This window comes from Lissotriton helveticus, chromosome 1_2, assembly GCF_964261635.1.
Source record: "Lissotriton helveticus chromosome 1_2, aLisHel1.1, whole genome shotgun sequence".
Classification (NCBI taxonomy): Eukaryota; Metazoa; Chordata; class Amphibia; order Caudata; family Salamandridae; genus Lissotriton; species Lissotriton helveticus.
In genome coordinates this window covers 397,045,466-397,117,554 of record NC_136058.1, presented here as the reverse complement: position 1 = coordinate 397,117,554, position 72,089 = coordinate 397,045,466, and the positions used below count along the sequence as shown (strand labels likewise).

General features: G+C 46.0%; 3 pseudogenes; 2 read left to right on the top strand and 1 right to left on the bottom strand.

Annotated features, from left to right (window-relative positions):
- The first annotated feature begins 10,820 nt into the window (after positions 1-10,820).
- Positions 10,821-13,419, top strand: LOC144807959 (uncharacterized; annotated as a pseudogene).
- A 17,042-nt stretch (positions 13,420-30,461) lies between these two features.
- Positions 30,462-31,847, top strand: LOC144804409 (uncharacterized; annotated as a pseudogene).
- Positions 31,848-62,208: 30,361 nt separating this feature from the next.
- On the bottom strand, positions 62,209-63,893 carry LOC144804393 (uncharacterized; annotated as a pseudogene).
- Between the last annotated feature and the right edge of the window lie 8,196 nt (positions 63,894-72,089).

The window sequence follows — 72,089 nt, the reverse complement described above, 5'->3', positions numbered from 1 at the left end:
ACCAGTGCAACCTACCAGAAAAGGGTCATCAAGCACCTTTAAAAAGGCGCAAACTCTGTCTGGCTTTAGTGCGCGTGCATACATTTAATGGATAGACAAGCCTTCAGTTTTGAATTCCAAGCATTGAATAAAAAAAAATAAAAACAAGCGTTGGCAAAGCAGGCAAGTCTTCCGCGCGACGTGCTGAAAGTGAAACCAGCCCTCGGCATTGCTGTGGTGGGGGAGGGGGGGCGGGGGAGAGGCAAGCAGGGAACAAGTTAAACAAGTTTTAAAAGGAGACGAAACTGAAAGCCTTTGAAGTACACAGGCATGCTGTGACTGAGGTGTGAGAGGTCTGGCAGGGAACAGATGGCCTGGCCGTGAAGCAGGGGGCGGGGCAGCGCTGGGGAAGCCTGTGGGAGGGTGATTGATGACTTTGATGTGGGGAGGGAGGAGAGCCTTTTGCGAGCCTGCAGGAGAAATGCTGCCGATGCGCGTGCATGTTTAATCACGTGATTCACGTGAACTGCATGAAAACCACGGGGCTGAAAGCCCTTGGTTTGACGATGATTTTCGCCACTTGAATTCTCGTTCCCTCAATGCGCTTGCGCGCATTGTAGGTCACGAGACCTAAAAATGGTCGTACCACTGACGGCCTGTTATGTGGTTGGATACTGGCCCATTACTCTCCTAGAGCTTTTATTGATTAGCTCCCAGAACACAGTTGAATCCTTCAACTGTGCGGCAGATGTAAGCTCCTGCCAGTGGGATTCTTCCCAGGACCACTTGGCTTGCTCTATTGTTCTTGCATAGTCCCTCCTAGCTGTTCTTATCATTATGAGGTCTTTTGCCCGGAGTGTTGTGGATAAAACCTGTCTTTTTTTGCATATGGCGGAGTACCACAAATTGGACGGTCGTGGTGGACATGCTTTCTGTTCCCTGATATCTTTGATGCTAAAAAACTCTTCCAGCATTCCTATTGTATCTTGGTATAGCCTTGGGAACTGGGAGCCTTGTGTGTCCTCACAGGTAGTGTTGAATGATTCAAATTCCCTGATCTTCCATTCTATGTTGTCCCTAATGTAAGAGTGCGTCTCCTCCTGCTTAGCAACCTTGTGCCACTTAAGGCGTCGATTGCAATTGGACGGTACTACCTCCCTTTTTAGCAACATCGGAATATTATCTGTCACAATGGATGTTGTATCCTCTCCTCGGATAATTTGCATGGACAGGGGGTTGTCGATACTGGGCATAACCTCCATATCAATAAGGTCGCCCCACAGACGTACGTCCAGCAAGATATAATCGATCCGAGAGGGGGAACTGACCCTATTGTATGTATTCGCTCCACAGGGATCAGGGTGAGTCCTGCCATTGACTGCTCTTGAATTATGCTCTAGAGTCAGGGCATTCATTTGTATAGCCCTTTGGGTCCACTTTTTTATTGGCGCTAAATTCAAAGCAGGAATAGCCCATTCGCTATCTTCATCTCCAGTGCCCAGAATGTCATCTCCACTCAATGATTCGAATGTGCAGTTGAAATCACCTGCTACAATGATACCAGAGTTGGGAAAGATGGAAGACAATTCTAGCTCTAGAACTGATAGAGTAGCAGACGATTGGGCATATACATTAAAAATCTCTGTGTGAGCAGCGTTTTTAACCCCTCTGATTGTCATGTGCAAGATGTCCTGGGATGTAGAGTTATGTTTGATGACAGATCAGTTTGGCGCAATGTTAAACCAAATATGGAGCCACCCCGATGGGCGACCTTTATCTGAACTAATCGCCGGGATGTAGTAAGTAGAGAACCCTGACTTTTGCAGGGGGACCGAACTCCATGTCTCCTGGAACAAACAGACATCGTATTTATCAATGAATTCATTCGACTCTGGAAGAGATAGTTTTTTTTGTAGCCCCGCAATGTTCCAGGAGAGGAATTGAATCACCCCTGCATTTTTTGTGCTTGAACCAGCGTTTACAACCTTCACAGAAGGTGTCAAATCAGTGATATCTTTTATGATCTCCCTCACTTCACCTCGTGGTGCGGGGCTACCCAAACCCAAATCAATTTCTCTGCACATACACCCCGCTATGTCAGGAGGGGGTCAGATGGCCGTACCTCCTCTTTACGTAACGATAAAAACATTTATACCACTCACGTTCACCAAACGATTTCATGGCGCTCTTGACAAAACAGTAACCAGGGCGGAGGATTTACTTAAATGCTGACTGGAACAGAAGGGTTTTTAACAGTTTGCGAAAGGAGTCGTAGCTGGGGCAGAGACGAAGTGCTGTTGGAAAGGAGTTCCAAGTGGTGGGGGCCATGACAGAGAAACTCAGCCGTCCATGCTTTTTCCGTTTGTTTTTGGGAACAACAAGAAAATTAAGAGATGCTGAGCGGAGATCTCTGTGGGGAACATAACGTGTCAGGCAAGAGGAGATAAAGGCAGGGACTAAATCTGATAAGGCTTTGAAGATGGTACATCCAAGCTTGAAAGTGCAGCGTTTGGCGACAGGGAGCCAATGAAGGCTGCGCAGAAAGGGGGTGACGTGCTGATGTTTCGGCTGGTGGAAGATCAGGCGGGCTGCCTGGTTCTGCACCAGTTGCAGCCGGTGGAGGTGGAATGCTGGAATCCCGACATAAAGAGTCAATTAACTAGACTCGGTCCGGAATCATTGCCATCCCGGACCGGAGACCAAAGTGGAAAGCGCCGTATCAGGATAGCAGAATGCTTAGGGGGGGGACATTCTAAATTCTAATGCCAGTAAGTTCTCTGCAATCAGCTGGTCGTATAGCTGTATCTCGATACAATCGGTCTTAGAGTTACCCAGTGAAACTCGCCTCACTTTTGCCATATCCTCCCGTATGATGGATCTACAGCCCCTTGTATGCCTCAGCCAGTGTATAGCTTTGTTATGTGAGGCTTCGCTGCTTTCATAACCCCTATCACTGTTAATTCTTGGTACCTGCGTCATGTATACTGTTGGAAAGATGTTAACTGGGAGGATTGAGTCACCTTGTGTTCTTATACTGAAGGGGTTGGCAGCTTGCTTGCTCAGGGCTGGTTTGGGGATGGCCGGACAATGATAGTTTGCAATAATAGTGGCGTGGCCCATAGCTCTTCCCTTGGGATCTCTGGCTCTCACGGACTCAGCATATGATCTGGTAATGTGGGGTGTGTTATCTGTGGCTGAAGGGCCCTGCGGTCTGCGGCCTGCTTCTAGAGGTGGCCTGAGGGAAGTTCCCTTAGTGTTCTCTGGTCCAGCCCTATTGGGTGGAGTAGCAGATGTGGGTAGCAAGGGTGAAGCAGATACAACAGTGGAACAGTCGCCCCTAACTATAAGAGCTTCAACCTTATCTCTTAGGGATGCCAGCTCCCTTTCAAGCTCTTTGATTCTACCAAGTAACTCCTTATTCGTGGAGCCACAAGAACCACAGCTAGCCACATTCTTAATAATGTCAATGTCAATGTGTTCCCTCGGTGGGGCTGGAATCGAGTCTTCGTTTACATGTTCAAGGGCTGCGAACCTCTTTGAACAGGATACCTTGGTAACAATATCACAATCCTGTTGTGTCCCCCTAGGGGATTCAACTAGTGTTGTGGATTTAATGTTAGGATTTAAATGGGGTCCCTCTTTAGTTATATCTGGTGGATTGTGTACTTCGCAAATGGGCTGCCTATGGGGAGTTTGCTTATTAAACATAGCAGGGACTACTCTTCTTTGTGTCTGTAATAGAGCTTCGTCGAGTGGGCAGGTATCATCAGCCAAAACATTGCTAATCTTGCCGCCCAAAACTTCTTCGCACTCATTGACTATAGCTTCTATTCTAGTCAACACGCAATTAGTAGCTGCGTGGGGCACTTTCTTGTTTTTTTTTTCCTTTTTTGTTGGTAGGTACTCCCCCAACCTCCATGGCCTTCCTCTTTCCCATTTAGGAACGTTGGTGAAAAAAACTCCCCTCTTTGTAGTCCAGTCACGCTGTTGAATACAGTGGGCCTGAGAGTTCACCATTAGAGTTCGAGTTCTCCACTAAAGGCAACGACCTGTGTACAGTACCTTAGGGGTTTGTTGAGCCAGATGCCGGATGAAAAGGGGTGGCCCCAGCCCAGCCTCCTCCGGCCCCCGACGGCCACAGACGGCCTGCCCTTTGTCCGGGCCTAGCCCGGCACCAATCCGCACGTCCCACGCAGCGGGAGGAGCCAGACAATTATATCCTTCCGGTGGCTAGGGGGAGGGGCAAGCTGTCCTCCGGTAGCCCCGCTGCCTTCTGGGCCACGCAGTTCATCCTGCAAACACGAGCGTCTCCCGCGGAGCGGGAAACGCAAGAGGTCTTTAAAGCTCCCGGTGACTGGGGAGAGGGGCAAGCTGTCCTCCGGTTGCCCCGCTGCCTTCTGGGCCACGCAGTTCATCCTGCGTGGCCCAGTGTACTCGATTCCTTTGTGTTTGGCCGCAACGCAATGCTGACACTCAAACTGTTATAAAAGATTTGCGTGTCTTTGTTGGGACATTTTCCTGTTGCACCTTCCATTCTGACCAAGGTCCTGTGTTTGCCTTTAAGGCTTACCGGGATGCAATGAAGTCTCTGGGGGTGTAGGTGAAATTCTTGTGTCCTTATCAGCCTTTTTTTGTCCTTTTTCGAGTTTTATATAGCGCAAACTAGACCGGAGGATTTCAGGTATCGGAGAGCTTTACAAGAGCAGCGGTTTCATTACAGATGGACACATTCATTTATTTTTATTAGGCACAGGGAGATTATGTAATTTGCCTAGAATCACTGAATGTTGAGAGTGGTTGCCGAAACTTAAACCCGGCTCCCCAGCTTCAAGGTCAAACGCTCTAGCCGTAAGGCCACATCCTCTCCCCAATTTATAGCAAGCCAAACATCAACATCCAAAGCCCAACGGAAATCATTTAAACTCTAGGATATCAAATTTAACTGTGGGTTAAAAAGAAGTTAATGTCATCAAACATTCCCCAAGCGCATGTTGCATGCGAAGCGAAATCAAGTAACGTGCACTTAGCTTCTCCGTGTCCTGCACTCTGTCTTGATGCAATTCCTCCACGGGAGCCGGCTCGAAGGAGTTCCCCGCTATTTCAGAAGATCTCCGTGAAAGGCGATGACGCAGCGGGAGGCTTGTTCGTAGGGGAAGTCCTCACGCTGACATTGCGACGAAAGGAAATGAAAGCCAAGCAATAAGTGTTGTGGGGCATGGCTACTTATGGCCAATCGTTGTGCGTAGGCGGGCATGTTGTAGCAACATGTCTAGCAACGTTGCTTCACCACGAGATTAGCTGCAGCATGCCCCAGTCTCGTGTGTTGCCCTGGGAACCGGGAACAAAGCTGATGCGTGTTTTTCTTTAGCGTGTACCGGTTCTTTTTAAAATAGAACATTCTCTTACGACTGCCATTTGGAGTTTACAAAGTATTTGGCAGCTTGAATTGGCCTAAGAAATGGATGCCCCCAATGTTAAGGAGCAATGGCAAAGTTAGTTGGTCTAACATACAAGCATTGGTAAAAGCAAACATTCTTTTAAACATACATTGCAACATGGTTAATGTAGAAACCATGGGGATGTCGACAGATGACACAAGCCACCATGGACCCTGTGTGATGTGTCTTCCTGACACTCATGGGTGTCATAATATCTGGGGTGCCTATAACCTGGTACTAGGGACTTATAAGGGTACCCCAGTATCCAATATGGGGTGTACTTAAGTACTGAACATGACAATTTAGGGAGAAAGCAGATAACATGGGGTCCTGATTAGCAGGATCGCAGTCAGACTAGTCAAATATAGCTTAGCACCAGGAAAAAAGTGGGGGTAACCTTAGAAGCAGATCCTACTTTCCTACAGTAAACTATTAAATTTTACTAATAATACATATGTCAATTCCACTCCAATTTATACAGCAGTAGACATACTGTTGAACGCAGGGGAGGTAAAATGTACTAGTCCCACTCCACGCAGTGCAACTGTAAAGAAAGTGTTGGATTAGGGAGGGGTAAAAGTTACTATTCCCACTCCACTCAGTACAGCTTTAGGAAAAGTATTGAATTGCAGAGGGGTGAAATTTACTATTCCCACTCCAATCAGTGTAACAGTATGAAAAGTGTTGGTTTGTGGAGGGATAAAATGTACTATAACCACTCCAGTCACTAATTCACTTCAACAAAATAAAATAATTTCAGAAACAGACTAAATAACAAAATAAATGTAAATTTAAAAACTATATATTTTTCAAATAATGAAATATTTATTACAATGTTTAATACATATAAATTACTACAAATATTATTATAATTAAGATACACTATTTATTTCTCTGACCAGGTCCCCAATCTTCGGACCAAGGCAGATCTTGCTGGGATAACCATCACTTCCCCAGTGTTTGTGCGTTTTACTTAGCCGTTCCTTTATAAACGAGAAATTCATTGAGTTCCTGTAAAACAGGCAAACGTTCATTGTTGTCAAATAGTGTTTCAGCCGCCACTATACTGACACTATCGAGGTCTGGTACCTACATTCTCACACAAAACAGGAGTTCATAAGGAATACAACCCCCCTAGGGATTTTACTTGGCATGTGGTTAAGTGCCCTCTGAACAACATTGCTTTTGAGGACTGCTTAAGTCATGGTTTTTCCTCTCAACTACCGAATTTTCCTCAGGCTGGTAAGGGAGGAGTACTGCAAGGCCACACCCAAACCTCCCATGGCTTCTTTGTAAGCTAGAGAGCTAAAGGCCAGACTATAGTCGCAATGTAGTGTGCTATTGAGTATGAGCCAATGAAGACTCGCAAATCCTTTATTACAGTTTGAGCATCAGCTGAGCGCTGTGGCCAAACCCACAGGAATCTGGATCATGAATTCACTGCCACCAAGATGTACTTGTAAGCCCCATCTGATTGTAAGGCACCGCAGGGATCCCAATACACACATGCCAAGGGCTTGTCTTAAATCAAACGAGATGTCTCTGTTGGACGTGCCAAGGTGGAGACCTTCATCTGCTGGCAGATGTTGCATTTAAGGACAAAATCCTTGGTCTGTTTTGATAGACCTGGCCACCAATAGCGGTACTTCAGTAATTAAACTGTACCAATAATCCCTGCATGAGCGAACCCAGACCCTACTAGTGGGCTCACTGACTGGTTTTAGCCAGCCTGCCGCCACAGACGAGTTTCTGACCCCTTGGGTGTGGGCCTTTGCTCTCAGGTGTCAGAAACAAATCCTGCTCGGGTAGAGGATTTTTTACACCCCGCAGAATGACCTACAGATTAGCATTCCAAGGCAGGTCCAAGAGACAACCGCCTTTGGTATGCCAATCTGGATTCCCTCACAGGAGAGGATGCTGACCGCCTTTGACCAGGGCCCATTTGGTACTTGAGCAAGGCAGGAAAATTAGTAGTCAGATAGGCGTGTTCACCTCCAGGCTAGTACCACCCTTCAGGGGGACTACCTGAAATGATCACAACCTTTCAGAGTCTGCCATCTTTGTGATGGCCAACTGAAGAACTCGTGAAAGTAGTGATATTGGGGGTGTAGGACCCCAGGGGTCAATAGCTGAATGGCTATTACCCTAGGCTCCGCTAACGCCCCTAAATCTAGTATTTATGGGAGACCCTGGCATCAGGAGATCAGATCCTGCCGACCTAAAAGAAGACGGACAGACGTGAAGACTTGCAAGAAACAAGAACAGAAGATCCAGCAACTGACTTAGCGGCCACCCTGCTGACCTGTCTGTTATTAGACAGTTGCACCGAAACACAACTTGTCCTGCAGCTGTGATGTCTCCAAACCCTGGGAGAACTGCCAGCACTTCGGCCAAGAACTAGAAACTCCTGTGGAACAGCAGAGCTGCTCCCCTGCACCTTGTAGGTACCAAGAAAGAACTGTAAGGCTCCAAGACCGTGAAAACCCGACATTGGAAAGCATCGCTATACCTGAGCCACCTAGCACCTGAGTGAAGTAGGCCGACAGTGCCAACCCAGTCACCAGACCTGATGCCCACCTTGAGTTTCACCTCTTTGGACATATCAATGCCACTTGCGGCCTCTGCTTGCAGGCCCCCTCTACCACGACGCTCCCTGTGGCAAAACCTGATGCCTAAAGACACTTCTGCACCCGTTACCCGTGGCCCAAGGCGACGAGGACTGAAGGCTTCTCCATGTCCCACAGCATTGTGTGGCCTGAGCCCCCCTGTTGGTTTAGCCCGTCTTGCCTCCCAATCCAAACCTGCAGTCTCCTTTCATGCAGACTGATCCCCATAGACTAACATTGGGCACCGGACGCTGTATTTTGCCACTGCACCCTGCTGCCCTAGGGCCACTGGAGGTGACCTGCTGGCGCTGCCTTGGACCTTGCCCCATACTTACCTTAAGTCCAAGAGATTGGTCTCGTAAGTATCATTACTCTACTGTATCCCATACTTGTTTTTCCTCCCGTAAGATAACATTGCAGCTTCTGAAAATGGACGAAGTGTTGACTTTTTAAAATTGAAAGAATTTCTATCTCAAAAACGTACTTACCTGATCATATTGATTCTGCCACTTACATATATATAAATGTATTTGTTCTTTTTATAAATTGGGGGATCTCCTTATTGAGTTGTGTGTATCGTTTATTTATTGTATGTGTATTTTACAGATGTCTAACACTGATCTCTGATAAGCCTAAGGCGGCTCGGCCTCACTACCCCCTAGAAGAGCATCTTGGGATTGCTAGAGCAAACCCTGTCCACTTATAGGAATATGTGGACTCTTTGTACAGTATAACTCTTTTTGGTGTACTATATAAAGTTCCAGCTTCCAACACTCCTCTGTTTCTACCTCATAAGCACCTACCTCTGCACATTCCCTGTTTATTCCTCATAAGCATCTACCTGTGTTTCTCCTCTGTTTGTACCTCATAGGTACCTGCGTGTGCACCTCTTCTGTTTGTACCTCATAAGCAGCTACCTGTGCACCTCTGTTTACTCCTCATAAGAACCTACCTATACACCTCCGTTATTTACATCTTATAACCACCTACTTGTGCACTGCCTGTCTTTGTGCCTCACAAGCAGCTACCTGTGCGCCTCCTCTCTTTATACCTCATAAGCACTTACCTGTGCTCCGCCTCTGTTTATACCTCATAATCACCTACATGTTTACCACCTTTACTTATATATCGTAATTACCTAAATATTCGACTCCTTAGTGTATACCTCATAAGCACCTACCTGTGCACCTCCTCCGTCTATAGCTCATAAGCACCTACCTGTGCACGTCATCTGTTTGTACCTTGTGAGCTTCTGCAATGAAGCTTGTAATCCTACACAGACAGCAACGGGCGCATGAGTATCAGGCAATTATCTGGCATCTGCTGTGTGAATGCATCAAGTATGTTCCCCTGATTCAGCTAAAAAATAACCTGTTAAATGAGTACACAGACATTGTGGGCGGGTAATAACAGGGAACAAGTTAAACCTGGATGTAAGAAATGCCTTAAGGTAGAAATGCTATATTCAGCTGCGGATGACGGATACCTCCTCGCGCGCTGCCAAAACCCCGTCCGGCCAAAGAGTAGCCTACTCGGCACAAAAGAGACAACACTAAGTCAGATACCCCTGAAAGGAAGAAAAAAAAGATGACTATGCAGACATCTGCTGGCTGCACTGATATGTCAGATAAATTATTGGTTGTCATAAAGTCTCAATAATAAGGACTAATTACCTGTTATGATTGAATATTAACTTATAGATCAGTGTTTGTTTGCTTTATCTGCGCTTAAAATGTAAGGGTCAGGCATTACAATGAACCACTCGTGGTTTTACAGCAAGAGCTGTGGAAGGAGCTTCGGCTTGAAATGCAACAAGGTCTGAATTTTAGATACTTTAGGAAGAACTAAAGAATCTCTTGCGTATGTATTGTGTGCGGCCAGAACCAGGCCCTGCAAGTTGAACTAGTTTTAGGGAGATGGACGGATGTTACAGCAATAAAAATATCTACCTCATCACATGATAATGTTCCAATCTTTCAGATTAGAAGAAACCAGAAATTCTTGAACCAACCCCGGCGTGGGCTGAGATGGTGGCAGTGATTACTTAACGAACAGCAAGGTAAAGACAAGAGTTAGTACTTGAGCTGATATATTGTGAACAGGAAAGCACTGAAGTATGTGAATGCAGTTACCTTTCTTATGTACCCCCAGAGGAGTCAACTTTGTTGTACACTTCCTGAAACTAAATAAACAACCTAACACCCTAATCTCTCTTTTTCCACAATCTGTTGTTTAAATGAAATCTTGTCCACGTGCATCTACCTAAAGCTTTACCTCTAGCACGTGGTGCTCCATGAGTGCCCTTTCTATACTAAGTTACTCTGTGAGCACTGGTAATTCACCTCCTTTTCAGAAGTTAATAAGATATGACATGTTCAACAGATTGTTTGCTTAAATATCTGTGTATGGTGAAATAATCCTTGCTAAATTTCAAAGATGGTGAAGTTGAGATGTCGTTAAAAGCCAGTTAAATATTGTGTATTTATATTGTGTTACATTTGCATTTCGTAATTTTAAATCTCTTTACTTCCAACAGAACACAAGCTTTGAAAGCATGAAATGCTTTTGAATAACAGCTATTGTTCTGTAAATCTACAAATAATGGTCAGAAATAATGAACTACAGTATTCAGGAAAATATCAGCGCAGTCAGACATGGACATACCTGAACATAAACTGACAGATTCCGGAAGAGGCTGTGAAGGATAATTCAGTGGACGTAAGAGTCTGAGCTGTGCAACTCCACGTCACAGGACTGAGGAAATGACCTCTAGAAAAGTAAGGCACAACACTGACAAACCACCTTCAGCTGTGATCATGGGATCGGTATAACGTGGTTACAGCAGTGCGCTGATGCCTAAAATGATAACAGACCATCATTCAATGCTCTAGGTGTACTGTAAACTCTTCCTGGCTATACCACAACAACCAGTGTAGAGCACAACAGAGTGGAGACAAACAACTAAAGTGTTAAAGAAATAGGAGTTCTGCTGTCTAACATTTAGAGCACTGTCCCTATTGCACCAACGGGAAGGATTTATTTTTACCCACAAGTGTCAAAACCTGTTCTCCAATCCAAAGACAACATCTCTTGCAAGGAAGCCTGTCTAATATTATGCGTGTGGCTAGTGTTTAGTGGCCATTGTACTTTATTTTTAAATTGGAAATCAAATGTTGTAAATGCCAACAAATGCAGGAAATGTGGGAATAATACAAGTGCTTTATCAACCATGCTGGCCCTTCAGGAAACACAGTCATGGGATGTAGACAAATATATACCCGACCCAGAGACACTAATCAAGAAGGAAGAATCATACACGTGCAGCAAAAGCTCTAGTTTCTCATCCATATTAAAGTACCATCGTCAAACACACACAGGCGAAGAGCTGTTCAGATGCAGTGAATGTGTAAAGAGCTTTAGGCTGTTATCAACCCTAAAAAGACATCAGCGAATGCACACAGGGGAAAAACCATTCGAGTGCAATGAATGTGTGAAGAGTTTTAGTCAGTTATCAGATCTCCAAAGACATCAGCGAACGCATACAGGGGAAAAGCCATACCACTGCAGTGAATGTTTAAAGAGTTTTAGTCAGTTATCACATCTCTACAGACATCAGAAAACACACGCAGGAGAAAAAACATACAACTGCAGCGAATGTGAGAAGAGTTTTAGTTGGTTATCACACCTCCAAGTACATCTGCGAACACACACTGGGGAAAAGCCATTCAGGTGCAGTGAATGTGTGAAGAGCTTTAGGCTGTTATCAGATCTCCAAAGACATCAGCGAAAGCACACAGAGGGAAAGTCTTACCATTGCTGTGAATGCGTCAAAAGCTTTAGTCAGTTATCACACCTCTACAAACATCAGAAAACACACACAGGGGAAGAAACATACAACTGCAGCGAATCTGAGAAGGGCTTTAGTTGTTTATCACATCTCCAAGCACATCTGCAAAAACACACAGAAGAAAGGCCATTCAGATGCAGTGAGTGTGTGAAGAGGTTTAGGCTGTTATCAACCCTGAAAAGACATCAGCGAACACACACAGAGGAAAAACCATTCAAGTGCAATGAATGTGTGAAGAGCTTTAGTCAGGTATCAGATCTCCAAAGACATCAACGAATGCACACAGGGGAAAAACCATACCAGTGCAATGAATGTTTGAAGTGCTTTAGTCAGTTATCACACCTCTACAGACATCAGAAAACACACACAGGGGAAAAAACATACAACTGCAGCGAATGTGAGAAGAGCTTTAGATGGTTATCACACCTCCAAACACATCAGCGATCACACACTGGGGAAAAGCCTTTCGGGTGTAGTAAATGTGTGAAGAGGTTTAGTCGATCGCCAGACCTACAAAGACATCAGCGAACACACTCTGAGGAAAAACCATACAGTTGCAGTGAATGTGGGAAGAGCTTTAGGCAGTTATCAATCCTACACGGACATCAGCGAACACACACTGGGGAAAAACCATACTATTGCAGTGAATGTATGAAGAGCTTTAGTCAGTTATCAATCCTACGCGTACATCAGCGAACACACACTGGGGAAAAACCATACCATTGCAGTGAATGTATGAAAAGCTTTAGCCAGTTATCAGCCCTCCAAGTACATCGGCAAACACACACAGGGGAAAAACCATACCACTGCAGTGAATGTGAAAAGAGTTTTGGTCAATTATCAATCTTACAAAGACATCAGCGAACACACACAGGGGAAAAGCCATACCACTGCAATGAATGTGTGACGAGTTTTAGTCAATTATCAATCCTTCAAGTACATCAGCGAACACACACAGGGTTAAAACCATACCACTGCAGTGAATGTGTGAAGAGCTTTAGACCGTTATCACTGCTCCAAAGACATCAGCGAACACACACAGGGGAAAAGCCATACCATTGCAGCGAATGTGTCAAGAGATTTAGTCGGTTATCACACCTTCAAGCACATCAGCTAACACACACAGGGTTAAAACCATAACATTGCAGTAAATGTGAAAAAAGCTTTAGTTGGTTATTACACCTCTACAGACACCAGCGAACACACACAGGGGAAAAACCATTCAAGTGCAGTGAATGTGTGAAGTGCTTTAATCAATTATCAGACCTACAAAGACATCAACGAACACACACAGGGGAAAAACCATTCAAGTGCAGTGAATGTTTGAAGAGCTTTAGTCAGTTATCAGACCTACAAAGACATCAACGAACACACAGAGGGTAAAAATCATTCAAGTGAAGGGGATGTATGAAGAGCTTTAGTCACTTATCAGAGCAGCAAAGACATCACCGAACACACACGGGAAAAGCTATTCAAATGAAGGGAATGTGCAAAATTCTTTACTCAATTATATGAGCTACAAAAACATCATTGAACATACACTAGGGAAAAACCATACGAATGCAGTGTATTAGTTGGTTATCACACCCCAAAGGCATCAACAAACACACACATGGGATAAAACATACAACTCTAGTTAATGTGTGAAGAGCTTTTGTCAATGACCAGCCCTACAGGGATATCTGACAACACACACATGGGAAAACCATACAATTGCAGTAAATGTATGAGAGCTTTAGTTGGTTATTATACCTCCTAAGACATCGGCAAACTAACACAGGGTTAAAATCATACCATTGCAGTAAATGTGTGAAGAGCTTTAGTCAATCTTCAGAGTTCAAAAGACATCAGAAAACACACGCCGGGGGAAACCATTCAAGTCCAGTTAGTAAGAGAAGCGCTTTAGTTGGTTACCAAGCCTACAAAGCCATCAGCAAAGTACAGAAGATGATAAAGTTACAATTATGTGGGGCATTCAAACGCCGGAGGATGTTAAGTAGAAAATAGATACCCCGACTAGCAGAATGGAAGCAACACAGATATTTGTGGAATAATTGTGTCTACTCAGTGATTGATCAATTCATTTCTCTACAGATAAGAAAAATAAATGAAGTTGCAGGAAACACATTAAGACATTAGCAGAGTGCAGACCAAAAGAAAATAAATAGTGTTGTTTTTTACTTTGGTAAAGTAGAGTTATAAAGAACAACATCCACACACACCTGTTCATGCTACTTTTAAAATCAACACTATGGACAGGGCTTGGACTAACGAGGGTATTTTCAGCTAACTTTAGGGATTAATTCTAAAACCTATAAACCCAACACACTCGAATGATTTAACTGGCAGGCACTGGAGAATATTCATAGTTAATTGTGGGCTTTAGGTGCTTTGTGCAACATTGATGGTTTCACTGCTGCAGCCAGAGGACAGAGTCCAAAAACATGAGAAGTGAAAGTAGGACATTGTGATCTCAAACTCTCTGGGTTAATGCTTGCAGTGCACATGTACCTCCCAAGACCTGACACAGGAGAAGCGATGCTCATTTCCATCATCACATGCATCTGTAAATGCACCCACCATAGGGGTATTTCCCCAGTGACATTCAACAGCTGGATCCTTGGGGGATTGGACCGCTCACCACTGACTATGTAAATAATTAATTGTTTGATTAATTGCATGTAAAAATATTTATGAGTTTCTTATTTGCGGAGAATCATTTGACCAAATCCTAACTGTTTCATGGATAGAATTAGTGCTTGATGGCAAAATTATTGATATGAGAAAACGATGTTGTAATGTTTACTTCTAATGAGGTTTCTTAAGGTTTGACGGTTAAGTAAAGATTAAATATTGAGCACTAAATAATTCCAGCTCTTAGAAGCTAGAATCCACAAGTATCGACTCTCTGTTATGCAGTTCGTGCAACCTTGACACTGGGAAAGAAATCTGGATTCAGAAGGAAAGGAGCACAAATGATATTCAGGTTTGTGTTTACAAGCTAAAAGGAACCCTCATTTTATAAACTCTGCTGGTGGTTGTAGTGGATGTGGTGGTGGATGTAGTGGTGGTGGGTGTGGTGGTGGTGGATGCGGTGGTGGTGGATGTGGTGGTGGTGGATGTGGTGGTGGATGTGGTGGTGGATGTCATGGTGGATGTGGAGGTGATGGTGGATGTGTTGGTGGATGTGGTGGTGGATGTGGTGTTGATGGTGGATGTGGTGGTGGATGCGGTGGTGGATGCGGTCGATGTGGTGATGGTGGATGTGGTGGTGGTGGATGGGGTGGTGGTTGTAGTGGATGTGGTGGTGGTGGTGGATGCGGTGGTGGTGGATGTGGTGGTGGCTGTGGCGGTGGATGTCATGGTGGATGTGGAGGTGATGGTGGATGTGTTGGTGGATGTGGTGTTGAAGGTGGATGTGGTGGTGGATGCGGTGGTGGTGGTAGTGGTGATGGGGTGGTGGTTGTAGTGGATGTGGTGGTGGTGGGTGTGGTGGTGGTGGTCATAAGAGGGGAGCAGTGAGGGCGGGTCCGCTGGGAGGCGGGAAGGGGTTAACCAATCGTGTGGCAGGGGGCGGGGCCGCAGGCAGGAGGTGCGGGAACGGGACCGGCAGAGCGGGCGGCCCAGCGGCGGCTGGGGCGCTGCTGGCGGCGTCGGAACTCTGTAGCAGGTAGGCGGAGAGGAGCAGGAGGGCGACCAGGCCAGAGGCGCAGTGGTCGCTCCCAAGATGCAGGCGAGGTCCCCTTAAGAGGGGAGCAGTGAGGGCGGGTCCGCTGGGAGGCGGGAAGGGGTTAACCAATCGTGTGGCGGGGGGGCGGGGCCGCAGGCAGGAGGCGCGGGAACGGGACCGGCAGAGCGGGCGGCCCAGCGGCGGCTGGGGCGCTGCTGGCGGCGTCGGAACTCTGTAGCAGGTAGGCGGAGAGGAGCAGGGGGGCGACCAGGCCAGAGGCGCAGTGGTCGCTCCCAAGATGCAGGCGAGGTCCCCTTAAGAGGGGAGCAGTGAGGGCGGGTCCGCTGGGAGGCGGGAAGGGGTTAACCAATCGTGTGGCGGGGGGGCGGGGCCGCAGGCAGGAGGCGCGGGAACGGGACCGGCAGAGCGGGCGGCCCAGCGGCGGCTGGGGCGCTGCTGGCGGCGTCGGAACTCTGTAGCAGGTAGGCGGAGAGGAGCAGGGGGGCGACCAGGCCAGAGGCGCAGTGGTCGCTCCCAAGATGCAGGCGAGGTCCCCTTAAGAGGGGAGCAGTGAGGGCGGGTCCGCTGGGAGGCGGGAAGGGGTTAACCAATCGTGTGGCGGGGGGCGGGGCCGCAGGCAGGAGGCGCGGGAACGGGACCGGCAGAGCGGGCGGCCCAGCGGCGGCTGGGGCGCTGCTGGCGGCGTCGGAACTCTGTAGCAGGTAGGCGGAGAGGAGCAGGGGGGCGACCAGGCCAGAGGCGCAGTGGTCGCTCCCAAGATGCAGGCGAGGTCCCCTTAAGAGGGGAGCAGTGAGGGCGGGTCCGCTGGGAGGCGGGAAGGGGTTAACCAATCGTGTGGCGGGGGGGCGGGGCCGCAGGCAGGAGGCGCGGGAACGGGACCGGCAGAGCGGGCAGCCCAGCGGCGGCTGGCGCGCTGCTGGCGGCGTCGGAACTCTGTAGCAGGTAGGCGGAGAGGAGCAGGGGGGCGACCAGGCCAGAGGCGCAGTGGTCGCTCCCAAGATGCAGGCGAGGTCCCCTTAAGAGGGGAGCAGTGAGGGCGGGTCCGCTGGGAGGCGGGAAGGGGTTAACCAATCGTGTGGCGGGGGGGCGGGGCCGCAGGCAGGAGGCGCGGGAACGGGACCGGCAGAGCGGGCGGCCCAGCGGCGGCTGGGGCGCTGCTGGTGGCGTCGGAACTCTGTAGCAGGTAGGCGGAGAGGAGCAGGGGGGCGACCAGGCCAGAGGCGCAGTGGTCGCTCCCAAGATGCAGGCGAGGTCCCCTTAAGAGGGGAGCAGTGAGGGCGGGTCCGCTGGGAGGCGGGAAGGGGTTAACCAATCGTGTGGCGGGGGCGGGGCCACAGGCAGGAGGCGCGGGAACAGGACCGGCAGAGCGGGCGGCCCAGCGGCGGCTGGGGCGCTGCTGGCGGCGTCGGAACTCTGTAGCAGGTAGGCGGAGAGGAGCAGGGGGGCGACCAGGCCAGAGGCGCAGTGGTCGCTCCCAAGATGCAGGCGAGGTCCCCTTAAGAGGGGAGCAGTGAGGGCGGGTCCGCTGGGAGGTGGGAAGGGGTTAACCAATCGTGTGGCGGGGGGGCGGGGCCGCAGGCAGGAGGCGCGGGAACAGGACCGGCAGAGCGGGCGGCCCAGCGGCGGCTGGAGCGCTGCTGGCGGCGTCGGAACTCTGTAGCAGGTAGGCGGAGAGGAGCAGGGGGGCGACCAGGCCAGAGGCGCAGTGCCATTGGTGTTGCCTTAGGGTCATTTATTGTCCCGTGCGTAACTTTTTCCCTGCAGCCATTTTCTCTGTTTCTTTGGTTTACAGGCACATTATCGTCCCACCCTTTTCCTGGCGTGTTTGTAAACATAGGGGTCAAGCAGCCATCAGGGTTAATACAAAAGGAGCAGTCTGTGCAGCGAGCCCCGCCCCCACCCAGGTGCTGAGGGAGTATGTTGTGGGATGTGCACGTGTTTCCTCGCAGTTTGAGCAGTTTTTGCCTACCATATATATGGGACCCAGTTCGGCCAGGTGTTCTGGCGCTGGACGCACTAAAGGAGCAGACAGGATTGCCTTTGGCATGCCTAAATATACACCCGCTAAGGTCTGAATTGAATTAAAAAGCTAATTTATTAGGCCCCCTGCACGTAATATCAAAATCAAATGCCATGTCAGCATAAGCCTAGTCTTCCTTATCCGAGAAACCCTCTTTTCTACTCAATATAAATTGTCCATCCCTTATTCTAGGAACCTTTTCCTAAAACACAATTTGAAAAAGAGGAATCTAGATACTGCAAATGTTGAAATTGTATGTCTGTATCTGGGGGTCTCCAGGTGGTTAGAGATCCCTAAGTTCCTGCAGATCTGTACTATCCACATATGTCTAACTCTTTTATATGCTGCACAAAGTAAGGTACATGTGCTTCAGTTTCTTCTGCTGTTCCACAGGAGGGACAATTCTGATCGAATTCCCTCAAACTGGCACTAGTAAATGTCCGTAGGGGGAGCGAGTGATGCCTGAACTGCGCATACAACTTCCTGGCTAGTACTGACTGGATCTCATGTAAGAATGTTTCATATCTTTCAATGTATTTAATCTGTAGGAAATTCCTCGTCAGAATAACCTCTGTTGGGCCCTTCCTAAAAGCGGATAGTCTGGAAGCTCTGTAGCAATCCAAAGTGTCTTCTTGGAAATTGCCAGGAAGGTTGTTAGAGGGTCATCCCATAAAGAAACTCAGGGTGTTCCTAAGAAAAGCAGGCTTTTGGCCCCTGGTATGGGATCTGCTCTGGGGTCGACCAGATTCTCCTCCTGAAGAGGAGAAGTCTTAAGGCAATGGTCTTTGAAATGGGAAGCATCCCTAGATCTGGTTGGAGTGGAGTCAGTGGGTGCTAGGGGGTAGCATCAATAAGTCCCCCATGAATTTATTTTCTACCAATACAATGTCTTTAACAAACCCATGCCCCATAGCTCTGCCTCTTAAGTAATGGCTCCAATGGATTGGGTTTTGTATATTTCCATGAGGGTTAAGAGGCTTAGAGAATGAAGAACTATAAACCGTAGCCAGGCCACCTTTATTCTGTGCTAGTTTCAACCTCTGATTCCCTATGTGAAAGGCCCAGTCCATGTGCTCATGGATTGTAATCCTCAAATCCTCAAAAATGGCAGCCTTCTCCAGTAAAATTCCATTCAGCATGGGGTTGGTTCTGGAGGAATGCATGGAATTGAAAACCATGCATTTCGTCTTGGCATCGTTAATCTCAGGACTGCGCTCGATGCAAAATGAGTTAAACCCATTGAGTATCCTTTGAAATCCCCATGGGAGATTTTGATAGGAAGAGGTAATCACCAGTGAACATCAGGGCTGGAATTGTGGTAGAACAAAACTTAGGAATGTCGTTGTCATTGACCTCATTTAAAGTATCCACCAACACATTGATGTACAAACAAAATAGCAATGGGGCCAACACACAGCCCTGTTGTACACCCCTAGTTACCGGAAATTGTTCAGAAAGCTCCCCTAGTTTCCCATATCAAACCTGCGCATAGTTCTTCTCCTGTAGCCTCATGATGATATCACAGAGGTAGGTGGGTACCCAATGTTTGATAGAACAGGCCAGAGTTTGGTTCTCGTAACTAGGTCAAAAGCTGATTTTAGATCTATGAAGATCAGACACAGACTGCCACCCTCCAGCACCACCGTTTTCCAGTAGAGGAGTTGAGGCAGAATACCTGCTCAATTGTAAAAGCTCGGGCCTTATTTATGAAGGCCTTGCGCCACCGGTGCGTCACTTTTTCCCATGTTAAAAGTGACGCACCGGCAGCGCAAGGCCTTCATAAATAAGGCCCCCGGTTTCTAAAGGCTGTTTGTATAGAGCTAAGAGCATCATGGTCCTTTATCCACTCTTTAGCCATTCTAGAGGGACCCTTGAGACAACCTTCTGTATCACATCTATGAGGCTAATGGGCCTGTAATTCCCCGATAGAGGGAGGAACCTTTCTTATACACAGGGATAATTTCAGCAGCAGCTCAGGTCTAAGCGACGGGCATACCACCCAAAACAGCATTAAAGATGACTAGCAAGTAGGAGCCCCAGACATCAGGTTCCGAGAGATACACGTCCCCAGGTATCTTATTGATTCCAGGCTCCTTGTGAGGGGCCATGCTTGAGATAACTCTACATACTTCCTCAAGAGAAACCATGGGGAGGTCCTCATTAGCCTTTACACCAACCTGGTTCAAGGCATATGTTTGATGGTCTGCATTGTTCACCATCACTACCTCAGGGGGATCCTGGACATCATAAAGTGAATGAAAGAGATCATTCCAGGCTTCGGATGCGATGCTAGGCTTTAGATTGACTCTCCCTTCCCGATTGCCGATGGTGACTATATTCCAGAATGCGCTTGGATCTTTCTGTTTAAGGGCCTGTCTTGGTCTGTTTGGTGGCATCCTTATACATAATTCGAACACTTCTGAACCAAGTTTTGTCCTTAGATTATATTGCTATTATTAGGATAGATTTTGTTTTTCTCCAATGCACGTTATACTAGGATCGAATAATTTGTTTGTTCTCTCTGGACCTTCCCCCGGCATCAAAAAGGTTCCTCACTGCAGCTACACAAAATGAGTGGATCGCGGCCACTTCCTTGAACCTGTTTCATGTATTTGTTGCCTGCATGCAAGCACTTAGGTCTTCCATGGAAGTCCCCATTATGTTCCAAATGATGGTAATAGATTGAGGGGACTCCTGCATTTTGGCCAAATGGATGCATCTCCGTGATGTTGACAGAAGCAATCTAGCATCGAATGGGTCCTTGTGTTTCCCCTGTATATTCCCATCTTGCACTAGCATGTCTAATGCCGAGACATAATGGTCGCTATCATGGTGTGGTAAAATACCAAAATCTAGTACTGAGTCCCACATTTTTGCATCCACTAAACATAATCAATTATGGACTTGGACCCAGCCCGATTAAACACAGGGTTCCACATTTATCTGGCGTTTCTTGCCCGTTGAAAGCCATTAGAGGGGTACAGTTGTAGCAGGTATTGCCCACTGCCTAACTTCTTCGTCTAAGGACTCGCTCAGTCTGATGCACAGTGGCTCTAAGTGGCAATTAAAGTCACCCCCTATAGTCTTGAGGTTGTGCTATGTGAGGGAAAGACAGGAGAACTGATAATTGCTCCACTGGTGGGGATTCCTGACTCCTACTGCCTGAGTTCTAGCAGAGGTGAATCTCAGCAATACACACAGAAGTTCATGGGACCCCGTCTCAATCTCCCTTGCTGAGCAACCTAAATAGGTGGCAATTCAGATTGTAAGCCCCCCAAGGCTCTATCTCGCACTGCAGGCACAGCAGGTTTGGAAAAGGCCACATAACCTGGTCGCCTTAACTCCTCCATGGCCTGGGTTTCCTGGAATAATACTAAATCATATTTGTCTATGAATGCCCCCCCCCTCTCCCCCCCATTTACTACAATCTAGCTTGCTCCTAAGACCCGCCAAATTGCATGATGCAACTTTGATGGTATTAGACAAGGTTTGGTTCCTGGCAGAGTCCTACCCGCTTTTGGCTCTCGCTTATTCACCCTGGGCAGACACCCCATGTTATTAATACTAGTAACATAGCTCAGATCTGCAAGCCCTTCTGTTGCTCCAGCCCTTGGAATCACCCTCCTCCTCCTATCTCCCTTCTTCGTATTGGGAAGGCCTTCATTCTTGGGACAGAGTAGCTCAGTGGCTACGGTGTGGCTTCCGTCAGGCCCTGCTCTACCCACGGTGCATCCTGGCCGGGCAATGTTCTTAGCTACTGTTGGATCAGCCCACTTTGTGGGCACTCCCTGCCTTGAGCATCAGGCACTCCCAACAACCTATCTAGTGAAGTTCTTGACTGAAGGTCATGGGGGCCATGCACTCAGCAGGGTCAGGGAGTCAATCCACCCCTTCCAAGACCTCAAACCTATTGTTTACAGGTGCAGCATCTCACAGGGGTCAGTCATATGAGGGGGATGTTAGGCACAACTGGGAATAGAGGGCAGGGGGTGTCGTGCAGGGTGATGGAGCCTACCCAGGAAACGTCTATAAAAATAGCCCAGTGGGATGATAGACAATGCTGGATTCTGAGCCTGCACCAATAGATCTATTAAAAACAAATCCGATACCTGTTTTGGATCCCTAAAATTGATAACAATGCAGGCCCCAGTTTTGTCTTTACAGCCTTTCCCAATCCTGGAAACCCTCCGGGTTAGAATAATGTCCCCAGCTCTAGTGAGGAGAAAACATCTGTGCCTCGAGAGCCAACATAGAGATTAGTTTTTTGAGGTTCTTGTGGGATTCTTCCTGGTTGCTATTCAATCCCAGGACTCCGGTTAGTACCGCAACGTAAGGACATGCCCCCACAGCATACACTTGAGCCTCTGTATATTCGTAACAGCTTTATTGCATTTATACAAGCTTCCGTTAACATAGAGCGCCGAGCGTCTTATTCCGATCAGCTCCGGTCGCCAACTGCCGATTCTCCTTTCGCGCCTTTGCCTTCGTCAGCATCTGCGCATGCGTGCGCCTTCCGCTCTCGTCTACGGCGTGACGCGTCCTCGCGTACACGCTCGTAGACTAGAGCGCACACCACAATATGTTTACCTCGTCATCATTGCTTGATTTTGCTTGCAAGAATAAGTCACTCGTAGTCATTCAAATGTCACTAATATTTAGGCTAAAATTATAATGTCACACATGGCAAATTAAAACCTTGGCAGCTATGAAACCTTGCAGCTATGCTGCAGGCAGATCGTTGGTAAAATTCTATAAGAACACTGTTTGTCATTGCCAGTGCTTGATGGCCACAAAGTTAAAGAATGCACTGTGAATGTGTCTGGTCCCTCTTTTGTTTCTCCCATCGGCATGGGATTGCTGGTCTAGGAACGGAAGCGGAAGTTCAGTTGTGCCCGATGGCGAGGGGAAGGCGAAAGAGTTGCTTCTGCAAACCGTTAACAGCGTGGACTTTGTGCAAAGTTCATTAAAAAGGGAAAACATTCAGTCGGTATGTTTTTTGGAGGGGTGTGGACTTGGAAGAGGAAGAGGTGAAAAGTGAGGCAGTTTTTTCCTGCCTCTCGTCTCCATTTCGGGTTCTCTAGTGCTGCGCTTTATTTGAAAGGCGGGAGCCCGCCTTTCAAATGCAGCCAAAGAGTAAAATCCAAGTACAAGGCGGGGCCGCTGGGGGATGAAGGTGGGCGCTCTGGTTCCAGAACCGGGGGTGCTGGACTTTTCATCTTAAAGATTGGGGGTGCATGGTGAGAGCCTGCTCGTACTTGGGCAGGATGACTCACGTTTCCACACTCAGTCTCTAAATCTTATATTAAGTATTGAACGCTACGGTGCGCAGAGAAGTGCCGAATAACAGGGAATCCTGGCGATTGGCGCTACAGATTATTTACACATCGAGTATGAGTCCCGCGCGCATTTTCTGTCCCTCGGATATAGTTTAATGTAATTTTTTAGGTTTCGGCTACCGTCCCACTGCGTGAGCAGTGGGTGGGCGGAGCCGAAATCTTATGTCTCTACATATGGGCTTTGGTCCCGCCTTGTCTTCCATTGGCTAGCTCCATAAATGGAGGCTAGCCATTGGAAGACACGGTTGTCCATCACTCTTTCCCGGTCAGAACGCGAATCGTGGGCGTTTCTGACTCTTTTTTTAAGTTCCGCCCTCTCCTCTTCCCATTGGCTGGAATTTTACCTTCCAGCCAATGGGAAGGGGAGAGCACGAAAAACACGCCCCCCAGCTCTTCTACCGCCGCCTCGGGTGAGTGCTTGTTTAATCGCTCATCACCTGGGTGGGTTAGCAAAACTCTCCATGTTTATAATTATCCCGAGTTTCTGAGTTAGGATGATAGATGTGCATTCCTTGCCTCGAGGCTGTGGCAATAGAGTGGCTCAAACTCAGATGAGTGATCGAGCTGCGCGTTGCTTGAGTAGCCGAGGGCGCTCCGTAGTGCTGGTGGCCAGAGTACGCCTCGCATTGCCCAAAAAGCGTTAAATCAACTGAGCGCTTTTAGAATTGTACTCCACGTACTGGGCGTTCTGTTTCCTCCCACCTGCAGATTAATTGTAAGGTCCGCTGCGTACTCACCTGAACTGTACACTTCACATTGGGTGGACTGTGCGCCTTGCAAGATACGCTGCGTACCCCTCTGAACAGTACGCTTCGTTCCTTCAGTACGTCGCGTACCCGTACTCACGCGTGATGCGTGGGAGTTGGTAGGGCCGTAGGTACGCGACTCACGCGAGATGCGTGAGATGTGGTAGGGTGCCGCGATTTCTCCCGTTTAGAGCGCACAGAAGCGCTATGAAGCACCCAGAAGGCCTAAGACTGGCCTGAAGTCCTAGAAACCGCCCCAGAAGTATTTTTAGTGGACTTCCAACCTTGCCAACAAAGAACTGGGGCATTATCCTGTCTTTTTAATCCCTGTATTTATTAGGTCCTGGCATACGCTTGCTTTTTAAAGAAAACTATAGCTATAAACTAGCTCCAGATTTTGCATGGCAAAGTTTAAAGCAGCCCTGCACACACTGCCTGACAAATTAATCCTGTTATAAACCGTTTCCGTCAGGGGTGGAAGCGCGTGCGCTGTGCCACCAGCTGCCAAGCGCTCCGCTCCCTGATTCCCAAAGTTCGCCACAACGCTGAGAAAGAGTGAGGTGGGGACGGGGGAGGGGGGCGGAGGGCTGTCTGAAAGGGGTGCCTAATGGTCGCCACTTGCTCACAGTAACAATAAGCAAGGACTTGATCTAAAGTAGGGCACCAATACTGCAAAGTTAGAAGGGCCTGTCGAATGAACACAAAGGTCACCGTTCGTCACTCAGGTGGGCGAGTGTACGGTTGGAGTTCACCAATCTCTGGGTCAGAATCACCCTCTGCCAAAGGCGCGTGGTCGGTCCCACTAAGGCAGGGCAGCACAGTGGACACCCTATGCTGACCTCCGTGACTGCGAGAGACAGAGGGGGCGGAGAGTACCCCAGTGCCTAATCTGTAGGAGGGGTGACGTCCCTTGTGGAACACTGAGCAAAACCCAAGCGACGCCAAGAAAGAGTCCGGACACTAACGCGCACTAACCAGGAAAGGAGCCTCCGAGCCATGGCCAGAGTCGGACCAGTATCTATCTACATGTCACGAAGTGCCACACCGTTCCCCAACAGCAGCTGGCACCAACGCCCACTGCACACCAGGCGCTTCTCTCCCTAATGGCCCGCCTATCTGACACGCATATTGACTCTTGCGCCAAGGCCGGGTTATCAGCGCGCAGGCAGGGTGGGAGCCGAAGGGAAGCAGGCGGAGCCCGTTTAAGAAATAGAGTGAACTCTCCAGCCACCTCAGCTCGAGGAACCGAAGCCGCGGCGGCTGCTCTGCGCCTGGAAGACGCGGGCACCGTCCAACGCCTGCATCAGAGGCAGCTGTGAGGCAACGTCCAATCCTCGCGGTGAGTACCACCGGATTTTCAAACTAGAAATTATATAATATTTGTGCTCAGCTCGTACTGCAGATGAACACCACAGATTTGGGGCATGAATGTCGCGTGTGAAAAAGTCCTTTCACATGGCTTTAGGTGGGCCGGGTCTCACCGGTGCTGAGCACCGGCAGTTTTTTTTAAGGGGGCCTTGAAACGGGTCCTTATCAGGCTCAGTTTTGTGCCCTGGCACAGGCAGTCCGGTTTTTTGCCAGACTGTAGTGGCATCAGGCACATCATATCGCTGCTCACACTGCTCACTTGTGTGTGTGTGTGACTGCTCCTGGGTGTGTGTGTGTGTGTGTGTGTGTATGTGACTGCTCCAGTGTGTGTGTGTGTGTGTGTGTGACTGCTCCTGGGTGTGTGTGTGTGTGACTGCTCCAGGGTGTGTTTGTATGTGACTGCTCCAGTGTGTGTGTGACTGCTCCAGTGTGTGTGTGTGACTGCTCCTGGGTGTGTGTGTGTGTGTGTGTGTGTGTGTGACTGCTCCAGTGTGTGTGTGTGTGTGTGTGTGTGACTGCTCCAGAGTGTGTGTGTGTGTGTATGTGACTGCTCCAGTGTGTGTGTGTGTGTGACTGCTCCAGTGTGTGTGTGTGTGTGTGTGTGTGTGTGACTGCTCCAGTGTGTGTGTGTGTGTGTGTGTGTGTGTGACTGCTCTGGTTGTGTGTGTGGCTGGCTCTGGGTGTGTGTGGCTGGCTCTGGGTGTGTGTGGCTGGCTCTGGGTGTGTGTGTGGGTGGTAGTAATTGCTGTCTGCTGAGCTCGTCCGTAGGGTACAATAGTTCTCACATTTGCGAGAGATTAAGCTATTGGCAATGTAAAAGACAATGCCATTTATTTATCTGTTTTCAAAACCAACACATACATACAAATTTTGTCATTTACAATGCCAATAGCTCTAACTTCTCCAAAGGCGAAACCGTTGCATTGTAAATGCTTGTTTTAATAGTGATACACTGTTTGACTCCCACGTTTTATCATGTCCCACAGCACCTTCCCGTCACTGATGCATGAGCACTTTTTCTGGTTTAATCAAGTAAATATAAAATCAGGAAATTCTGTGCAATAAATGCAGTTTTTTTTGCAATTGAAACATTTGTCTGATCCTGTGTTACATTACTGTTATAATCATCTAAAAATAATGTTATGCATGCAATTTGTGTTTCCCTGATGGTGAAACATCACAAAGAGATTTATTTCCCTGTGAACCAATGTTTTTGTAAACATATTATAGTCCCACAGGTTCTCAAAATGTATGGGGTTACCCTTGTTCTCCTATTCACATCGAGTTTTGCAGCACTGCAAGAATTAGTATTGTGATTGGCCAACTCCACAGTGTTGATTTTGTTTACCCTGGTAGGATGAAAGTCTCATTTGGCCCCACCAGATTGGAACAGGTTTCCTTCAGGTTGCTCGCAGATGGCGCTTGTCTGTGCTACTGCCAGTCTTGGCTGGCCAAGTGTGTCTGCTGACGAGATAGCTCAGTGGGTTCTGAGGCTATCTGCAGTGATCTAGAGGTCACCGATTTTAATCATTGTGAAAAGAAATGTCTATTAAGTGTCAATAAACAAATGCCAATGGTTGTTTCATGTATCAGGTTTTGGCACATTCAGCAGTTGTGGTTGTAGGACACAAGCTGGGCCAGGAGGGCACGGCCCCCATCGGGTTCCCCTCTAGAGACGCCAGTGCCTCGCCAGATAAAGAAGCGCCCACCTTTCCTCATGATTTTGTGTACACAGAGATGCGGAGCGCCCTTTTTACAATAACATCTCTAGTATGCTGGGCTTACAATCAACATAACTGTGGTAGGAAGAGCTGTGTGGCTCTTAATATTACACGGCCATATCGACGTGGCAAGTTGCATAGAAATCTATTAATCGAGTACATTTTAACAGGCCCTGCGCCACCAAATTAACTATCAGTGCTTGCCTACATCTACACTACAACCGCAGTGCACAATGCATCCATGTATTAAAGGTGTTGCGCTTTGTGGCTTCTGCTGCTACCTCCCCTGAGATATGCCACTCATCCTGGGCAAGTGAACAAGAACAGACTTAACTAGTGCACAATAATGGCGCTCAATTTACCTACCCCAAAAGGTATAGAGGATGTGGCTTAAAGGCTTGAGGCCGACCATGAAGCTGGAGAAGTAAGTTTGCGTCTGGCGAGAGGCTCAAACATACTGTGATTCTGGGCAAATCGACTAATCTCCCCGTGCCTAAAAATGAAAGTGTCCGTCTTTAATGCAACTGGGTGCCTTCTGAGAATAAGTGGGAGAAGAAGCCAGAAGGGTGAGATGTCACCAAAAGATTAAAAAATGATGAATTGGAGCGGTCCAGGGAGAGCCTTCATTGGTACCCGGCAGTAGCAGAGTGGGCACTGAGTACAGTGGTACAGAAGAACTCGGAGGGGGCATTGATGTAAGTTCAAAGCTTGCAAAACATGACCAGACTTTGGCTTAATGTGGTGTGTGAAAGGTAGCACAGAAGTCAAGGAGGATAGGGACAGATGAAAGATGGGCAGAGATAACAGAGGGTATGCAGAAAGGGAGGATGCTGAGAGGAGTTTTTAAATTTATCCTGCTTGGCTGATCATAGAGGACGTGAAGAGATGCTGGCGGTAAGGGAGAACAGGCCCCTGTGGAGGGCGAATCTTTGAAAGGTTTCAGTGAAGAAGGTTTTGTAGGTTACAATGAGCATCAGTGAATGCAGTGCTGGTGACAATTTCAAAGTAGGGATGAAAGGTGGACCCAAAAAACAGTGACTGTCAGCTAAGTGAGATTGATTGAGATTGTGAGGGGCCACTTTCTGCTGGCATGTTATGGGTCTTAATGCAGCCATTATTTCCCCTGAAGAGGTGCTAAAGCATTTTGTGGATTGCTAGAATAAGGGGTCAAGTTTGTCATGGTGTTTCCATTAGTGTCATTCAATTTGTAATATTCCTCTCGTACTGACTTGTGAAATTTTGTTCACACTACATATGTGGGCGCTAATTTGAGTTATTGGGATTTGTAAGAGTCATGCCTATGAATGCCAGCTGTCGTGCTGTTTGTTATCTAGTTATCATGCCATTCATACGTAGTTATCATGACACGTTCATAGGGATAAGTTCTGCAATATACAAACAGCATAACAGTGCCATTTAATCTGTTAAGTACGTTGTTTGAAACTACAGGCCTGATTTATATGTTGGCAGAAAGGGAACTCCGTCACAGCGACAATGGTGTTCTGTCTCTGCAATATATAGTGGTCTGCCTGCCCGACCTATATGCGGGGGACCTTAAGTTTGGCCATGGCAGAGACTATTACGTCTCTGCTGCAGTAAAAACCTCTCCGATGACCCTGCGAAGTAAGGGCCATTGGAGAAATGGCTACATGTCTGCCAGCACAGCATCACTCAGGGCCACATCAGTATCACTTGGGCCACATCAGTATCACTCGGGCCACATCAGTATCACTCGGGCCACATCAGTATCACTCGGGCCACATCAGTATCACTCAGCGTTACATCAGTATCACTCCGCATCGCCTTTGCACTAGTACACCACCATATCCTCATCACTCAACAAGACCTGAGTATCATTCAGCATCACCTCAGCATCGTCTCGGCACCAGTTACCACCACTACCACCTCAGCATCACTCGGGGCCACCGCAGAATCACTCGGGGCCACCACCGCATCACTCGGGGCCACCACCGCATCATTCGGGGCCACCACCGCATCATTCGGGGCCACCACCGCATCACTCGGGGCCACCACCGCATCACTCGGGGCCACCACCGCATCACTCGGGGCCACCACCGCATCACTCGGGGCCACCACCGCATCACTCGGCGCCACCACCGCATCACTCGGTGCCACCACTACCACCTCAGCACCACCTCAGCCCACTCTCTGAATCTGGCATCTATTGATTCTCCCCTAGCGTCTGGCCGCTGCTAGTGTTATAATACAGGTACTAGCTCCCAACCTTCACCCTCCGATTGTTTATGCCCCCTCCAAACAAAGCTTTAACAAACAACCATTGGTATAAGCAGAAACAAGTTGCCAGCATTGCAAGAACAAAAGAAAACTGAGGACATTTTTCATTGTAAATACTTTTTTTAATGTGGTTGTTCAGTTGTACATAATGCCTTCTTGGTCATATATAAGATAACAAAAATGCTTCTGTCACTCCCCCCTGCGCGAACCCCCCATCCCCTCTGCGCGAACCCCCCTTCCCCTCTGCGCGAACCCCCCTTCATTGTTTACACAGTTAATTTATGGCGCACCTAAATGAATACAATGACAATCTTGGTCGCCTACCAGCAAGTCCTTCGAAAACGTGACCAATCCAGATCTACAAACTGCTCAGCAACTGTGATACAGTGTCATGCCATGGCTGTGCTTGCCTCCATACAAAGTAATCAGAAGTAGATAAAGCAGCCAACAACACAACTGTGCAGCACTGTTTGTACTGTGAGCTGCATGGCAGGAAATAGGCAGGAAGTAGGCAGGAAGTAGGCACATCGCTATGTAAACCCCCACTATAAAAGCTACCCCTCTGTGGGGAGGAAGAGAGGCTGGAACACTCCGAAGCGGACGAAGAAGAAGGAAACACCACTTCCTGGTTGCCGAGAACACAGAACCAGGAAGTCAATCGCGCTCTAGTGGTTGAACAGCGGAAGGGGGAGGAGTCCCGTCGGCCGACGGAACCAGGAAGCATAAAAGTTAGAGGCGTGGAACGGACGGTGTGCCAGGGCGGAGAGGAGGCTGTGGAGCACCCGGAGGAGATCGGAAGGGAGGAGAGCGTGAGAGCGGAGGCGGAGGAGATCGGAAGAGAGTAGAGCGTGAGAGCGGAGGCGGAGGAGATTCGAAGAGAAGAGAGCGCGAGGGCGGAGGCGGCTGCGGAACCCCCGGAGGCAGAGGAGAGTACACTGCGAGTGCTGCTGAGCGACGTCACCAACACTGCTACCATACCCGGTGGGCTGAAGGGAGAAGACGCCACGGGTCCTGCTGCTGTGGTCCGAGAGTCGGGCCACAGCCCAAGGCAAGTGCTGTTGAAAGGGGCGTTCTGGTGGGGTGTTTGGGGAGGTGGGAGGTAGCAAGGTCGGGGAGGCGGGAGGCCCCGCGGTGACCCTTGCACTGAAATCACAACCCCTGTTTCTTTAACTTGGTGAAGGTAGCACTACAAGTAGCACTGAGAATCGATCAGTAAAACCCGTTTATTTTTCCTTTTCCCTGAGGCCACGAGAACCGGGATCCCGGATCAAACCATGACGTTCCCTGCATACAGAAAACGACCCCAAGAAGGAAGGAATACTACAACCACTCATAAACTTGTAACCTTTAATAAATCTTGCTTAACTTTTGACAAACAGTGCTCTGGTCTCAGTCTCTGTCCACCCCTGCCCCTGACAAAGTGGTGTCAGAAGTGGGATAGACAGGTGACGCCATGACACAGCCCGTGCCTGTCCCGGTGGAGAACATTATAACTCAGTTAGCGGAGGGACAGAGACACCTTCAACTGGTGTTCGAACAACAGCTTCAAACCGCCAAGACAGAAAGGGATGCACTGCAAGAAGCCTTAAAGGATCAAGCCACCCTTCTTACCACCAATCAGCAGGTACAGGATACGGCTATACTGCGCCTCACAGACGCCATAGCCACTGCTCGCATCCATCCCAATGTGCCCAGTTCGGTGCTACAAAAATTCCAGGACGGGGAGGACCCGGACTATTTTTTTACTAATTTCGAACGGGTAGCGACAACTGCGTCCTGGCCAAAGGAGAGATGGAGTCAGTATATAGCCCCCCTTCTAGCAGGCGAGTTACAGGCGGCATACCAGGCAGCAAATCCAGCAGGCAGGACAACTTATGAGGACGTGAAGAAAGCCATCCTCGAGAGACTTGGGTGCGATCAAGAGTACTACAGGGCCAAATTCAGGAAAGAAAGGTGGAACCCCAGAGACAATCCACGAGCCCTGTATTATCGAATCCAAGACTTAGGCATAAGATGGCTGACACCCCTTAACACAACCATAGAAGACCTGATGGCTAAGGTCTTCCTAGAACAATTCCTGGATGCCTTACCCCCATCCACTCGATCCTGGATTAGGCAACATCCCAACCTTACCCCAACTGTAGCGGTGGACTTAGCCTGTGCATATCACAGGTCGCCTGAATTTCGCACAAGCCCTAGTAAAGCACCCGTTCCCAGCCCTCGACCCTTGCTTCCCAGACCCCAAAGCAGACCAGAACCCAGGGTTCCCCTCCTTCCCCGCGTTCCATTTAGGCCGACCAGCCCCGGATCTGGGTCTGGTACACAGGGACCCCAGTGCTATCACTGTTCGGAGTGGGGACATATCGCCCGAAACTGCCCACACAGAAGCCAACCGGCCGAACCCATGGAGATAGGGTATTCCAGAGGGCGTGTGTACGTCATAGGCAAGGGACCTTGTCAGTATAAAAGAGAGGTTTTCCTTAATGGAAAAAAATAACAAGCCCTATTAGACACCGGTTGTCGTGTGTCTGTGGTTGACACCTCGCTGGTCCATCCCCATCAGATACAGAAAGAAGAGACCGTCTATGTGACCTGCGTTCATGGTAACACCAAAGGATATCCCGTAGCAGAGGTCTTGCTGGAAGTGTCCGATGACCCCCAATTGCGCCGAGTGGGCGTTATACCCTCCCTGCCAGAGGCCGTTATCATAGGCACCGATCACCCAAAGTTCGATCAATACATCGATGAAGCCAAAAAAGACTCCGTAAACTGGTGGAGGGAGGCCCCTTTTGTAGACAGCGATGTGGAGGGGATAGCAGGGAGAGACCGTAAGAGTTGAAAGGAAAAGAGAAGAGAGAAAGCCGAGTACTCCCAGTTGAAAGGGCTATTGTCTGTTTTTTCTATGACCCCTGCAGATACGGTGGGACCTGCTCGTAGCTTCCGGTCAGCTCAGTTGGATGACAATACCTTGTTGCATGCCTGGGAGCAAGTACAAGAACGGGACAACGACAAGGTAGGACCCTATTTCTATGTACAACGGGGTTTGTTGTATAGGGCCACCAGAAAGGGTGACACGGTATCAACCCAACTCCTTGTACCGCTGGCATTCCGTAGACATGTGTTAGAGCTCGCACACAATTATACTGGGGGAGGACACTATGGCAAAGAACAGACTCTTTCTTATCTTCTAACCCGATTCTATTGGCCCGGTGTTTATAGAGATGTGGCTAAACATTGTGCGGCTTGCCCTCGGTGCCAGTACTCCAATCCCGCTGCTGTCCTAAAGGCTCCCTTACACCCTCTTCCCATCATAGACGTACCATTCAAACGGGTGGGTATGGATATTGTGGGACCCCTAACTCCCTCAGCAAGAGGACATAAGTATCTACTGGTGATTGTTGATTACGCCAGTAGGTACCCCAAGGCATTTCCTTTGTCTACAGTGTCTACTCCGGTGATAGCCAGGGCTATGATCACTCTCTTCACCCGAGTGGGTTTCCCTGAGGAAATCCTCACGGACCAGGGGACCCCCTTTATGTCTCGATTAATGTCTCGCATTTGTGAAATCCTGGGCGTCAGGCAGATACGGACTTCAGCCTATCATCCTCAGACAGATGGCCTTGTGGAGCGGTACAACAAGACCATAAAGAACATGCTCCGCAAGGTCATCTCAGAAACAGGGAGAAATTGGGACCACCAGTTACCCCTTATACTGTTTGCCATAAGGACTCACGAACAGAGGTCTACGGGGTTTTCCCCCTTTGAAGTTCTGTTCGGTCGGAGACCCCGAACCCTGCTAGATATGGCCGCAGAACAGTGGGAGGAGGAGGAAGAGGAGGGCCAACCCCTACCCCAATATGCAGCTGACTTGAGAAATTCCATTTCTCAGATATGGGGTATGGTCCATGACCATCTGGAAGATGCCCAAGCGTCCCAGAAAAACCTGTACGACCGCAATAGCCGCTTAAGGACCTTCCAACCAGGGGATAGAGTGTTGCTACTGCTTCCCTCGTCCGACAATAAATTGTTGTCCAAATGGCAAGGGCCCTTCACTATAGAGAAGCAGGTAACCCCGGTCACATACAGCGTGCTTCAACCCCTACATCCCGGTGGGAAGCAAATATACCATGTGAATCTGTTAAAAAGCTGGGTAGAACCTCCTGAAAATGTAGAGACAGGACAGTCATCTTTACTGGTAACCACACAGACACCTCTGGGCATTCCTGTCATCCCCACTACTTTGTCCTCCCCGGATGACATTCCCATAGGAAAGGTCATAAACCCCACCCAAAGGATCCAACTCGAGGCCACTCTCGCCCAGTTCCCTGGTCTCTTTTCCTCCAAACCCGGATTAACCACCATGGTACAACACGACATCGTCGTCCTAAACGACACCATTGTCAAACAGAGGCCCTATAGGATACCCGAAGCTAGAAGGGAGGCCGTAGAAAAGGAAGTAACTGCCATGCTAGAGGCCAATATCATAGAACCCTCCGCTAGCAACTGGTGTTCTCCCATCGTGATAGTACCGAAGCCCGATGGCAGTTTACGTTTTTGTATCGACTTTAGGCAAGTGAATAGTGTCACCAAGTTCGATACGTACCCAATGCCAAGGGTCGACGAGGTGCTAGAAAAGCTAGAAGCCGCAACGTACATGTCTACTCTTGATCTAACCAAGGGTTATTGGCAGATCCCTTTGTCCCCACTTGCCAAAGAAAAAACTGCCTTTTCAACCCCCTCAGGACTCTACCATTTCCGGGTGTTGCCCTTCGGCCTCCATGGGGCTCCCGCTACATTTCAAAGGCTTATGGATCGCCTCCTCCAACCCCACCGAGCTTATGCGGCCGCATATCTCGATGACATCGTGATCTTTAGCACGTCCTGGGAGGAACATGTACACCATCTTGTTGAAGTGTTCACAGCCATACAGAACACTGGCCTGAAAATTAATCCTAAGAAGTCGTTACTGGCCACTGATTCCATCCATTACTTGGGATACACCATTCAGGGTGGCCATCTAAAACCCCAGATGAGTAAAGTGGAAGCCATTAAAGCGATACCTAGCCCCAAAACAAAAAAGGATGTCAGATCGTTCCTTGGGTTTATCGGCTATTACAGGCGGTTCATTCCCCACTTTTCCACCCTCGCAGAACCCCTTACTGACCTGTTAGCCAACAGACAACCTACACACATTAGGGTATGGGAACCCAAACATGAAACCAGCTTCCAGAAACTTAAATCCATGATATGCTCTACGCCAATCCTACGGTGCCCAAACTTTCAGACACATTTCGTGTTGCAAACAGATGCCTCTGGTGTTGGCCTAGGGGCGGTTCTTCAACAGCCCGATCAGACAGGTGAACTGAGGCCGGTTTTGTTTATAAGCAGGAAGTTGTTCCCGAGAGAAGTACATTACTCCACTGTGGAAAAAGAGTGTCTGGCCATCAAATGGGCGGTGGAGGCACTACAGTATTATCTTTTGGGTCGTACATTCACTTTGTTGACTGATCATGCTCCCCTCACTTGGCTTGCTCGGAATAAAGACACCAACCAACGTATACTCAGGTGGTTCCTGTCATTGCAACCCTTTTCGTTTCAGACCCTGCATGTTCCTGGTTCCAAACAGGTCTGTGCTGACTATCTGTCCCGTCATCCGTACCCCGAGTGGCCACCCCGTCCGTTCTTGAGGGGGAGGATGTGTGGGGAGGAAGAGAGGCTGGAACACTCCGAAGCGGACGAAGAAGAAGGAAACACCACTTCCTGGTTGCCGAGAACACAGAACCAGGAAGTCAATCGCGCTCTAGTGGTTGAACAGCGGAAGGGGGAGGAGTCCCGTCGGCCGACGGAACCAGGAAGCATAAAAGTTAGAGGCGTGGAACGGACGGTGTGCCAGGGCGGAGAGGAGGCTGTGGAGCACCCGGAGGAGATCGGAAGGGAGGAGAGCGTGAGAGCGGAGGCGGAGGAGATCGGAAGAGAGGAGAGCGTGAGAGCGGAGGCGGAGGAGATTCGAAGAGAAGAGAGCGCGAGGGCGGAGGCGGCTGCGGAACCCCCGGAGGCAGAGGAGAGTACACTGCGAGTGCTGCTGAGCGACGTCACCAACACTGCTACCATACCCGGTGGGCTGAAGGGAGAAGACGCCACGGGTCCTGCTGCTGTGGTCTGAGAGTCGGGCCACAGCCCAAGGCAAGTGCTGTTGAAAGGGGCGTTCTGGTGGGGTGTTTGGGGAGGTGGGAGGTAGCAAGGTCGGGGAGGCGGGAGGCCCCGCGGTGACCCTTGCACTGAAATCACAACCCCTGTTTCTTTAACTTGGTGAAGGTAGCACTACAAGTAGCACTGAGAATCGATCAGTAAAACCCGTTTATTTTTCCTTTTCCCTGAGGCCACGAGAACCGGGATCCCGGATCAAACCGTGACGTTCCCTGCATACAGAAAACGACCCCAAGAAGGAAGGAATACTACAACCACTCATAAACTTGTAACCTTTAATAAATCTTGCTTAACTTTTGACAAACAGTGCTCTGGTCTCAGTCTCTGTCCACCCCTGCCCCTGACACCCTCATAGCATTGTGGGAACAGAAACACCACCAAAAACTTAGCAAAGGCCCAAAAGTGCAGTTCTACCCGTCTGCCATCCAAAACTGGGGTATCTGATTCAGACTGCCTACCAGTGTCTGAGCTGCACCCTTGCCCCTCCACCATATCCACCCATTCGAGTCCATATCAACAAGCCCACCTCCATTATGGAGTGTGTAAAAAAAAAACCTTTTGCATTTTATGAGCTTAGTCTTAAAACCCATCCTTAAAAACAACAGAAACACTTGACTAGATTAAACTAGTCTGTATTTTAAAAGAATATGCAAGACTAGAGTGGGTGTTCTTGGCGAGATTAAGCCCTAAACGTGAGCTGCATGGGACCAATAATCTGAAAGTATTCCTTGGCAATCTCACTTCTGCTACTACTTGATGTTTCAAAATATTCTAGGAAACAGCCAGTGTGCCCTGCTGACGTTAATTCCTAAAACACCAAACTGACAGTGCTCTCTGTCCCTCTAAAAACAAGGCACTAGAGTAAGGTTGGCATTAAATCCAGCTGCAAAGCATGTTGTTAAACACGATTTACTTTGTTAGTAATCTGAAATTTACGAGGTTGAAAGTATACACATTAGCATGTGTAAAATTAATTGGTTGAAAATGTTCAATCAAAAGAGTCACTGATAACCAACATCTCTGCACTGTTACATGTAATGGGCTCTGTTTGTGTGTTCTGTAATTGAAATTATATTAAAGAATCACTCCTAGTCTGAATCCAAGCACATGGGTTGCACCATGCTGCACGCCTCACACTGCTGCACGCCTCACACTGCTGCACGCCTCACACAGCTGCACGCCTCACACAGCTGCACGCCACACACTGCTGCACGCCACACACTGCTGCACGCCACACACTGCTGCACGCCTCACACTGCTGCACGCCTCACACTGCTGCTCGCATCACACTGCTGCACGCCACACACTGCTGCTGCACGCCACACACTGCTGCTGCACGCCACACACTGCTGCTGCACGCCACACACTGCTGCTGCACGCCACACACTGCTGCTGCACGCCACACACTGCTGCTGCACGCCACACACTGCTGCTGCACGCCACACACTGCTGCTGCACGCCACACACTGCTGCACGCCTCACTCTGCTGCACGCCTCACTATGCTGCACGCCACACACTGCTGCACGCAACACACTGCTGCACGCCTCACACTGCTGCATGCCACACACTGCTGCACGCCTCACTCTGCTGCACGCCACACACTGCTGCACGCCACACACTGCTGCACGCCACACACTGCTGCACGCCTCACACTGCTGCACGCCTTACACTGCTGCACGCCTCACACTGCTGCACGCCTCACACTGCTGCTCGCATCACACTGCTGCACGCCACACACTGCTGCTGCACGCCACACACTGCTGCTGCACGCCACACACTGCTGCTGCACGCCACACACTGCTGCTGCACGCCACACACTGCTGCTGCACGCCACACACTGCTGCTGCACGCCACACACTGCTGCTGCACGCCACACACTGCTGCACGCCTCACTCTGCTGCACGCCTCACTCTGCTGCATGCCACACACTGCTGCACGCCACGCACTGCTGCATTACTCACACTGCTGCACGCCACGCACTGCTGCATTACTCACACTGCTGCATTACTCACACTGCTGCATTACTCACACTGCGGCATTACTCACACTGCGGCATTACTCACACTGCGGCATTACTCACACTGCCACATTACTCTCACTGCTGCCCGCCACACACTGCTGCACGCCACACACTGCTGCACGCCACACACTGCTGCACGCCACACACTGCTGCACACCACACACTGCAGCACGCCACACATTGCAGCACGCCACACACTGCAGCACGCCACACACTGCAGCACGCCACACACTGCTGCACGCCACACACTGCTGCACGCCTCACACTGCTGCACGCCTCACAACACCACCACATCACTCGGGGGCACCGCCACATCACTCTGTGACACCGCCACATCACTCTGGGACACCGCCACATCACTCTGGGACACCGCCACATCACTCTGGGATAACACCACATCACTCTGGGACACCACATCACTCTGGGACACCACCACATCACTCTGGGACACCACCACATCACTCTGGGACACACACTGCTGCACGCCTCACACTGCTGCATTACCCACACTGCTGCACGCCTCACACTGCTGCATTGCTGCATGCGGCGCATTGCTGCATGCGACACACTGCTGTACACCTCACACTGCTGCATTACTCACACTGCGGCATTACTCACACTGAGGCATTACTCACATTACTCACACTGCTGCCCGCCACACACTGCTGCCCTCCACACACTGCTGCCCGCCACACACTGCTGCACGCCACACACTGCTGCACGCCACACACTGCTGCACACCACACACTGCTGCACACCACACACTGCTGCCCGCCACACACTGCTGCACGCCACACACTGCTGCACGCCACACACTGCTGCACGCCACACACTGCTGCACACCTCACACTGCTGCACGCCTCTCAACACCACCACATCACTCTGGGGCACCGCCACATCACTCTGGGGCACCGCCACATCACTCTGGGACACCACCACATCACTCTGGGACACCACATCACTCTGGGACACCACCACATCACTCTGGGACACCAGCACATCACTCGGGGGCCACACACTGCTGCACGCCTCACACTGCTGCATTACCCACACTGCTGCACGCCTCACACTGCTGCATTGCTGCATGCGGCGCATTGCTGCACGCGACACTCTGCTGCACGCCTCACACTGCTGCACGCCTCACACTGCTGCACGCCTCACACTGCTGCACGCCTCACACTGCTGCACACCTCACACTGCTGCACGCCACGCACTGCTGCATTACTCACACTGCTGCACGCCACGCACTGCTGCATTACTCACACTGCTGCATTACTCACACTGCTGCATTACTCACACTGCGGCATTACTCACACTGCGGCATTACTCACACTGCGGCATTACTCACACTGCCACATTACTCTCACTGCTGCCCGCCACACACTGCTGCACGCCACACACTGCTGCACGCCACACACTGCTGCACGCCACACACTGCTGCACACCACACACTGCAGCACGCCACACATTGCAGCACGCCACACACTGCAGCACGCCACACACTGCAGCACGCCACACACTGCTGCACGCCACACACTGCTGCACGCCTCACACTGCTGCACGCCTCACAACACCACCACATCACTCGGGGGCACCGCCACATCACTCTGTGACACCGCCACATCACTCTGGGACACCGCCACATCACTCTGGGACACCGCCACATCACTCTGGGATAACACCACATCACTCTGGGACACCACATCACTCTGGGACACCACCACATCACTCTGGGACACCACCACATCACTCTGGGACACACACTGCTGCACGCCTCACACTGCTGCATTACCCACACTGCTGCACGCCTCACACTGCTGCATTGCTGCATGCGGCGCATTGCTGCATGCGACACACTGCTGTACACCTCACACTGCTGCATTACTCACACTGCGGCATTACTCACACTGAGGCATTACTCACATTACTCACACTGCTGCCCGCCACACACTGCTGCCCTCCACACACTGCTGCCCGCCACACACTGCTGCACGCCACACACTGCTGCACGCCACACACTGCTGCACACCACACACTGCTGCACACCACACACTGCTGCCCGCCACACACTGCTGCACGCCACACACTGCTGCACGCCACACACTGCTGCACGCCACACACTGCTGCACACCTCACACTGCTGCACGCCTCTCAACACCACCACATCACTCTGGGGCACCGCCACATCACTCTGGGGCACCGCCACATCACTCTGGGACACCACCACATCACTCTGGGACACCACATCACTCTGGGACACCACCACATCACTCTGGGACACCAGCACATCACTCGGGGGCCACACACTGCTGCACGCCTCACACTGCTGCATTACCCACACTGCTGCACGCCTCACACTGCTGCATTGCTGCATGCGGCGCATTGCTGCACGCGACACTCTGCTGCACGCCTCACACTGCTGCACGCCTCACACTGCTGCACGCCTCACACTGCTGCACGCCTCACACTGCTGCACACCTCACACTGCTGCATTACTCACACTGTGGCACGCCACACACTGCTGCACGCCTCACACTGCTGCACGCCTCACAACACCACCACATCACTCAGTGACTGACTGTTTTTATAGAGATTAAGTGTTAAATATAAATACCAAGGTGTATATGGTGAATCGCTGGGTGTATGAGTGCCTGTCTGGATGATTCAGTGAGTGTGTGATTGACTGTATAAGTCTGTCAGTTGGTGTCTAAATGGTTGTATGGGGGTGTGAGTGGGTGCATGAGTGGCTGTATGGGCGATTGATTCGTTGTCTGAGTACCTGTCTGGGTGAGGGGGTTTGCGACTGCCTGTATTGATGAATGAGTGGGTGAGTCAGTAGCTGTATGGGTTAGTGAATGCCTGTGTGAGGGGCTGTATGGGTGAGTGTGTGTATGGCTGTGAGGGTGAGTGAATGGATGTGCCAGTGATATATGGGTGGGTACCTTGGTATGTAAAGGGCAGTATAGATGAGCAGTGGGGTATGTAAGTGGCTGTATGGGTGAGTGTGTGCTTGTGTCAGCAACTGTATGTGAGTGAGTCCCTGTTAGTATCTGTATGCATATGAAGTGGGGGGGTGTAATTGTATGGGTGAGTAAGTGGCTGTGTGATTGACTGTATGGTGAGTGAGTAAGTGTCAGTAGCTCTACAGCTGACTAACCCAGTGTGTGGGGATAATATGGGTGTATGAGTGATTATATTAGTGACTGTATGAATGAGTGGGTGTATGCGTGGCTGTATGGGTGAGTGGATGTATGTGTAGATATATGAATTTGTGAGTGGTTGTGTAAGTAGTGGTATCGGTCTGTAAATGGGTTTGTGAATTATCATGTGGGAGTGGGTGTATGAAAGGTTCTATGGGGATGTGAGTGGATGTGTTAGTGATTTTGTGGATCATCATCAGTGATGTCACTGACCATGTCATGAGTGATGTAATACATGAGGTCATAGGTGGTGCATTGCGGGGCGTAAGTTATAGCTCAGCTAACTATAACAGCTGAACTTCACGGGTTTTGTTCAAGTGAAACCTGAGCCTAGCTAAAACGTCCCTGAGACCTTTGTTTTTTTCATTGAACTACTAAAATTATTTCAATCTACGTTTCCTAGCTATAACGCCCCTGTAACCTTTATTTTTTTCGGTGAATGTCTATAGTTTTTTAAGCAGTATTGGCGTTTGCAGAGTGGTGGAGAAAGGTAGATGGGCTTCCAACCAGCTCTCAGGAATCCCGCAGTGTAGTACTTATAGGAGGTACAAGGAGGGCTTCTTAGCCTCCAAAGGTCTCTCAGGAGTAAAGTGGACTTCATCCCCGACCAGTAGTGTGCCAGGAGCCGCGTTTGCGGAGTGGTGGAGAAAGGGTACATGGCCTCCGAAGACCTCTTAGCAATCTCGCTGTGTGGGACTTAATGGAGGTAAGGTTATTATTTTTTTATTTATAAAGTTTTATATTGCGCAGTGTCCCCTTGATCATCCGCCCCACCCTGATCATCCGCCCCCTGGGTAGAAGGTGATGCTGCAACAGGGGTTGTAGGCGCCTGAGAACTGGCCAGGAATGCCTGCTTAAGGTGACTGAACGTATCAGTGTCGACACCCGAGGCTCTGGGTCGCTCAGAAGGTGGTGGCTGAGCATCTGTCATGGCATTCCCTGGTGTAGGGTTTGGCACAAATAGCGCAGCTTTATCCAATAGCTCACACGCCTTATCAATCTTGCGTATCAGGCGATCCTCTAACGGCGCCAATGCCTCAGCGACTATGGAATTGTCCACTGCGTCATAAAAAGAAACATCCCATGGTAGGGCTTTAAGGGGATCCTCCTCCCACTGGTCATCCTGGTAAGTCTCCTGATAGGAATCCATGACATCAGGCAGAAAAACCCTTCAAAAGGTAAGTGGGTAATTCGGAGGTAAGATATGGGTTGCTGGGTGTCAGCCTACACTTTGGGCAAGCAGAGCCTGCGTTTAAATAGGGCTACAGCCCAGGACCCAACATCCGAGGTGCAGGAAAAATATTAATGGGCAGTCTACCTAACATAAGTGGGCCCTAGGAATTCTAAAATTCCAACATAACAGACTCCCCAGGAGCATATAACAAAACGGCCTATTACTGATTCTCTGGTGTGCAATAACAAACTGCCTAATGGCAGACTACAGACCCGAGGAAAACGAGCGTTGGAAAGGGCGCCCACAAAGACAAAATTCCTGCCTAATGGCAGATTACAGACCCAAGCAGGTGTGAAAATCAACACAGGAGGAGTTAGAACTGTTAAGCTTTTAGCTGGAGACTAATTCCATTTTGCACAATTGTTCCTTCTGGGTAGTCTGAAAACAAACACATGTTCCTGGTGCACATCATAAAATGTTTGCTGAATGTATGACTAATGAGTTTGTAACAGGCAGATTATAATCATTCACTCCGAAAACATGTAACAAATAAAATTTAGTCTGAAAGGCCCATAAGGCATCATTAAGGCATCATTAAGAGAAGCCCTGTGCAAGCAATCAAATCAATCGCATTACTATAAATTAATCTGAGCGAATGTGACTAGTGTTCAATTAACATTCACTTTAAATTCTACTAGTCTTACTTGAGTCTTCACAGTCATTGCCGTTAGTATTCATATATTGCTCACAAAGAATACCACTAGTCTTCAAATAGTGGTCCGTTAGTATTCAGATATTGCTCAAAAAGAATACTACTAGTCTTCAAATAGTGGTCCGTTAGTATTCATATATTGCTCACAAAGAATACCACTAGTCTTCAAATAGTGGTCCGTTAGTATTCAGATATTGCTCACAAAGAATACAACTAGTCTTCAAATAGTGGTCACAATCAATGAGACTAGCCTTCATTTTGCTCTTGAAATAGCACAAGAGCTGCAAATAAACACTAACCGAATACTACTAAGCTTCAAATACTATTCTTCTAGAATACTACTAGTCTTCTTTTAGCAATCAAGTTCAAGTTCAAAAGTTTATTATGATTTGGCTCCTATAGAGGGCCACATAAATAACATACATATTAACATAGAAAAAATAAACACAAGCTACATACAGCAACAGGAATAACCACTTGTTATCTACAAATAATGCACTCATCAGCATCTCCCGAAAACACATTAATATATATCTAAAAATTCTTTAAAATATTTAAAAATTCTAAAACAGAACATTTCGTTAGGGGGGCAATAAAGTGCATGGATGAACATTTTTACATTCAATATTCCCAAGTGTAAACAAATTGGTTTTATCCATTTTTTGCGCAATAGGCGCAATACCGGACAAATAAACAGTACATGGTTAAGATCTTGAACAGCATTATTACATAAATTGCATAAAGGAGACACTCCATACCATTTTGCGAGGAGTGTATTGAGTGGAAGCAAATTATGACGTAAAAGGTACCATATCCTACGGACACCATGCGGAATGTTCCAAGTTAAGTATTGTTGGGCTAGTTTAGGTGTATAGGTTAGGACCAGGGCTTCCCTTTCTTTATACTTCTGTTGGGCAAGTATATCCAGTTTATAACAGAGTTCCCAGGACATACTTTTTAACTTTAACTTTAACTCTGATGGAGAGAGCAAAAATAACGTACTATCATCCAGTTCAAGTAGCGCAACCGCTTTTCTAAAATTTTTTACCAGCTGCGAGAACTCATTAAAGTTGCCCAATAGTTCCTTTTTTAAGATTTCTCGTAAGGTGCCTGGTTTACCTCTGGCCAAGCAGGCTACCCATCTTACGAGAGCAGCCAACCCTTGAGCCCAGCAACTTCGCAGTCCGAATTACAGCCTGCAGGAAGATATGGAGCAGGCTGAATTAAATGAGGAGATTTTCCTTAATACCTTCCCCTCCATTTTTTGCATAAAATCCCATTGATTTAGATCCACTAATTCCATTCCATAAAGGAGGGTAGCAGGAATCTTCGCTCGGAATACCTCCAAGCATAAGGAGAAGTGCCTCTTCCCCGTCGCTTTATACAAGGAACATAATCCCCTACCATGGGCCATTGCTTTTCTAGAATTATGTTCGATGTGGGGCTTCTCACTAAGGTTAGAAGATATTATTTTACCTAGAAACGTGTAGGAGTTAACTACCTCAAGTTTTTCTCCGCTTAATGTCCAGTTGAAGCTCCTAGATCTGCACTTCTTCTTACCAAAGATGCACATGATTTTGCTTTTTGCACTATTAATTTTCATATAGTGTGCATCAGCGAATTCATTCAATGTATGGAGACGATTAGCGAGACCTTTCGGGGTCAGATCTAAAACAAGTATGTCGTCTGCATACATTAGAATAGATATAGCAGTCCCTCCAATTTTTGGGGCTAGTCCTTCACAATCTGCAACAGCGGTTGGCAAATCGGCCATATACAGGGAAAACAGTGTGGGTGCCAGTATACACCCTTGTTTTAGTCCATTCCGGGAGGGGATAGATTGAGAGAGACCCCTTTCACCGCCTTGTAACACCTTACACCATGTGTTCCAGTGTAAGGACTTAACTAAATCCAATAAGTATCCCGGCATACCCAATGCCGACAACTTTCTCCACAGCTTCGGTCGGTCCACCCTGTCGAACGCTGCGGAGAAATCTATAAATGCTGCGTATATGCCCCCACCACGTACACGAACATATTTGTCTATACTTACCTGTAGCAGTGTTAGGTTATCTAAAGTTCCGTGCTCTTTTCGAAATCCTGTCTGTTCCTTAGGTATAATATTATTTAAATTTGCCCACTCTGTTATTGACATTAATAAAAGTTTAGCAAACATTTTCCCTATTGCGTCTAATAAGGCAATTAGGCGATAATTGGAGGGATTATCCCGGTCACCTTTTTTAAAAATTGGGATCAGGATACTTCCCCGCCAAGAGTCGGGGACTGTTCGAGTTTTAAAACACGCCCGAAACACTGGAAGAAGAATCCTGCTCCAAGTGGTTACGTCTTGCTGGATTATAGACATGGGCAATTAGTCGGGTCCCATAGCCCCGGAGGAGCGCATGCTCTTGATTGCGGTAGCTATGGAATGCTCAGTGGGGAGTTCCATTTTAGAATCGGTATTAAGACCTGGAACCCATGAATCGCCCCCTGCCTCATTGGGCGCATATAAGGTGGTCACAAATTGGGTCCAGACATCTTCAGTAATAACAATAGGAGTGGACGTTTTTACAGATCCACATCCTTGCCTTATTATGGACCAAAAATCTCTAGAGTTTTTACAAGTTGATGCCTCTCTTAGCTTGATCCATAAAGTATCTTCTTTGTCTCTTTTTAACTTGGCTCTCAATCTCACCCTCCTTCTTTTTAATAGAGCTAACTGTAACCCATTCTCCCCTGATCTATTAAGGTATTGCTTCCTAACAAGTTTATTGATCTCTTTATTTAACCTTAATAGAGGACTAGGAGAAAAATATTTCTTTTTATAATTTCCTGTACTCCTAGCCATTTCGGTGACTTTTTTGATGAGGGTTTCAAGGAACATGAATTCCCTACCTTGGCAGTAGTCAAGCTCAGTTAGAAATTGGGTGAGGATGTTTTGTACCTCCTTACTATGAATAGATCCCCAATAACATCTATCTGTGCGACGATTAATAGTAAAGCCTCTGTTCTTTAAAGACCAGAGGTCAGATTCAGGGGGTATTAATGAGACAGGTAATTTGATAATTTTATGGTCACTCAAAGGGGTATGAGTGATTACCAAATCTTTAAGAAAAGAGAACGTGTCAAAGTCTGTTATTACATAGTCCAAAATGGATTCTCCCCTAGTTGAACCATGTGTATAATTAGCCGGGGTATCTGAAGGCATTCTGCCATTTATAATAATTCCCTCCACGGCACTGAGTTCCCCGAGAAGAATCTTGCCCCTTTTGTTAGATTTTATTTTATTGGGCAGGAGAGCTTGGGGAATATTATATACTTCTTCCTTTGCTTTGTTTCTAAACATGTCTAAGGAAGTATTAGACACTTTACAATTTAGGTCCCCCACCAGTAATAAGTATGGGGGGTCATCCACCTCTATTAATTGTTTTATATAGGAAAACATACGTTTTAAATCTGTTAGCAATCAATTGAAGTGTTCCTCATTTATTTGAAGGGTAGTTGAGTAGAACTAGTATTCCCTCATTAGCATATTTCGGCTTGTGGGCATACTACTTAGCCTTCATGCTTACTAAATGAATACTACGTTTTAATGGTAAATGAATACCACTGTAAACACTGAAATCACACTAAATGAAGAGCTTCCATTTTGGTGAGGGTAGCCTCCTCGTACAATTGCTTCAGTAAGTCAAGTTGCATTGAGAGAGGGCTCAGTTATTTGCAAATTATGAATAGGGCTCCGGTTTTTTGGGTATTTATTTTTTCACAATTTCCATCTGTATTTATCCATATTTATCTTTCAGCCATATTATTGATTCCGCGGAGGCTGCTGGTGGGGGAGCATGACGGGCGGAAGCTAACGGCCGTGACGGAGCTCCTCCCCCCTGTGTATGGCGCTGAACGCCGAGTGCTGGCAGAGGAATGTCGAGGCGGCAGTAACATCGGCTCTAGATTTGTTTTCTTTGTTCCTTCGGTTGTTTGGAGAGGTGAAATAAGTTTCATTTCATGATTTCCGTAAGATAGCTGGGCTTGGTGGTGAGACGCGGATGGTTGGAGAAATCCCAAAACCGGCGTGGTTCCGGGGGACCGGAGCAGCAAGGGAGTGGCGGCGAGATCCAAGGCGAGTGTCTGGGGCTCACTGGATGGACAACGGTTTTTTTTTTTTTTTGCAGAGTTTTATAAAGCGCGAACTAGACTTGAACCGAGTCAGGTATCAGAGCGCTTTACATATCACCAGTTACGTTACAAGAGGACACACATTCATTTTATGCACAGGGAGATTAAGTGATTTGCCCAGAGTCCCTGGAGGTTTTTGGCGTTGTTACCGAGACTCGAACCCAGATCCCCAGGTCCGAGGTCGAGCGCCCTAGCCATTAGGTTATTTAGGTTTGATGTAAGGGGAGCAGTTGATAAAATTGCCTTTAAAACGCTAGGCCAAGGTTTATGGAGTGGAGGCAGTGGAGTGCCATTGACGATTGCGTGGAGAGGTACTGTGTCTCTCAAGCATTGCGGGAAGGACATCACTGCAGTGAGTAGCAGGGGTCAAGTAAACCTAGAGGGGTATTTTGAATACTGCGGAGTACCCATACCTGCTCCACTGTGTGTGACACAGGTTTCTTACAGCACCGGGCAGGAGCAGGTTTGGGAGCCCTGCATGGAGGAGAGTGGCAGCAACGTTGCTAGCCTGTACACAAACAAACCTAGTTCTCCCCCGAAAGTACCTACCGTTAAGGCAGGAGTAAGCCGCTATACCCTTCGAAATCGAGCAGTCAGTATAGTGCCTACACCTCAAAAGCCATTGGCGACCCCGCCAGTGATACAAATCCAGGCTACATCCCGAATAGGGAAGGGGAACCACACCAGCAGTCTTACCACCACGTGAAGGGAAAAGGCAAAAAGAGGATAAAAAGCACAGTATCGATCGCATCCAAGGTTACCCCCTCCCTAAAATCATTTTATAAGGTCCTTTCGTTGTCTACTACAGATAGAGCGGGAAAAATGGCTTCTAATAGTACTTCAACCAGTATAGGACCGGGACCAGATGCTGTAGTTATTACAACGAACTCACCCATGGCCATGTCCTCCCAGTTGGCTCAACCATTTCAGTCATCCCCATCTGTATCTCCACCTCCAGGGGAAGATAGGGTGCATCCATCAATTGAACTCTCGAATAGCTTTTCAGCTTTGGAGATTCAAGACTCTGTGCAGGAAGAGGAAACTGAAGCGGAGGGTAACGGCCCCCAGATAGCTGGCGAGGGTGTTCATACAGGCCCTATTCTACTAACAGTGTCTACCCCTGTGAATACTCCTGTGAATACTCCTGTTACACTTACAGATATCTTGCTTGGATTAAAATATGATATGGGGAAGAGATTTGAGGAGATGGGGGAAAGGTTCACAATTTCAGAGACCAATCAGGTCGCTATTCAGGCATCCTGTGAGGTGCTGGCCAAGAAGGTGGAGGAGGTTTCATTACGGACAGAGGCCCTAGAAGCGGAGGTGCCCAGAATTAAGGAAGCATTAGGCTCCACTTCAGCCCATATGGAAAAGCTAGCGCAGCGAAATCGGGAGGTGAAGGACGACATTGAGAAACTTGAAAATCACGCTAGGAGGAACAACTTAAAATTTCTAAATGTCCCAGAAGATATGGAAGGAGGGGACATTAAGGCATTTGTGGGGGCACTACTTAAAACCACAATCCTAAAGGATTCCGCTGATGGCGACTCAGACCTACTAGTGGATAGTCAGAGGGCTCACCGGGACCCATATAGGCGGAACCCAGGGAGGGAGCGCCCCAGGAAGATTCTGGTAAACTTCCTGACATATGCTATCAAAGAAAGGATTCTGTCCATGGCATTAAAAACCGGAGCTATAAAATCAACCTCCTTAACCAGCCCGTTCTTCTTTACAATTCGTTCAGACATCTCACACACAACTGCTGCCAAGCAATGGGAGATGGGCAAGAGACTTCCTATATTTAATTCATTAGGAGCCCGAGCCCAGCTGAAATTCCTCGCTTACCTCCGCATAATGTGGAATAACCACATGTATAACATACGGCAGATTGATGAAGCAGACATACTCATTGAAAAGATCAAGGCAGGCAATAAAGGGCATGGTGGAGAACAGAGCGGGGTAGTAGCCCACAAGTAAAAGAGGATTTAGTATATTTGAAATATGGGTCTGATCTTAACCTGATGCTTTAATTAAATTATAGGCACACCAGGGAGGGAGCAAAGACCACTGCCGCCGGGCAAATACAAGATGAAACTAAGAATGTGTCACATTTAACATACACAGAGGGAGGGGGTACCCGTCTAAGGGTGTACGCCTGAGAAGATAGGGAGGACTCCCCAAGCGGGGTGGGGGGGTTTGGGGGGGTGAGAGGGGTAAGAGGAGAGGCATGGGTGGGGTAGCAAGGGGAGAAAAAGGAAAAAAATGTTGTCCTTATTTCATCATAAGTTTCAGGTTTTCCTGAAGAACAGACGGGTGTTGGGTTGGATGGCTAAGGAGGGAAGGATGGAGATTATAAATGGCCCTCAATAAAGTATCTTATATTTCATGGAACGTGAATGGTCTTAGGTGTCCAAGGAGAAGGAGATTGATTATGAGCTTCCTGGAGCAATCTTCGGCTAAAGTCATTCTCCATCAGGAAACTCATCTAAGCCCCACCGAAAGCAAAGAGATCTTTGAGAAACTGAGATGGATTGGTGCATTTTGTTGTTTGGGACAGACTGGAGTAAACAAGGGTGTGGCAATCCTGATTAAGGCAGGGATTAGGGGGTCTATAAAATCAACATCTACAGACCCGTCAGGGAGATGGGTTTTGGCACAAGTCGATCTTAGTGGTAGTGAACAGACCATCGTTTCCTATTATGGTTCTAATGTAGATGATCCTACCTGGCTACTTAGAGTCCAGTCCAATGTAACCGGGGTCACCTCTCCTGTGATTATAGGGGGGGGACTTCAATGTACTCTTAGAACCTCAACAGGATCGATCCAATCATAGTTATTATGTTACTACCCCGCGTTCTAGACGAGCCATGGTCAATATGATGCATGAGGTGGGTCTTACTGACCTTTGGAGAATCAAGGGGGAGGCAGCACCGGGTTTTACGTACTTCAGCAAAAAACATGGGCACACCTCAAGATTAGATTATGTCTTGGTAGATAGGTTAAGTCTGGAGTCTATGCATAATATGAAAATACTCCCTACCATTCTTTCCGACCATGCTCCCATTACATTTACATCTTGGATAGGGAGCACAAGTCGAACTCCTATACCCAGATGGACTCTAAAGAGGGCTGTACTTCACAATCAGGATATAGTCGCTGCTTTCATCACAGCAACTAATAACTACTTTTCAGATAATGTTGGCTCCACCCCAATCGAGTTCGTTTGGGACGCGTATAAGGCTCATATTAGAGGTCAGATTCATAGCCTCACTAGCTCCAGTAACAAGGAGGAGGCTCTTAAACTTAAAAACCTGGAAGGTAACATTTCTGTTAGAGAATAAAAGATATTGTGCTCAATTAGACAATTTGCCACAGGTTATAGCTGACCTAGAACATCTCCGGTTGGAATATCGCGGGTTGCTGGATTTAAAAGTTGAAGCACAATGGGCAGCACAAGCCATGGAGAATTATGTGTACGGAGAAAAGACAGGGGCTATCCTGGCCAGTAAAATCAGAGCAGATAGGTTTAGAAATAACATAAATTGCTTAATCATCGACAATCAGGGTACCATATCATGCCGGCAGGAGATATGGAAAAGCATTTACTTTCTTTGTTCTCTAAATTATATGCTGAAGATGAATCTTCACCAGACTCGGGCAATACCCAACAGTGGTTGGAGAGTAAGGCTCTGCCAAGACTAACAGATCAAGGTTGAGATATTCTTAACAACCCTTTTACGCAGGAAGAAAACGGAGTGTATATTAAAAATATAAAGAATAATAAAGCGGCTGGCCCGGACTCCCTCCCCGGAGAACTGTATAAAGTATTACAGGACACCTTAGTGTCACAGCTCTGTGAATTGTTTAACTATGTCCATAGCCCGGAGGGTAGGTCACACCCCTCCTGGAAAGAGTCTACAATTATGCTAATATTAAAACCTGGAAAGGACCCCCTTAAGGCAGACTCCTTTAGACTCATCTCCCTGCTAAACGTGGACTATAAGATCTTTACAAGCGTTTTTGCAGGGAGATGGCAAAGTTAATCCCACAACTCATTAATTCCGATCAAAAAGGTTTTGTGCCCAGAAGACATATACAAGATTTAACCCTTCAGTTGATTGGAAGCATAGATCTAGCAGAGGCACGGTCGGAACCCTTGGCAGTTGCTGCTTATGACGCAACTAAGGCCTTCGACCGTGTCAACTGGGGATTTCTGTGGGATGTACTGAGCTCAATTGGCTTTGGGGTAACCTTTATTAAATTAGAATTGGAAAAAACCATGTCAACAGAGGAGTTGCATAAAATTCTAGAGGATGTCAAAGTACAATTAGAGAAACACACCCAGGAGGTCAATGAACGTAAAATAAGAAAGTATCGCAGAGATACTATTGATTACAAACTTGGCGAAGTTTATACGTGGGCTGACGTATATGCGAGAAAATGACAGAATCGCCCATACACCCAACAAACTGATACTTCGTAAACTGATACAGACACATCAGAAACAGGCAGAGGCCGTAGACAGCCTGGACAGCAAGCCTCCACTAGCACCACTGCGCAGCCTTTTTTAGAGGTAGTTCAGAACGAAAGAGAAGACCCAGGAGATCAAAGAGGAGAGGTAAGCAAGGAGAAGGAAAAGGACCCGCCGCAAACGCGGAATGTTACAGCCAAAAAAGACAAGAAGAAAACACAGCATTAAACAATTTAGTCATTAATATATCTGATGTGGAGTTTTCTGATATTCAATTACGTACTCTCCAAAAAGGCTCGTCAGATGTTCCAACGGCACACACCAACCATTTAGAGCTTGACATTAGCTTTTACAAGCTCAGGAGAAAATTGAGGTTGAGACATTTTTTTGAAAATCTAATAGAAGAGCGACAACCAGCAACACAGGATTCCCTAAAAGGATTAACCAAAACCAGCATGTTCATGGCACCTCTTAGCCATAAAACTCTTGATCTATATGAGCAACTGGTAAAACAGGATTTATCTAAAATTAACTGCCGCAAGCAAACTAAAATGAAGAATCTCACGAACAAAGAATTTGGTATTTTAAGATCAATAGCCAATAATCGATCAATCATTTGTCAAAAAGCAGACAAGGGAGAAGCATTGGTTATTCTCAATTTCAAGTATTACCAAGAACAAGTACGCTCTCACCTGTTGGATGAAAACACATATATGGCATTAGACTTCAACCCAACAGCGGAAATCCAGGATACACTACAAAAAATTCTACAAAAAGCATTGGATAATGGGATTATCAATGAAATAATGAAAACCTATCTCACTACTCACAATCCTAAAGCACCACGATTCTATATGACACCAGAAAATTCACAAAGATCCTTTAAGACCACCATGCCGTCCTATTGTGTCAACATGCGGAAGTCTCCATGAGCCAGTTGGCAAACTATTAGACAAGTACCTACAAATATTTGTTCAAACTATGGGCTCATTTATAAAAGACACCACTGACTTTCTGAATAAACAGTTAAATGTACAACCAGAAAAGGAAGAGAATCTCTTGATGTGTAGCATTGATGTACAATCTTTATATACGTCCATACCACACTAACTTGGTATAGAGGCGGTTGAAAAGGCACTACTCAGGACGGAGTATGAGGAATCAATGAAGATTTTTCTGATGGAGCTTCTCAATTTTACGTTAATGCATAGCTATTTTGAATATGACAAACAGTGGTATCTCCAAAAAAGTGGTACTTCTATGGGGACTTGCGCAGCTCCCTGCTACGCAAATATCTTCATGCATGAATATGAAAGCCAACACATTTTGCAGTCCCCGAAATGGAAAGACGATCTACGCCTATACCTTCGCTACATAGATGATATTTTCATCTTGTGGAGAGGCACAGAAGATCTGTTGAAGGAAAACATCATTGATCTAAATAAAGTGAATGAACATATCCAATTTACCTATGAAATCCAGCACTATTCCATTAACTTCCATAAACTTCTTGGATGTAACCATACAGAAATCTGCTACAGGGTTTACTACAACCTTGTTTACCAAGAAAACAGATCGTAACAACATGTTGGCCTACCAAAGTTTTCACCCTCAGGCTCTTAAACAGCATCTACCATACTCACAACTCCTGCGAATTAAAAGAATTGTCTCAGACCCCGAGGAATATACAAATCAATCACTCAAAATAATACAGCGTTTTCGTGAAAGAGGATACTCTGAAGTTGTGTTAAATAAAGCTGTTGAACAAGCTAATACTCAAGATCAGAAACTACTACTAGCGACCCAAAGCACACAGAAGGAACCCAGAATCACATACGTTAGTACATTTTCCAAGGCTAGCTTTCAATTCAAGAAAATCATCAAAAAACACTGGTTGCTACTTCAGACTGAACCCGATTTCCACAATATTTTTAGCAAAACGCCATTGTTTGCCTTCAGTAGGGCTAAAAATATAGGTGAAATTATTAAACAACCATCATCAAGCACCACTGGTCAAATATACAGAGGCACAGTTCCGTGCTGTAACTGTAATAACATCTTGTAAGGTAATAGTATCAGTCATCCCATTAAAGGGCATAAAATACCATTGCAAGTGAATGCCACTTGTGGCACCAGTAACATTGTATATATGTTAAAATGCCCATGTAGAATGGGATATATTGGTCAAACTGAGAGGAAACTGAAAATAAGACTGAATGAGCACAAAAGTAACATCAGGACTAAAGCTCCTAATCAGTCGTCGCTGCCCACTTTATTGAAGCAAATCACCAAATGAACCAGATGAAAGCATGCATTCTAGAAATAATTGAGAGATCGGAAGGAAAAGACAATAAGAAATCTCTCCTGACACGCGAAAATTACTGGATTTATCATCTTCAAACCCTGAAACCAAATGGCTTGAATGAAAGGGTTGAATTTCTATGCTATTTATAATAAGTAGTTCATGTTATCAGCTATTGCACAGTGTGTTGTGAAAGGGTTGAATCTTTATGCTATTTATGAAAGTAGTTCACGTTATCAGCCACCATATAGTTTTTTATGTCATGACTGACGCTGGGTCTTTTTCTTACACTCAGTTACGAAGTTTAGCGTTTGAGTTATTGCATACATAACGTCACACAGACCACTAAGTGTCATTACAGGAGTCCACTGTTTACCTTTTTACTTTTTTCAATATCTTTATTTGTTTAAGACATAATACACATACTAAAATATGGGTATACACCTTTAATACTATTGCACACTGAATTTGCGTACTTAACCACTCCCCCTCACGTTACATGATACACGCCCCTAATCCACTTTGGTGAAGGGACGCGGAATGAGCTTATGGCATATTGAATAAACTGCAGCATGTTCTCATTTGGTAAGCATTAAGTTCTTTCATCCCGTAGAGCTCTTTGAGACAGCTTCACCCTATATCGCACGGTCACAGTGAAGAGCACACTTTTGTCGGTTAAACTACCATCCGTAAAGCGTAATGTGGTTAATGTTGTTCCGATCACGCACGCATAAGCTAGTAGCGTAGATTTCACCACTCCAGCATGTGTATTGAAGCACGCCTCTTTACTCGTACACACCCGCACCACTCTAACATTTACTTTGTCAAACTTAGTCTCGTTTTTGCAACACAATACACTTGATTTAGCTTTCTTTGTGGACATTCCTTGTATAACCATTAGAATACTAACAGTTAAGTTTATGCCACGGTGATTTTTTATGAACCACGTGTTTTTCAGATTACTTACACGGCAATGCTCATTAGGTGGTGGATACTTTGCAGTGACATATTCGCATTAGTGATTTATATTATATGTTTTCCAATAGATATTCCCCAGATGAAGGCAGTAGCCGAAATGCATTGGGAATGAAAAGATGAAAAGTATACACGTTGTATGGATATCCAGGAGTGAAAAAATATATTGCCAACTTACCTCGATGTAGTAAATGATGAATAATATCACTTACGGTTGATAAAAAAAAAAATGGAACATTGATTGTTTTATTACAACTTCAAGGTTGAAATTAGCTGCAGCACGCAGCACCAAATCTGTGCCCAAGGAGACACGAGTGTGTGGGTGCTACTTTCTAGTTATAGTGTTTTTTTCTCCTGAGCGGGGAGTCATTCTTTGGAGCACGAGGCACATTCGAATGTGGTTTGACTTTTGTGGCTGTGCACGGTCAAAAATATTGGTAACCTTTATTAAGACAATGAGGGACTGCTACGAAGGTGCATCTGCTGTAATCCTATTAAACGGCTTATTGACACCACGTGTTAGTGTAAGGAGAGGAACTAGACAGGGGTAACCCATCTCGCCCCTCCTATTCGACCTCTATATGCTGCCTTAACTTCCCATCTCAGCTGGGAAGACCCTAGTTACCACCTTGGTGTTTTCCAAAATTGATTATGCCCTATTTCTCAACTCTCAGAAACTTGTTCTGTCTAAGCTACAGTCTATACAGAACGCGGCTGCTAGAATTCTCTTAGACATTCCTCGCCGCCAGCCTACTACTCTCGCCATTCGCCAGCTTCATTGGCTTAGAGTAGAGAGCCGAATTAAATTCAAGGCCCTCTGCATTGCCTATAAGGCAGTGCATGGCGTCGGACCCAAGTTTCTGATCGATCCATTTCAGTTGTACACCCCTAAAAGGCTGCTGAGATCTGCCAACACCTGCCTCCTACCGGTACCCCACACAAGAACAGCAACTTGGGGAGACAGACGTTTTCTGGTTGCTACCCCAAAGCTCTGGAATCTTCTGCCACTCACTATCAAAAACGCCCCCAACTTGATGAGCTTCCGTAGGCTCTTGAAGACATGGTTGTTTAACCAGTGAATTTTGTTTGTTTCGGTCCCGCTAGCCTACATATGCGCCGAGACACCTTCGGGTATTTGTATGCGCAATAAAAATTCCATAAATAAATAAATTGAGCCTCTAGCGCAAGCGTTGCGGCTGGATGATCGGGTTACACGCTTCAGGGTTGGAAACTTTAGCTGCAAGTTGGCATTATATGCTGATGATTTGCTAGTTTATATTGGTAACCCGGTTGAGGTTTTTCCCAGAGTGGAAGAGATAATGAAATATTTTGGCCAATACTCTGGGTACATGATCAATAACTCAAAAACCGAAATAATGTGCTGGGGGGTAGACAATTGGGAGGGAGCTGAAAGTAGTCAGTTTAGATACCTGGGTATAATAATAACACCGGATCTTAACATCTTAACACAGACCAACATAAAGAAGGTGGCGAATGACATTGATCATCTTCTGCTGAGATGGCAGAACCTTCAGCTCACAATCTATGGCCGGGTAAATCTGGTCAAAATGGTAATCTTGCCGAAGCTGCCATACCTATTTAATATGATTCCATTGACTTTTCCATATAAATCTTTGGCTAAAATTCAGGGGAAAATAGGCAGCTTTATATGGGCAAATAAAAACTCTAGGATCTCTTGGAAAAAGCTAAAAAGAAGATTGATGAAGGGGGGGCTTACGCTTCCTGACATCCACTGGTACTCCTTTGCCTTCCAACTGAAAAACATCCGATGTCTCCTTACCAGTCCCGATGATTCCAACTGGGGGCGGGTATTGAACACAATGGTTGAACAAGAGGGTGGGGTCCTGGGTTCCTTTATAAATTTGTGCGCCAAAATTTTACAAAAAGGTGCATCTAAAGGTACTGAAACATGCAATTTTAGTATGGCTCAGAGTTAAGGAGAGATGGGGTATAAAGTATTACTCAGATCTTGCCCTATTCTTGGATTCCCCGGGTTTGCCGTCTTGTTTTGATGATAGTCTCTCTCTTCCTATTAGGAAAGCAGGGATAACAACGTGGTCGGACATAGTAACATCAGAGTGGGGTTTTACCATGGGAGGTTTTGAGGTTAAAGATCGGGGACTCCTTCTCTAGATTCAAGTACATTCAGATTGGCTCCTGGTTTACCGCTGAGAGAGACAACATAGGTGGAAACTGGGATGTTGAGTCTGCTCTCCAATCCCCTAGGCCGATGAAGAGGGAAGTGGGACTCTGGTATGGAAAAATGCTGGAGGAGGAGGAATCGGAAGCCCCCCCAATGTATCAAATCTGGAATACCTCTAGGTTGGAAGATATATCAATGGCTCTATACGATATATCTCTCCATTTTTTGTATAAATATGTTAGATCAGCCTCCCTGAAGAAAAATAATTTATTTACCATTAACAGGCTATACTACACACCAAAAAAGATTGCGAAAGTTGTAAATCCCCCCCCATCTTGCTCAAGATGTGGGTTAGTCGAAGCAGACGACATACATGTTGTTTATGGCTGCCCTATATTGGGCCCTTTTTGGTCTATGGTGGAGAAGGCCCTGGAGGGCATTTTTAAGGTGCAAGTAAGCTTGAATATAGCTAGAGTTTTTTTGGGGTTCGATACGGATCTTGTTAGTTTATTAAGGGGGCACAAGTGGGGTTATTTCTCAGTCTTGTTTTAATTGCACGTAGAGAGATTTGTAAATTATGGAACGACCCCAGCCCACCTTTGTATGAAAGTTGGTTACCGGCGGTACTCAGCACTGCGCGTTTAGAATCCGGATTGGCACAAAATGTAAATAGCACAGTGTGGGGCCCTTTGGTAGAATGGGGAAGAGAAATGAGGCTGGTCTAAGGCCCTTCTAGTCCTATGATTACACCATGCCTCGGAATAAAGGGGCAGGGCGGGACAGCCCAGGCTATCGCAAGAACATCAGCCCTAGGGCGCTCACGATGGAATGGGTTGAGAAAGTTTATTTGCACAGCTTTTGGTGGAATGAGGACAAAAAAAAAGAAAAAAAAATTCAGCCATCCTATTGGTATTTATGCATATTTATTTCACTTTTTAATAATATATGGAGTCTTAACATGGTGTATTTCCACATTTATTTTACTGATGAATATGCACTCATACTTTAATGCCTGTTGCCTTTGAGCAAATTAAGCAGTCATTATAGCAGAACACTACACTCACATGTAAATATTACCAATATATAGAAATATATAGAAATATATGTTAGCATATGCCTACATTTAAGGAAATCCCATCCTGTTTTTTGACTCCTGTGCTGTTTTTGCATTCAGATGTTGGCTTGGAATTCATACAGGGCAGTGTCAAATGTCACTCACGAAAAGCACAATATTCTGTATTTTTCTGCTTTCAAAAATAAATACAGACGAGAAACACATTCAGAAATAAAACCTTTTCTGTTAAAAATGATTCCTTTAATATAAGTGGTCCTTGTAAAACCCCAAACCACTTCCTTCACAATGCATTATATTAAAATGACAACATAGGTTAAATGTATCGCAGTCAACTGAATAGTGATGAGTGCAAACCTAAAAGTCGTCCTAGCTGGATTAACATGGGCAGAGCGGCCATTTAAGCTGATTAAGCCACTTCTGCTCAACCAATCACAGATAATGCTGGACTCAATTGAGGATGCAACAGCTGAATAGTTAGTGAGAGGGATATTTTACAACTGACTTTATATCCTTATGGAGATATACATTAGCTAAGAGTAACATTTCAGTTCGATTTTGTTTTACCTGAATTTCAACCACTGATATTTGTGCCCACATACTTATACTTTCTATCCTTCTTACCTTTCTTATTTTTCGTGTGTAAATAAACGTTAAAAGGTCTCCACATAATCAACCATATCACCTAACATGGCTGAGTTTACATATTGATATGATACCATCAATATTCGGGTTCTCTTGGAGCTAAATCTCCTGTAGGAGGATAACATGGTATACATTTAAAAGATTTGCTGAGAAAATTAGTCAAATAAAGTGCAGTATAAGACGTTGTCAGTCGTCCATGTCTTAATCTCTTTATTGTTCCAATTGTCTCTTCAAGTCAAAGATTGAAGACAATGACACTATTTCAACTCTTCCTTTTCATAATATTTACACCTGTGAATGTAATGTTTACTTCGATACTACCACAGCCAACAACTGTTTCACAACAAAAAGGCTTTTTCACGGCTGTTAAATTAGAAACATTTATTGTAATGACAGTTGCTTGTGATAAACATGACTTTATCCATACCATAAAACAAATTACTCAACAAATCAAATATTTATTAATTTTTTTTAACTTTGCTATTGTATTAATTGCTCTGAATGATCCCAAAATTAACACCTACAATTTAGATCATTCTAGGAAATGACAATTTAATCATGTACAGGAGCATCAGTCATTGATAATACAGATTCACACCAGATTTCTATTAATGGTATGTTTTGATTTTAGGCAATAATAATACCCGTTCTAAATTACAGATTAATCTACGGTTTTAGTAAACTTAAAATAATATTTCAAAAGTACTTCCTATGGAACCAATTCACTCCCATTCGACAAATACCTCAAATATAAATAAATAAGTTCATTCAGTATGAACATAGTTTAGGAAAATAAGTCTTTGGTACGTTTTAGAGATCTATAGCATGGTTGAAGTTCAAAATGAATCATAATTCAATACATTAAAATAAAGAATTTTAGATCTATATAACACAGTGCAAGGAGAGCCAGTCAAGTTCAAAAAATATTTTACAAGTATCCAAATTAGCTCCACTTAAAATATGGCACAGAGAATTGCTGGAATAAACCACTCTTTATTCTTCTCTTGCCTGCCACTTTTTGCACAGAGGCGCTTTTTTCAATGTTCTGTGCCCCTGCTGATGCAATTTCCTTTGATTTCACAAATAGGACAGATTAAAGTTTGACGAGAGGTTCCGTTACCCACTGTTAGAAAGTGCAAGCTAACCACCATTGGCCAGTAAGAGATATGTTCCGTTCCATTTCCTCCTAAATAATTATTAGTTAAGTCATCTAAGGCAATATCGACATCTGAAACATGGTCTTCTACCAAATTTCCTGACAAAACATTATGCAAGTTTTCTAGAGACTTGTTTACTTGTCTTATTGAAGGAAGTCAGCAAATGTTCACATTTTGTAATTCCCCAGTTATATTTTGCTGTTGAAATGTGTGGGACTGTTGATTTTTATTTGGTACTGTTGATTCTTATCTAGTACAACCAGCACTTCTAAAATTCTTTTTAGAGTGCCTTGCATAAGCACTATTACACTCAATGAGGCAGAGGACATTGTGGGATTTATAGTTTCACCGGTTGAGAATATGGAGGGAGAGATTTATTCACCATAGACTCCACTTATTGCAGCTTAGTGTGGCATCTACAATAATTTCATGTGCTTTGAACATCAGCTTCTACTTCTGTTCTGAAGCCTGAGCCTGTCGAGTCGATGATATCCACACTGTTTTGTGCCCCTAAATCACCACTTGCTTTTGCTGTAGTATCTACTGGGATACTCTGGTGGATTGTCTTTCCATCATTAGCTGAGAGGAAATACTTGGACACAAAGTTTCTTATGAAACTTGGTAAAGGAGATCTAGTATCTTTCTTTTAGGAGTCAGCTTTTTTTTCCTCCAGATTCATCTTCCCTATTCACCTGAGAGACTTGTACATCCTGTATACATTGCTTGGGGATTTTTCCTGTTCCCTTAGACTTGATGCAAACCTCATTAGACCTTAATATTTGTGTGGCCATTTGTAATTTCTCCATTTGTCAAACACCTGTTTAACAATCAATAATAATCTACTCTGATAACACTGACGTCTATCACTTGACAGTGGAAGGATTATGCCACAGCATTCACAGGGCCACAAGCCGCATCAGAGCCCCCTCTCTTCAAATTTTCCCCACACTCTTCGACCACCACGACCAACCATCCTCACTTTGAAGCCAATAAGGGTGGCTAAACAACCTAAAAAGCCAATGCATGGTATGGCTGACCGCAAAGTCGGGGATGAGGTAGTCTACACACAAGGGGGACAAGCACACCATCCTCTTCTGTGGCTCTATTGTCTCATATAAACTTTAACTGAAGACCAGCTCTCCTCTGGAGTGTGCAGGCCCCTCTCCTCGATCAGATCTCCACAAGGTATGACAGATGGGTGCACCACCACACTCCCTGCCACACCATACATTCACCTTACCATATTCCCTTAAGTGGGGAATAGCATTGTGTGCCAAGGAGACAATCACCAAATCTCCATCTCCGATGGCTTTCCGCCATATGCCATGGTGAGACAGCCTGTAGGAAAAACAGATAGGACCTGAAACCCTTCTCATGCTAAACAGTGATGTCACATTGCTCATGCCACTGACAAGAGAAAGGCTGATAAACTAGCAAACATTACAATGATTATCTAGGGATCTCTGTCTAGCACCACCTCAAAAAAGACACCAACCAGGTTAATGATAATGGGCAATACACTTGAACTCACATAAGGACACCCCTGGGCATCCCAGAAAACAGCATACTACCTCCCCAAAGCGAGGTCCGAAGTTGGTCACTGTCTATCTCTGCCACTGAGTAGCTGGATCAATACCGCACCTGCAGCAGACGAGGGCCAAGAATAGTACAGGTGGATGAGAGTGAATGGTGTTTCCCCTCCTTGGAGATCACAACATCTTGTGTCTTTGTCCCCACAGGCCTCTAGGTCCAGGCACAGGATTGGCCCCATTTTCAGCTACAACCACCAGCGCCTCCTGATATTTGACCGTAAGCCCTACGGCAGAGCAATTGATTCAGTGCAGTGCAGCGGCCCTACAATGAACTTTAACTGCAGCAAGAGATCCTACCATACTAAGAATAAATATGTGCATTTCATGAGGTCTTCGCTTCCTGACCATGACAATTTTCAGCCTTTCTTAGTTGTTGTAACTGTTATTCTTTTAGGAGGCCACTCTGAAAATGTCCAAGTATTTCAAGTTCCATCATTTTACTACGCCTAACAATTTTTATACAACTCCTAATTGTAAGATTAAAAATCGTAATGTGAGATTGGACATGAAACAAATTTCCTGACTGCACTCATGCTCGGAGAGATTATGTTCCAAAATGTGCTTGACTTATTATGTTGCAATACGCCAGTCAGGGAATCCCATAGACTGTCATCGCTGAATCTCCTGGATGTTAAATTCAGTTTGGAGAGATAGTTTCTTCAAAGTTACTAGGTTTCACTTCTTACTGCAGCTTTTATCACATTCTGTGCAGTGGTAGGGTTTCTCACCAGTATGGATCATCTGATGTGTGAACAGTTTGCTTGTCTGAGTGAAACTTTTCCCAAATGATGTGCCCAAAGAGGGTTTCTCTGCAGTGTGGATTACTCTCACATTTCCCACACTACATCCCCCTTTGACTAAGTAGGTGTCCTCCAATGCTGGAACAGACCTTCCTTTGAGTGAAGTTTTTCCTACAATCTGTAACTTTATTCAGATTCTCCACTGTATGGATTATTGATATCTTAACAGTGTGCTGTTCAGATAGAAGCATTTTCCACATTCTGCTCAGAAATAGGGGTTTTCAGGTGCATTACAAAGAGACATAAAAAATTCATTTACGCAAAACACTATATACAAGGTTGAGGCAGAAGGTCAAATACATACAATTGATGATAAATACAATAGTAGACATAGATGAAAAGCGTTTTGTGTAAATGAATTTTTTATGTCTCTTTGTAATGCACCTGAAATCCCAATAAAAATATTTAAATAAAATAAAATAGGGTTTTTAGTGTAGATTCTTTGATGGCTTAACATATTTTTCATAAGAGTGAATCTTTTCTCACACTTTCTACAATGATATGGTTTCTCACCAGTATGGACTCTGATGCTTCACCAGTTCTCCGCTCTCAATAAATCGTTTTCCACATTCTGTACAGTTATGGGGTTTTCACCAGTATGGATTCTCTGATGTACCAAAAGCATTTTCTTCAGAGTGAAGCTTCTTCTGCATTCTGTACTTGGAAATGGTTGTCACCAGTATGGATTCTCTGGTGTGACAACAGTGTTCTCTTTACACTGAAGCCTTTTCCACACTCTGTACATTGAAAGGGTTTCTCACCTGTATGGATTCTCTGATGCTGCATCAGGTTGTACTTCACACTGAAGCTTCTCCCACATTCTGTACACTGAAAGGGCTTCTCACCAGTATGCGTTCTCTGATGTATCAACAACGTGGATCTATGAAAATAGCCTTTCCCACATTCTGTACATTGATAGGGATTCTCACCAGTATGGATTCTCTGATGTGACAATAGTTTTCTCTTTACACGAAAGCCTTTTCCACACTCTGTACACTGAAATGGTTTCTCACCTGCATGGATTCTCTGATGCTGCACCAGGTTCCACTTCACACTGAAACATTTGTCACATTCAGCACAGTGGTAGGGTTTCTCACTAGTATGGATTCTCTGATGCCGCTTCAAGGTGTACTTCTCACTGAAGCTTTTGTCACAATGAGCACAGTGGTAGGGTTTCTCGCCAGTATGGATTTTCTGATGCTGCACCAGCTTGTACGTCATACTGAAGCTTCTCCCACATTCTGTACACTGAATGGGTTTCTCACCAGTATGTATTCTCTGGTGTGACAGCAGTATGCTCTTTATACGGAAGCGCTCTCCACATTTGGTACATTGATAGGGATTTTCACCGGTATGGATTCTCTGATGCCGCACCAAGGTGTGCTTTACACTGAAGCTTTTGCCACATTCAGCACAGTGGTACGGTTTCTCACCAGTATGGATTCTCTGATGTGCCAAAAGGCTTCCCTTCTGAGTGAACTTTTCCCCACATTCTGTACATTGATTGGATTTCTCTCCAGTATGAATTCTCTGATGTACTAGCAGGTTACTCGCTTGAGTGAAGCTTTTCCCACATTCTGTACACTGAATGGGTTTCTCACCAGTATGGATTCTCTGGTGTGATAACAGTGTGCTCTTTATATAGAAGCGTTTTCCACATTCTGTACATTGAATGGGTTTCTCACCAGTATGGATTCTCTGATGCTGCACCAAGGTGTGTTTTACACTGAAGCTTTTGCCACATTCAGCACAGTGGTACGGTTTCTCACCAGTATGGATTCTCTGATGATAAAGCAGTGCACTTGCTTGAGGGAAGCTTTTCCCACATTCTGTACATTGAAAGGGTTTTTCACCAGTATGGAGTCTCTGATGTTGCTTCAAGGTGTGCTTCACACTGAAGCTTCTCCCACATTCGGTACACTGATAGGGTTTCTCACCAGTATGGATTCTCTGATGAACAAGCAGTACACATGCCTGAGTGAAGCTTTTTCCACATTCTAAACATTGAAAGGGTTTCTCACCAGCATGGATTTTCCGATGCTTCACCAGCCGACGCTGCTCACTGAAGCTTTTTCCACATTCAGTACATTTGTAGGGGTTCTCACCAGTATGGATTATCTGATGTGTGATTAGTGCGCTTGTCAGAGTGAAGTGTTCCCCACATTCTGTGCACCAGCAGGGTTTCTCACCAGTGAGGATTCTTTGGTGACTGAACATATTTGTCTTACAAGTGAAGCCTGTCCTCATTCAGTACAGATAGAATCCATACTGGTGTGAAACCCTATGATGTAACCGTGTGCTCTGCACAGCAAAGTGTTTCTCACTGATGATATTTCTCACCTCAATGAATTCTCTGATGCTCTTTATCTCAGTGAAACTTTTCCCACATTCCATACACTGGTATGACATATACTCAGAACAAACATTTTGATGCCTGTGTAACAAAGAGCCCGTAGAGCCCGTACTGCAGCTTTCCTCAAGGTATGTACACTACGATGTCTCCCATATAAGCAACCTATGGTAAGTCACCTGATTTTGTTGGTGAGTCAAGCTATTCTAATCCTCTTTACAATGGTATAGTTTCTCCAGAGTATGGATATTCTGATGCTTGCCCTAAGCTGATATTACAATGAAAATGATGTCACACTCTGCGCACATCTATGCTTCAGTCTCGTATGGATCATCTGATGCATGTACAGATATGAGCTCTGAGTGACACTTTTCACCGACTCTGTACACAAATATGGTTTCTTGCCAGAACAAAAGCTCTGAGGATCATATCGATGCAAGCTCTAAGCAAACATTTCTCACTCCGTAGACTGATAAAGATTATTCATGGTATGGAGCATCAAACTGTCCCTAAAGATGAGCTCTGTATGAAGGTCTTCCTTAAGCTAGTTCACTGTTTTTTCCCCAGAATGTATTGTATAACGTGTGAACAGATCAAGCTTCCAAGTGGATGTTTTTGCAGACTCTTCACACGGATACAGTTTTTTCTTCTGGTAATGCTGATCAGGAGTATTTGGATGCAGGGGGCCTTTAGGTCTGTTCATCAGCTCCTTGATTCTGTAAATGAGAAACAAATGTCTGTGAGTTTGTCACAGCCAGGTGGCTAAAAGACAGAAACGTGGGATGAGGAAGGAGCTACTGTAAAGAGGGGAGAGACACTGAGGGGGGAAAGCTGCAGAACATATACTGATGTCTGATATCACAGTTGAAGCCTAAAAGTAAAATACAGTGTCCTTGCCGGTTAGGAGGACGCTGCTGACACTCATAAATCCAGATCACAATAGCCCAGTTTCGAGGTACAGCCTCTTTAAGTCGGGTGCCCTTTGAACACTACTCTTAATTGGTTTTCAGATCAACTCCAGCACCAGTTATCTCTCCTAACTTGACAACTGACTGCAAGGACCAGTTAAACCTGTGAAGGGTTCCTCCATTCACTCAGACCCCAAGCAACAGATAACTAGAAGCACTGTTTGAAGGAAGTCAGGCTCTGATTGACTTTATGAACTACTATTCCATAAAGCAATGAATATTTTATAAATTGTCTGAGCACATTAGCAGTGCTTCAAATCCATAAACTGAGCTATCTTATATCACTTCCAACCTACAATATACTAAGGCAAGTCAGTCCTCCCCTACGCCACCAGAGCTGCTATGTGAGAATATTTCAATAAATTCCGAAAACAACATTTAAAAAACCCATACAGACATTTCTCCCCTTGTAATCCCAGATGACTATGGAAGACGAACCTCACCTACGAACATGCTATTAAAATCTGAGCCAATAGCAGAGGTCTAGCTTATGGTCTTTCGCCTCCAGTCTCCCATAAAGACTTCATCCCAGTAAACACTATGAAACACCTGAATCATTTTTATTCCTCAAACAAGAGTTGCTTTTATTATTGCAGAGTTGCTAGCATAGAGACACATGTTTGTGGAAAAAACTCACCACAAAAGGCTGATCATCAGAATAATTGGCTTTAAATACTGGAGAAGCTGACCCAACTTCACTGACAGAAATGCTCCACTTGGCCACTGTCAAATGGTGTTTTTCCTGAATTAACTAGGTGACTCTGGTTCCAGGACGACCACATGAGGCTTCTTAATATAAGAAAATGACCTCAACTTAAAGTTTCCAATACAAAGAGGGCAGCACAAGAAGTCAGTCCCACAGTAGGAGAAAACTCCTACTTACGTTGAATTACACTGCTTTGATGCCCTTTGTGAATATCATTATTCAAGTTACTGCTGCTACCTTTCTGTAGAGGGAGTAGCCTAGTTCCTTTGGGAGCCACGAGGGGAGAATATTTCCACAAGCAGCACCAAATTTAAACTCTTTAGGTCGAGCCTAGCGGCAGCGCGCATGCAATTCTCACTTTGTGAGACTGCTGTAGTAGAGTATGGGAGAGAAGCCACGCCCACTCTCCTCCCTTATTTTTGTTCGCTTGTTTCATTATCTATCATAAATTCTGCCTTCGGATTTGTTAATAGGCTTATTAGTCTCTCCTTAGTACGGCCTTGTCTTCATTTGTACCTTCCCATGGTGACTGCCCTTTTTACTTCAGTTGCTGCGCAGGACCTGTTATTTAATCTGTAAGCACTATCTACTTTATTGAGTTTCTCTTACTGCAGGCTGGACATGCACTGCTTCAGCCGAAATCGCTTGTGTTTTTTTAAGCAGCCAGGCCGCCCCCGTAACAAGGGTGCCTGCTTTCAATCACTTTAACCCAGCATTACCTCGTATCTGTATCAACCCTCCCCCCCCCCCCAATTAAAATGGATTAAGAAATGATCAGCGAATTAAGCTATGGGTATTATTCCAGGTAGCACATAATCCTGTTCTAATGGGCACATATGTGTTACATGTGATCTGTACTAAAGCCACCTGACGGGTTGTTTTCAAAAGCCTGTTTTATTAACACTACCACCATCTCTAATATCACCACAATGAACCACCAGTACCACCACCACCAACAATACCACCACCATCACCTCCACCAATACCACCACCAATACCACCACCGCCAATACCACCACTACCACCATCACCAATACCACCACTACCACCACCTATACCACCACCTCCACCAATACAAGCACCACCAATTCCAATACCACCACCTCAGCGCCTCTTGCTCACTAGTAATAGCAGGGGCACTGTACGAAGCCAGAGCTGAGGCCGAGACAATCCCTCCCTCCATACCTTCCATAAAGCACAGCCCACCCTGCATCATGAGGTGAAGCCAGGGCCCTACTACAGCTGGAGTGTTTTTTATTAGGCCAAATATAGCAATGACATTACACAATGCCACACTGCACACTCAAATCACGGAGAGGGCAGGAAATAGCGCCCCCTCCCCGCTTATCGTCCTGAGCCATGACTGTGTAATCACAGAGCGAAAGGTGTTGGAGCGCTTTGTTAGTGTTTAAAGCTCGGATCATATGTAACTCTCACTTCACACTTTGTGTCTGTATACTTTACAACACTTACACATCTTCTTCACTGCACTATTTATCACTTTGAAGACGTCGCAGGCCGGTCTCTTCCTCTAATATTTACAATCTAATAAGCGGTCGAGAAGGCCCTTTATTGCAATGCAATAGGTCTCACATTTGTGGGAGTTTAAGCTATTAGTATTGTAAATGACAATGCCTTTGATTTATGTTTTAAAATCCAAAACATAAATAAAAGGCATTGTCATTTACAATGCCAATAGCTCAAACCCGGGTGAATGCAAGACCTATTTCATTGCAAATGCTTGTTTTACTCTGGAGGTTACTCCACCAAGCTCCATTCAATTTGCCACTTTATGTCTTCCAGGAAAAGCCTATTTATAATGGTGCAAGAGTGTTAAAGATGGTCAAGTTTTGGCTTAATTATTTGTGGGCAGTCTAAAATTAGCCTTTAAGTTCCTATTGTGTTGCTTTTTCAATCCTCCGACTCACAAAATTTACCAACATAGATTCACAACTCTTTAAGAAGCAATTACAAGGAGAATAAAGATTTAGGTCCTCCAACCGGTGCTGCATCGGGTCAGCTACATTTGGCACTTGATTTGTCCAGATCAGGCCACTCACTTAGTCCTTCACCCCAAGCATTCACCTTGCAATCCGAACGTTCACCCACATCCACTACCGCTCACAATTAACTACTACCTTTAACCCACCAGCCCTCTTTTCAGTACTAACTACTTGTCACTCTGTTTGTCCATCAGGATCATAAATGCTTATTGGATATCAGAAGATACTGACATTAGTCACTCAAGAGAGACCTGACGTCTATGACGGGGGCAAACGTTATAGACCTGGCCACAGGAATTATGTAATTGTGCAGCAGAGTGTTTTGTATAATTACAGATCTGCCGCATTTATCACACAATCCAGTTTCTGCTACAAAATCTGCACATTATATAAAAAGTAATTTCCAGCTCAAAAGGTTCTGAAGTTAAGTAAGGCACAGCAACCTGAGTTCCCTCCCAGTGGAAGGCCCTTTGCAAAGGGTAACTGGTCACCGTTCTTTTGCTTATGGCAATGTTCAGGTGTTAAACTAGGAGCTAATGAGCTGCAATCTATGCTCAGACAGTGTTAATAAGTGTAATAACTACAAAATAACAAATCAACACTATCAGAAAATATGACACATTACCCTGCATAATTTGTCTTTTCTAGGTGAAAAATTTAGTCAACCCTGCCGCATAGTTTGGCCTTCTCTTTAGTATTTCTCAGTCCTCCAGGATGGCTTATAAGAACTGGATACTTGCTCACCAGCTCGAATTGTGCCAGATACCACAGACTCGCTAAAGCAGCGCTAAGTAGTTCAGAAACAAGCGAAACAGCGCTAGCCAATTTGGAATGATCAACCACTGCTCGCTAACCTAATTTATTAAGAAATCTGAACGCTGTATCTTCTCAGTGGCAGCCATCTTTGAAAATCTGATAGCTTATGTCCATTAGTCCTGACCCAAACCTAATCCTCTTGAATAAGTGGATTTTTACTGAGCTTGAGCTCCAAATAAAAAGGCCCAGTACACTTCTTCAATATCTCACTCTCCTTAATCATCTGAGTTGAGAGTGACAGCCACCACAGATCCCTACTGCCGGATAACACAAACATGTTAAAATGTAAGACAATAGTGGCAGATAGCACGAATACTCTAAAGCTAAACCCGGTCTGCTGATACCCTAGATAGCACTAGCCACGTTGGAACTACCATCCCTCAGCTGCTCCAAAGTCACTGAGAAACTTTTTAAGAAAGCCTACCAGTTCTCCAGCTACCCACTGGCCCAAGTAACACCTAATGGTTAAGCTGAGAGAGAAGTTGGGTGCCTACTAACTCTACAGATTCATCCTATCTTCAGAAGAAATGCAACAAATTTCAATGAAGCAGAACATTAGTTATATCAATGGGGAACATCAACACCCAAGAAGAAAACAAGGCTGAAGAAGGAACAAATCATGCTTTCAGCATCTCACCTACTAAAAGAAGCAAGATACAATGAACTCTCTCAAAACAAGAAACCAATGAGCTACATGTAATTTAATTGTCCCTTGGAAAATAAGTGGTGAACCCATGTTATAGGAGATAATGAGTGGAGTCGGATCATTGAAGTCTTTCCTGACTTTAACCTCAGATGACATACAATCAGTAGAAGCAAAACTCAACAACAGTGAAAATAGAATACATTTAATTCATGCAAAATAGAACATTTTTCTTATGGAGGGCTAAAACTTGAATTCAAAGTCCACAAGCTCTGTCAAGCCTAGAAAGACCAATATAAGGGAAAAAGAAGAAACAACGTGAGCATATATTGCATACCTGAGGAAGAGAAGAGGGAGAGGCAATTTCCATTCTAACCAGCTTGTTAACCAAACTACTTGTTATCTTAATAGAATTTCAACATTCCATTCACCTACTGACAAGGCCCTCTAATCCGTATTCCAATAACCCAACTCTAGGGGCATAATTATGTCCTAGGACCACAGGTTAGGAACCACTGATGTAGAATATGTCCAAGCCTCCATGATTCTGTAAGCAGCAAGTAAAACAAGAGAAAATCACTTGGTTGGTCGACAAATCTACCAGTGCCACAAAAAAAGATGTAAGAATAACAGTGAAACACAATCACATCAAATGTGGCATCATCCAACATTTTAAAACTTTGTCTTCTGTAGACTCCTTCTGAATCATTATTGGAATCCAAAGAGAAAGAAACGGAGCTAAGAAAGTCCATACTCAAAGAACCTTGAACTGGGAGGGGGTGTCACGTGTACATTAGTGTACATCAATGCCATCACATACACAAAATCTACTACAATGTTCATTGTAATTGCATTTTATAAAGCGCTTAGTACCCCGGACGAGGCGTCGAAGCACTTTTTCAGCGAGTAGCACGCTACTCTGGGACCCATAAAGGATGAGTGCTGAATTAGTATAGTGAAATATGAAAGTAATTAAAGTGGTGGATAGGTTAGTCAGTTATTTGAATTCGGAAGAATAGCGGAAGGATAGAAGAGGAAAAAAGGTTTGCATTTAATATAGCGCTGGTTACCCCTGATGGGGTGTTAAAGCGCCTTTTTTTGGGTAGTACCACACTACTCTGGAAACCCATAAAGGATTATTGGGGATTTAGTATGGTGAAATGTGAAAGTGATTTGAGTGCTGGATATTAGTAAGTTATTTGGAGTTAGAAGGATAGCGGAGGGATAGAAGGGGAGCAAGGTTTGCATTCATATAGCGCTTGTTACCTCTGAAGGGGAGTTGAAGCACTTTTCTGGTGAGTAGCATGCTACTCTGGAACCCATAAAGGATTTGTGTTGAAAATTAGTATAGTGAAATTTGAGTGGTGAAAATGTTTGTCATTTGGATAGAGAAGGGTAGCAGCAGGATAGAAGAGGGAAAGAGATTTGTATTTATATAGCGCTTGCTATCCCTGATGGGGTTTGAAGCGCTTTTTTTGGTGAGTAGCACGCTACTCTGGAACCTATAAGGATTAGTATTGAATAAGTATAGCGAAATATGAAAGTAATTTGAGTGGTGGATGTTATTCAGTTATTTGGATTGAGTAAGGTTGGGGAGGGGTAGAAAAGTGAAAAGTTTACATTTATATAGCGCTTGTAACCCTGATGGGGTGTTGAAGCGAGTTATTGGCAAGCAGCACGCTACTCTGGAGCCCATAAAGGATTAGTGGTGAAAATTAATAGAGTGAAACATGAAAGTAGTTTGAGCGGTGGATGTGTTATTCAGTTGGATAGAGAAAGGTAGCGGAGGGATAGAAGAGGGAAAAAGCTTTGCATTTATATAATGCTTGCTTACATCTGATGAGGTGTTGAAGTGCTTTTTGTCGAGTAGCACGCTACTCTGGAACCCATAAAGGATTAGTGGTGAATTAGTATAGAGGAATATGAAATTTGAGAAGTGAACGTGTTAGTCTGTTATTTTAATTGAAAAGGATAGTGGAGGGATAGGAGAGTGAAGGATTTAGATTTTTTTGGAGGTCATAGCAGTAGGAGGAGGCTTTTGAATGAGTAAAAGGTGTTGTGAAGGGGAAAAGTCAGAGAGAAGGGTTTAGAAAGGTTTGTTTAGGGGATCGGTATAGTAAAAGAGGTGTCAGATGATGCAAGGAGGGGTAGAGTAAGGGAGAGTCTAGAAAGGGTTATTTTGGGGATCATAGTAGTGGTATGGTGTTTGGGATAAATGAGAGAGTGGGTGTAGAGGATATATTGATAGATGTATAAGGTGAGAAATAGGGTATTGCATTAGAAAGAGTAGTATAAAGAAGTTTGAGATGAGTCAGAAAGTTGGGTTAGAAGATATATTGAGAGAAGAATAGGGTGAGAAATAGAGTAGTGCATTGGATATGCTGAATTAGAAGAAAGTGATAAATATATATGATCCATAAGTACATTGAAAGTATATAGATACATAAAGAAGGTAAGTATATGTAGATTAAAGATATTGATAAGGGCACAGGATGAGAAATAGGGTCGTGCATTGGATATGCTTTTCAGGACGAAAGTAACAAACACACAGATGCAAGTACATGGAAGGTACATAGATGCACAATCGAAGAAGTACATGTAGACCAAAGATGCACCAGATAAACTCCGGTTTTAAAGTGTTATTGTACTTTAATTTATATAATTATTCTACATGTTTATACAAAGCAATACACAAAGATAGGTACATATCTATAGTAAAAATAAATGATTATGTACAGAGGGATATGCTGTAAATTTCTGTTTGCGTATGGTGCTTATGAAGGGAAGAGCCAATTCTGGAGTAGTTTTCTGAAGATAAGGTGGCTGTCCATGGATCTTATGTTGGGGGTAAAATGTTGTATGGTGGGATTTTGAGGCAAGGTGCAATTTTAGAGCAGAGATTCCTTTTTTGAATGTGTTTGGTGATT